At 41.1% G+C, this 72,089-nt stretch overlaps 1 protein-coding gene across 1 annotated transcript; it reads right to left on the bottom strand.

Annotated features, from left to right (window-relative positions):
• Positions 1-4,092: 4,092 nt before the first annotated feature.
• On the bottom strand, positions 4,093-49,777 carry LOC137498491 (uncharacterized). The gene is made up of 8 exons (XM_068226055.1): positions 49,567-49,777; positions 36,586-36,752; positions 19,256-19,526; positions 19,082-19,146; positions 7,546-7,618; positions 6,430-6,540; positions 4,490-4,537; positions 4,093-4,412 (listed from the first exon to the last, which is right to left on the bottom strand). The coding sequence occupies exons 1-8, from the start codon at positions 49,775-49,777 to the stop codon at positions 4,114-4,116; spliced, it is 1,245 nt and encodes a 414-aa protein (XP_068082156.1). The 3' UTR covers positions 4,093-4,113.
• Positions 49,778-72,089: the final 22,312 nt, after the last annotated feature.

A 72,089-nucleotide genomic window follows, 5' to 3' on the forward strand; every position in this document is an offset into this window, starting at 1 on the left:
CTCAATACTGAATAAGGGTTTGGTCACTATTCGAGAAGATTGTATTACGGAAACGACATCTCATTTCACACTGTCTATGTAAACACGGCTGATAAGTAAACCTGTAAGGCGAGCTTGTATTTCCTCAACTGCTCGGAATTCGCATACAATCGTACTACTTGCTAGCATGCTATTATAATTCAACACACACATCAGATTCACTGGCCGGATATTAATTTCCTGTCAATTCTGATTCTCAATAATCTCTCAGAATACAATTGCAGGACTATTCTCACTGCACACAATTCTTATCACATCATCAGGCATGCAATCGGCCTGCACAATCAACTTCATAAATAAGCATGCATTAAATTCTCTTGAATTTCGTACAATCTCATCAGCCTTTCTCATAATAACTCCAGGTTCGATTCCCACTCAAATCATTGTACGAAACAGTTTCCAACCCACATTGGAAGAATCCTTTTCAAGTCAACGTTGCAATGCAACTCTACACGTGTCATAGCTCCTGAAATAACATGCGTCATGCAACCTATCTGTTACTGACCTATCTAAATGGAAAAATTGAATTTACTCTCAACGCAGCAAGTGTTTAACTCCGAAAGTGGATGATCTTGTCAATCTAATCCTCCTATCACTAACATGCAAGAATATCGGACTAATCCTAAGCTAATTAACATGCATAATGACACAAAAACAAGTAAATCCTAACATCTCCCTCAATATCCCATCTAACTAATCGTAAAGTAAAAGAAAAGTAGAGAAATCTTGCATTCCCCACCTATTCGTATTTACAGCATCACAAATGTAAAATAAACACATGACCGTCCGGCTAAAATTACATTAAAGGAAATCCCTACACTAATCTTCACTAATATGATTCATAATTCACATAACATGCCATTTAATTTAAAAAACGTGCGTCTTATCTTTGACAACTCCCTGGATAACGGCAGCGGCTCACATCCCCGCACCGGTATTATTCTACTCCATTTTCAGCACAGATTTAACACATGGAAACAATCTTCTCTCTTCTATGGGCGGTGCAATCTTCTTGATGAAAGTTCCTGTACACTGCAACACAGATACTTCAGGTAAATACCTCTTCACCGCTCGATGTGCACGTTCCAAATAAACCCTTATCAGCTATGAATTAGCCAACATAAATCTGACAGAACGAACACACGTAAAAATTCAGAATATAAATGTTTAGGGTTTAACACAGTTGGTAAGAGCGGCTCGCGGTTTGGTACGAAAGTCCTTCGCGATACGCGAACGACCCGAGAATACAATGCAGCTGAGCGTCTCTTCTTCACTCACCAGTCTTCGGCCGATATTACCGTCATTACTGTAGAGTAAAACTTTTCGACATAGTGCAATTGGCAATTTATCACTGCACCAGTTAATTTAGCAAACTTCACAACTAAATGCACTGTTTTTCAGTCGAAAAGACCATACACTGTTATATGTCTACCCACGTGGCAACATTCGCGCACTATAAGAGCAGTCTAGAACAACGTTCACTCCACGACGGCTCACTCAGGGCCAGTTGTACGAACAAGGAATAAAGCTGGGATAACTCTTATTCCGGCGTTAGCGCCAGAAACCAGTTGTACGACGACTGGATAAGTTGTATTCCGAGTATAACCTCGGAATACGTTATACGGGCGTGAGACGGAGGGATAGTGTGTTATTCCGAGAATAAACATGGCGGATATGGTAATAGAGTCTGATAGTGAAGATGAAATCCTTCGTGATTTATTTTTAAGAACAAGAAAGAAGCGGGATGTGAGACCTCGTCCAGATTTATTTAATAAATTTGACGATAATGAGTTTTTCATCAGATTTCGCTTGACGAAAGAGACTGTTTTGCGTCTTCTTGATATGATCAACGATCGCTTGGAGCATATGACTGACAGGTAGGTTAGCCTAATATTATTTTTAATTGATTTAAATTAATCTGCTGTGTCTAAATTGTAGTGTAGCAACGCTTATCATCAAATATAGAACTAGGTTTATTACCGTTGTTGGAAGTAGGCCTATTTTAAGTTTAATAAGTTACTTTGTGGAATTGTATGTCACTAGGAATTTGTTACACATGTGCACATATAGAAAACTAGTAGTGCTTCCCTACAGTAGTTCCACATGATTTCTTGATTTGTGAGCCTGTAATTGTTCTATAGTTTTTAATGTTGTATGGAACAGGAAAACATTTGTGAGGATTTAAGAGGTTTTCGTAATGTTTAGTAAACTGTTAAAATTCGCACCGTGTATTTGTGTGTTCTGCTATGTTTGAGTTTACTTATAGTTTTCCTATATTTTTATTACCGCATTTTGGAATGTACGGTAAAGCCTTAAATTCTACAGAAGTTTAACAAAAGCGGGGTTAAAATAGAATGCGGTTAGACCAGTTCTACGAAAATTTATGAACATTACAGAGTATAAAAAGTTGTTTCTAATTAATGTTCCAGAGTAGGCCTATCGCATTAGCATCTCTTGAAGAAAAACAAAATAACTGTAGCCTATATGAAATTGCTGGGATTTGAAAAATCAATTCTTAATATCACAGTACAAACAATGTAATACCGTACAATTACCCGTATATTGTTTAAAAAGGAATTTGCTTCCACATGATTACTTCATTCGAAAAATGTAATTATTAATCACTATAGGCCTATATGAAAGAAAGAGCACTGCAGATAGAAGGCATCAGACTATAGTTATTTCATTGTTCTACTATTGAAAATATTTCGAAAAAATGTCATGTCTATATGTTAGTACCTACTGTACATAATGGAACATCTAAATATTCTTCGTAACTCAGCTTAGAAAAGTGATCATTATGCTGGCGTGACCTAATGTTTAGTGTGAAGTATATCTGTGGGTATGGGCTAGATCAAATTTGTTACTATTATTGGCCTGCCTCGTCCTTAGATTTGACCATATTAAAGTGGCTGAGATATGAGCGATGCTAGTAATGCCATTCCTTGTGCAGCCAGTCCCTGTTATGAATGGTGGGAAAATGTCTCTCATAGGGTCGGTTGGTGCATGCATTTCAGTGGACTTGGCTATAACTGGTATGTAATATCAACTTCTGGCTCAGTTAGGTTAGAACAACAGTTGAATAGCTACACTAATAATGGACAAAGTGTCATAGTTTTAAAAGTAAAAAAAGAAGAATAAAGGAATAATAATAGCTTCTCCTTTTCAGGAATCATTCCATCTCCCCGATGAACCAGCTGCTGCTAACACTGAGATATTTTGCTTGCGGAGATTTTGTTATATGTGCAGCAGACTTCTGCAGCATTGACAAAGGAACTGCAAGCAGAATCATCCACAAAGTTGCAGAGTCAATTGCTCGTCAAGCTCAAAGATTCATCAAATTTCCAGACACACGGATGGAAATTGCTTGCGTACAACAGGACTTTTTTTAAATAGCTGCTTTTCCTCGAGTGACAGGAGCAATAGATTGCACACACATAAAAATCAGATCTCCAGGAGGAGAGAATGCAGAGGAATATAGGGGAAGGAAAGGTTTCTTTTCCTATAATGTGCAGACTGTGAGCAGTGCAGACTTAAAAATTATTGACATAGTTGTAAGGTGGCCAGGTGCTGTGCATGATCAAACAATTTTTAATAATTCTGCACTCAGAGCTCGATTTGAACGTGGTCTAATGGGGAATCGTGTCCTTCTAGGTGATTCAGGGTATGCCCCAACACCCTACCTTTTAACTCCCATTACTCATCCAAGGACACCTGCAGAAAATCTGTACAATGAGTCACAGATAAGAACAAGGAATGTAGTTGAGAGGACATATGGGGTGTGGAAGAGGCGTTTTCCAGTACTGGTAAATGGAATTAGATTGAAGACTGAAAGGGTGGAAGCAGTAATTGTGGCAAGTGCTGTGCTTCACAATTTAGCAGTCGAAATGAACGAGGACTTACCTGAAATTGACCCCCAGCTTCAGGAAGCTATCAATGCTGCAATTGAAGATGAGAGAGGAGCAGTGGCAAATGAGGATGTGGGATATGGTGCTGTTAGGGATAACTTTGGATCTAGGCTTTAGGTTTTCAATCAGAACTGTATGAAACAACTTTTCTTCATATTTAAATCTTTTATTTTGTCAGATTTTTAAGGGTCTCCTCCTTAATTTTTACATCTAGTTCTAAGCTCCTTTTCTTTATAAGAAAGAGAGCTGCTTCTCTTTCATCTCTTTTCTGCACTTCTCGCAATTGTTCCTCCAGCAGCCTCTTCTGCAGCTGAGCTACTTCAGTCCTCGCTGTGACCCATGGTTCAATTTTCTTCCCCGTTGCAGACAGTGGTAAGCTCTCCTTTCTAAATATTGGCTTACGCCGACTAAGTAGAGGACGTTCCACCTCCGCCTCTCTTGTGTTGGTACCCGAAGTACCTGCAACTATAAAAGCAATCTTATATTTTCATACTAATTGTTAGTATGGAAAAGGAATTTTTTTTGTTATAATAGGTACATACCATCATGATTTTCCATCTGCAACGGCAGAGTAGGACTACTTGATTGGTCTGTTGAATAAGAGAAATGAAGCCTATTATAATATTGTATCACTTCTTATTTTCACTTACATGCCAGCATAATGTAATCGCAGTGGGACACAAATTGACAAGATTATCTACACTTAATGATTTAATTTAATTAATATTTGTAGCTGGGCTGTTTGCATAATCTATCACTAAAAAAAGTATTTTTTTAAATGTAAGGTATAGTTTGTTTAGTGTGAGACAGTTCACTGAATGCACACCCGCTCAAAACATGAACAAGTGCGCGGTATTGAGCCTTGTGGTGATTTCTCTACCTGGCACAATAGCAAAGTCAACAGTAACGTAGAAGACAAAATACTGTGTAGTCGACATACTTTATCCTTGTGGCAGCCTCCGCATGGGGAAGTTGTAATAATAATAATAATAATAATAATAATAATAATAATAATAATAATAATAATAATAATAATAATAATAATAATAATAATAATAATAATAATAATAATAATAATAATAATGTTTGTTGTGGGTACTCACAAAGTTTGTACTTAAAGGGGAGAGAAATTTAATTTTGATCATAATTAAATTAAGAGTCCGCCTCTGTGGTGTAGTGGTTAGTGTGATTAGCTGCCATCTCCGGAAGCCCGGGTTCGATTCCTGGCTTTGCCATTATATTTGAAAACTGGTATGAGGATTCAGCCCCTGGAAGTCACCTAAGTAGAAGGTGGTTCGATTGCCTCCTCAGTCAACATCGAAGTGGTCTTCCGTGGTCTCCCCGCTTCTCTTTCAGGCTATTGCCGGGATGGTACCTAACTTACGGCCACTTCCTTTCCTCTTCCTTCCTTGTCTACCCCTTCCAATCTTTCCATTCTCCCACAAGGCCCCTGTTCAGCATCACGGGTTAGGTACAGGACCTCATCCTCAGTTGTAACCTCAACACAAAATCTCACGCTCCAGGACAGTGCCGCAGAGGTGGCATCCCTCACTGAGAGTCCGAGGGGGGAACCAACCCTGGAAGTTAAACGGATAATGATGAAATAATTAAATTAAAGCCCACTTTCATGAACAGTTGCCAAAAGAAGGCTAACTACCATGAGTTGTTTAACACAGTGTTAAGATTCTTGCGTTTCCTCAATCTTTCCCCGGAAAATGTCAGCTAGCATGATGTTAACTTTCGCGAGAGTTACAAACAATGCAAATCTTTAATACAGCTGTAGAACATGGTGCATGAAGTCAACATAAAGACGTTGACCAACGTTTGATTCACAGTCCCAAGCTAAGAACGAGAAATTGCCTCTTCCAGACCTTTATAATCCTCCTCACAGAGTTCTGTGTGTGTGTGTTATGTTGTTATTTATAAAGGTTTTGAGGTCTCATTTTAGGATGTAAGTAGCACAGAGTTAAACAATTTTTATTAAAGGGCATCCATGATCTCGTAACAAGACCACTTCATTAATTGTCCCCACTTCAAACCGTGCTCCGACATGGGAGTTAAATATTGTACGATCATGTTCAGAACCTGGCCATCTAGCAAATACATCCCTGATTTGAAGGTTAGGATCACTAATCACTTGAACATTAATAAAAAAGTATCCCTTCTGAATGCAGTATATTGCAGCTGTATTGTCTCCAAATGATTGGATTCTGATGTTTGTATGGTCTATTTTGAGTATGTCACAGTTTGTCTGTTAGTAGAATTTTTTGATTAATAGTTAAATGTCTGTATTGTTGGTAGTTTGAGAGAGAGAGAGAGAGAGAGAGAGAGTGTGTGTGTGTGTGTGTGTGTGTGTGTGTGTGTGTGTGTGTGTGTGTGTGTGTGTGTGTGTGTGTGTGTGTGTGTGTGTGTGTGTGTGTGTGTGTGTGTGTGTGTGTGTGTGTGTGTGTGTGTGTGTGTGTGTGTTAGTCACAATTTTCACCTTTGAGAACATCAGGGATTGGTACCGAGTCGATCGAGTAGCTGCCAGCATTTAAAGCAGGATGCTTTGGAGTCCTCAGCATTCCTGGTGAATATTTGTTCCAAGTGATTTCTGAAAATAAAAAATGTGTAAAAATGTGTAAGTTACTAAAATATTAATTATATACAATGTGATAATACATATTACACCCCTGCATTACATTTATTATTAGTATTATTACTATTATTATTATTATTATTAGATTTATTCAAAAAATAAATTATTCACATACGAAAGCTGGAAGGTCTCCATATCAGATGCTGTTTGCTAATATTGTATAGTCTAGAGTACTTTAGAAAATTAGAGCTTTTAACAGAAGGCAGAAAATCACGTGAAATTTGGTTGATACAATTCTTAAGATGACTCATTTGTAAGTGGAGGAGATCTGCCTCTCCAGACTGACAATACTCCCTCATACTATGTATGTCATGACAATTTGGAAAGAAAAGTTGGATGCCCATATAGGGGTGTGTTATACATAGTCTTTTCAATGTACAGCTTCATTTCTGAGACAATATGTGTTACACTTAGAAGTTTTTACAGCGTTCTTACATGGGTAGACAATGCGTTGCCTATGGACAGCATGTACTACTTTTTCAATGGAATGTGTGTTTGAAAATATAGGGCCTGCTGTATTTCTCAAGTACTCCTATTACAGATCCAGTTTTTGTTGTACTGTATATGTATATGGAAAATCCAATCTTTTGTCAGTATCATTTGTTACATGTGTCGATGAAATGTTCCTCCTCATATTATGTATATGTCAGAATATAGAAAATTTATTTTAAATTAACATGGAGAAGTTATTGCACAACCTAGATGCAGCTCCCACCCGTTTACTTGTTTTCAGAGGGTTAGGTAAGGCCTATAACAGATGTACCAGTACATAGAAGAAATTTACCATGCTCTATCTAAATTCGAGGTATCTATTTCGGTGAACTCTAGCACCCACATTACAGACATTACAAATTACCTAGCATTCTTTCTAAACAAATTTAATTCATTGTTAAATTCATATCTACGAGACTCCCTGCATTAACATTATTGCATCTTCTGCAAAGAGTGCATAATACATACCAGTACTACTACTTGGGAGGTCATCAAACGGCAGGGAGACACTACCATCTTCCTCAATTTGAATGTCTGTATCCTAAACATAAAAGAAAATGCTCATAATATCATATATGGAAACTGCAAAAGCCATTAAAAATAAAGGGTTAACCATAACAAACAGAAGAGAAAGTGTGATTACTTAGCTCTGTATGCTTGTATTAACAGTACAGTAATGATTGCTTCTCAATTCACTTTTATCTATGTTTATGATTCAACAGGTAATGCAATATTATGTTTTTCCACCACAATGGTGTTTATTATGGCAGTTCTCTGATAAATATTAATGTTCTTGGCAAGATATGTTGTCTAATTAAATGATTACCTAGAACAGATCATAAAATAAAAGTTCAACCTTCAAGTCAAGTGATGACACTTTCTTTCTCTTTGGTATGGTTCAACTGTAAACAGTATTGGCAAGAGTAACATAAATGGGTCAACACTTGACGTAATGCGTAACCTAATCCTAGCATTGTCTACAGAGGGATGTCTGTACCATTTCATGAGACCCATGTTAGGAATTACATTCATTTTTATATCTTGAACTGTGTAACTTTATTGGGTGTGAGGGTCCATAATACCAGTTGAGGTTAAGTCAGGGTGTGACTTTCATAAATAGGAAAAGTCCTCTCAGTTTTAATTACTGCGTTGATGGGGTGAAGGTTCCTTATGGGAATCATTGTATGTATAAGGAAAGATCTTCATTGGGGTAATCATATAAATGGGATTGTAAATAAAGGGTACAGATCTCTGAACATGGTTACGAGGGTATTTTGGGGTTGTAGTAAGGATGTAAAGGAGAGGGCATATGTCTCTGGTAAGACCCCAAGTAGAGTATGGTTTCTGTGTGTTACCGAGTTTTTGTGGTAGTTAAGCATGAAAGAAGGTGCTGGGTGGTGAATAGGTCTCAAGCTACTAAAGAGAAATTAAATTTTAAAATTTAACAAGGTTATATTTTCTTTTCAAAATTAGGTAACAACAAATAGAACAGGTACTTAGTAGCCGAAATACAACTTGAAATGTACAATTACAGGGATTAAAGAATTTGGGCTTCGAGCCCTGAAAACACAATTCTTGAGCAACTAGCTCAACTTTACGATATACCAATTTCAACAAAAGGGGCAGAAGACCCCACTCAAACCCTGGAGCCCTTGCTCCAAATTACACAGCAAAGCCTCCTCGAGGCATACAACTCTCAGTTTTAGAAAAGAGCCACTCGCTCTTAAAGTTAAGCCTCTCCCAGGCCACACCAAACTCAACTTTCAAGTTGTCCTCAAAGGACATATACACAGGGGTAAAATACCCAACCTACTGAGGTCTATTAGGTGAGAAACGATTAATACATGACCTCTAAAATACAACTTGAGAGGAGGCGAACTTGCACTCCTAATACACTTTGCATTTAAAACCTAATCTGGCTCTGGGCCACTAACGCAAGGGCTAATCCCATACTACAGAGGTGACTTAGAGAAGAACACTTTACATTACATAAACGAAGAAAAGTTTGAGAAAATAAGTTCACCTCAAAACAAATGTGAGTGGGAGCTCGAGAGGGTTAGCACTCTCTATCCCAATATGTAACTTTACAAGAAAAAGACGAAAAGAGTAATTACATTTTAGGAAAAGGTTACATGATGGAAATGCTTCGAACCCGCCGCGAGTGTTAAACTGCCGACCTAGCAAGAAAAGAAGTTATTAAAAGGCCATTACCTGGTGTTGAACGGCTGAAGAAGAAAGAGGCGCTTCCCGCCTCCTGCTATGTACTTAATACACTGAAAGATGGAACAGAAGTGGCCCGGAGACCCCAAAATCAGCAGTTTATATCCTCTCGCGGAAGATTCTAGGCGTTAGGGGAAATAAAACACCCTCCCTCAAAGTTTTTATTGGTTCGGGAAAAGAAACCCCTACATAGAGGAAGAAGAAACACATTATTGGTGGAAAATTAATTAAAGAAATTCGGGATTGGCTAGATCCAAAATAAGGGGAAAAAGAGGGGTATACAGCCAACTTAAACCATGACAGAAAGAAATTTAACAAAGAACAAACTCTTGAAATAAAAATTTCTCCAACAAAATAGTTCTTTAACTCCGCACTAGGTCGCACTATTGTTGATCTTCAGTAGTGTCCTCTAGAAGAGAAAGTTCACACTTCTTACTTCAAGCGAAACAAAAAACACATCAAAAGTGACACAGTTCAAAAACTCAAAATTTTCCACGTGGTGACATCTTCTGAGAAAGTAGAGAATTAATAGAATAGATAAAGTTCAACCTTCCTCCAGGAGAGGAGTTTCAACTGGCGCAACTTTTAAATAAACAGAGTAGAGGTGTACCGCCCGGTACAGACCTCCCCCCCCAAAAGTTCCTCCAAGGGGTAACACAGAAGAACATAAGCTTTGTTTCCAAAATAAGGTCCAAGTTTTGATGTTGATATTAAGATTAATTGCGGAAGCATTTATAAGATTTTAGTAATTTGGTTGGTTGCAATTTCAAAATTTTGTTGTTGCAGGTGCAGTAAAGTTTTTCTGTTGTAGTAGTTGAATTTCTGAAGATAAACCTTTAATGCTTAAAAGTGAAGAAAAGTTTTGCAATGTCCACCAAATATTGTTGTTAAATTCCCAAATGTAATTATTGCTTATGGTGACTGTCCATGTAGTTGATGTAGATTGAGTCGGATGGCCAGACCGGCCGTTGCAGCTTGCGTCCAACGGAGGCCGCTCGGACCCCTCAAGTACCCTGAGATACCGCTCGCCCGCACTATGAGGGGAGCAGAGGTGTTGAAGTACGCCGCGCCCGCGGTGAACAGATACAGGCTGCGGGCATGTAGCAGGTCGTGCGCCGCACATCAGCCTTGGCCGGGAGGAGAGTTCCGGCTCGCCGTGCACATGTCGTCCTCGCTGGAGAGGAGGGGGCCCATCCCCCTCCCCAGTCGCTGCACGGCGCTGCGCGGCTGCGGGGGCGCTGAAACATTAAAGCTAGGCGGCAGAATTGTGTTGGACAATCATTTCCTTTGAGGGTACAGGCTTGTGGAGAGGTTGAGGGGCCAGCGGCGTGTAGATATCCATGGCATTTACTATTATGAAGCCACAGTGTAAGGTGGAGCAGGAGACGGGAGCGTGGTAATGGCCGTGGCAAAGACAGGATGGCAGTTTAAGGGGTCGGGGCAGGTTTCACAAACATGCTTACATCTAAAACCAAAATGTTACAGAAGGGGCAGAATGCCTTAAAAGTGAAACTCAAAAAAAAGAAAAAATATAACCTTCATATCCTTTCAAAATAATATGAAGCAAGTTAACACAGAAATTACACCGGTTTCACCTGGGACAGGTGAACTCTAAATATCCTCTCGGTGGCTGGATTACTTAGCAATAAGGTAACCGGCGTAAGAAAATCGAGAATGATACAAGGCCCATGAAATCTGGGGGCAAGCTTGCCCGCGGGAACAAAATTTTTGACCATAACCTGGTCGCCTACCTTCAAAGGGGTGGGTCTCCGTCCACGATCATACCTTTCCCTAACCTTTTCATGAGACACTTTAAGATTGGCTTTAGCCTTCTTCCAAAGATCTTTAATGTTGTCCGGATCTATTGTCTCGGGCAGAATGTCATTCAGAGACCAGAGGTTAGAGAGCGGCGTGTTGGGAACAAACTTAAACATCAAAGAAGCTGGAGTAAATTTGTGAGATTCATGAACCGCCGAATTCAAAGCAAAAGCTAACCAATGCAGGGACGTGTCCCACCTAGAATGATCTTCATGATGATAGGCAATAAGTGCGGACCTGAGATTACGGTTAACCCGTTCAGCCAGAGATGGTTGAGGGTAATAAGCAGATGTAGTTACATGAGAGATGGACAAGTCAAAACAGAATTTACGAAACAGATTTGATGTAAAAGCTTTAGCATTATCAGATACAATGTATTGGCACGGACCAAAAGAAGCAAAAATGGAATTTAGGCAAGTAATTGTGGACTGAGCGGTAGCCAGCTTAGTCGGAAATAACCAGGAAAATCTTGTAAAACCATCTACACACACAAAGATGAACTTGTTGGCATTACCCTTTGACTGGGGGAAGGGTCCCACATAATCGATATACAGGCGTTCCATGGGGCGCGACGCTTGATGAGAAGACAAAAGGCCTACTTTAGTGGACATGGTGGGTTTACTGATCAAACAAGATTTACAAGCTTTTACAAGTTCCCGAATTTCACCGTCCATACCTTTCCATATGAACATTTCACGAATCTTTTCACGAGTTTTAAAGATTCCAAGATGCCCCCCCAATGGGGTCTCATGATAGTATTTGAAGATCATAGGTACAAGAACCGCTGGAACAACAACTTTCATCAACTTATCATGCCTCGAAGGGCAACATAGAACACCATTCCTCAGAACATAAGGGACAGCATGTTCCCCAGAAGAAAGGGTTTCCATTATCGGAGCCAGCGTCGGATCTTCACGTTGGTATTTCTCAATATCCCTAAAAAGCATGGGAGCATCTGTTAAGATGGCATTAACACCAGATAGTATGGACTCGGAAGGTGATGAACTGTCGACCGGTTCGTGGGTCTCTACGTCGTTATGAAACATACGGCTGAGTCCATCGGCAACAACATTTTCAGTACCTCTGATATGCCGTACATCGAATTGGAAGGCAGAAATACGGATGGCCCAACGGGCTATACGATCTGTACGACGCGGCCTACCTAAGACCCAGCTTAAGGCTTGATTATCTGTCTCCAGATCGAATTTGACGTGTTCCAGATAGAGACGGAACTTTTCTAAGGCGAATAAGACTGCCAAACCTTCAAGCTCATATATGGAGTACTTTGCTTCTTGAGCTGACAATGTCCTAGACGCATAGGCGATGGGTCGCCTCCCTAGTTCAGTCTCTTGAAGAAGAACTGCGGCTACTGCTGACGACGATGCGTCGGTTTGGACGATGAATTTCTTCGAGAAATCAGGCATAGCAAGTACAGGGGCATTACAGAGAGCTAATTTTAGATCTTCAAAAGCGGCTTGTTGAGAAGGTCCCCACTCGAATTTGATGCCTTTCCTACGAAGAATGTTTAAGGGCGCCGCTCTATTAGCAAAGTTAGGAATGAACTTCCTGAAGAAATTCACCATACCAATGAACCTGGCGATACCTTTGATGTCCTTGGGAGGTTTAAAATCACGGATGGCCTGTGTTCTAGAATGATCGACAGATACCCCATCGGGTGACACAATATGCCCTAGGAATGACATAGAGGGCTTAGCAAAGGCAACCTTGGACAACTTAACAGTTAACCCAGCCTTACGAAGGCGATCGAGAACTTCTCGCAGATGATCTAGATGTTCTTCAAAAGTCTCGGAAAATACGACGACATCATCCAAGTAGTGATATAAGTACTCAAATTTGATGTCGGAAAAGACCCTATCTAGTAGCCTAGTGAGCACAACTGCCCCCGTGGGGAGCCCGAAAGGCACGCGGTTGTATTCGTATAAGTTCCAGTCCGTGGCAAACGCTGTAAGATGTTTAGACTCTTCGGCAAGGGGAATTTGATTATAGGCCTGATTCAAGTCCAAGATGGTGAAGAACTTGGCCTTACGAAACCATGAAAAGCAAGAATGAAGGTCGGGAAGGGGCACAGATTGCAACACCACCTTCCGATTGAGAGCCCTGTAATCAATGACAGGCCTGAAGCCTCCTTGGGGTTTCGGGACTAGAAAAATAGGCGAAGAATACGCTGACTTAGAGGGCCTAATAATACCATCCTTCAACATCTGATCGATGATTTCTTTCAGAGCCTTCATTTTAGGTGGAGATAGCCTATACGGTGGAAAACGGACAGGAATTGAATCCGTGACCTCAATTTTGTATTCAATAAGGTCAGTAACACCAAGAGTATCCGAGAACACCTCGGGAAACGACTGACACAGTTTGCGAATACTATCAGCCTGCTCCTCAGGTAGATGTCTAAGGTCTAACAACATCTCATCCTGGGTAGGCGAAATAGATGAACATGATACAGAATTACACTTTAAGAGTGGGATTTTATAACTAGAAGCAAATTTGAATGTGCACGACCTACACTGGAGATCGAGCACAAGACCAGTGTGAGAAATGAAGTCCGCTCCCAATATGATGGGGCAAGACAAACGCTTGGCCACAAACAATTTAACTTTCCATGTAAACTTAAAAACACGAATTTTAACCAGTAAGGAACCTAGAATTTCTAATGGAGATGAATTAGCCGAAACGTATTGAACAGGAGAAGAGACATAGTCAGGGAGTTTACAAACAGATTTCAATTTAGAATACCAATCAGCCGAAATAATGGAACAAACACTGCCTGAATCTAAGAGAGCTGTTATAGGCTCGTTATTTAACTCAATCTTAAGAAAAGGAACAGGTGCGGGGGTATCCGCCGCAATCCTAAGACACTCTTTAGGGCATTCAAAAGATGAATTTGAAGGCTGGTCGTTCTCTGCATTTACAACCTGTTTACTAGGGGCTGAGTCTCGGGAATATGGATTAGTCGGCTCAGCCGACGCCACTAGTCACTTTTTATTATTGGAATAGCTGGAATTTGCACCAGAAGTTGAGCAGGAGGGGGTGCTATTTGAGTTTGGGCAATTCTTGGCGATATGTGAGAAGGCCCCACACTTAAAACAGCCTTGTGATGACCCTACTCCATTCCTTGTCCCACTTGACTTGATCAGAGGACACTTATTCCGCAGATGGTCAGGCGACCCACAAGCATAACATTTACGGGGATTGACTGGTCGGCGAGGTGGAGGCCGAGTGTTACTAAAGGAAGGCGGGGGTTCTTTCGCCACACGCAAGGAATCAGCATACCTAACTCCTTCCGCAGAGACGGCTAATGCTTCCAGTTCAGAGAAGGTTTGCGGGCACGCCGCGAAACACAAATATGACCTGTAGGGTGGTGAAATCCCTTCAACAATAGCTTGCACGATCTGATCCTCAGGGAAGTGGAGAGCAAACACCCTAGTATAAAACTTAATATCTTGGATGAAGTCTGCCAGGTTTTCATCCAAGCGCTGTACCCGATAATAGTATTTCTGAATAAGGGAGGACCTGGCCCTAGCCGGGATGAAGTTAGCTAGCAAATGGGCATGGAAATCCTCAATAGAAGATTGCTCGGCAATGGCTCTAACTATTTTGTCAGATAGAACACCAATAGCATAAGGATAGATAATTTGCAAAATTTGACATGGGGAAAGAGAAAACACAAGGTCATGATCCTGAAATTCCACTAGAAATCTTAAAAATGAAATTACGTCACTGGTGGTATTAACGGAAAACTTGGATATACCTCTGAGCAACATTGCCAATGGATGAGGCAAGCTACTGAACCCAGGTGACATAGTCGTTAAAGGTTTCAAGGGCAAGGAAGTTAATTCAGAGCGGATGTTACTCAATGACGCACGGCGTTCAGATTCGTTGTTCGATGGGGCAGAGATAGTTTGAGCAGCAACGGTTATCCTATTGACTTCTCCCTGAGGAGGCTCTTCCTCGTTACCTACATTCACCGTGGCGGGTTGATCAGTTTTGGGAGGAGCTTCGCCGGTTAGCAATTGAGTGACCTTATTAGACAATTCAGAAATAGTTTCAAGGAGCGTATTAGCGTCCTTCCTCTGAACGTCATTCACCTTTAGAGACAACAGATCATTAACTCTATTTGCAAAGTGATACAGCCTGCCTTGCACACGCTTAATTTGATTAGGAGACGGATCGTTTTCATCAAAAAAACTGACTACAGATGCTAGCCCAGTAATATTCTCGACAATCGTGGAAAGAGAGTCGTCAATTTCTTTCTCTCCCAAATTGGGGATGGAAATGGGCAAATCAAGGGACTCTCTAAGCTTGTTAGTGTCTATTGCAACCGTGCCTCCAGATTGAACGTTTCTGATAGTTAACTCGTATATCAACTCCTCTTTGCGCAAGTAGTTAAGGAGGAGAACATCGCGAGGGCCGGGCATGATGACAGAACAATTTTGAAAAACTCAAAAAATTCCAGCAACTGAGAAAATTGTTAGAGTTCGAATTAAAGCAATGTTTAGCCGTCAAAAGGGGCTAAATTGAGACCCATTCAACCACGCTCTGCTACCACTTGTTACCGAGTTTTTGTGGTAGTTAAGCATGAAAGAAGGTGCTGGGTGGTGAATAGGTCTCAAGCTACTAAAGAGAAATTAAATTTTAAAATTTAACAAGGTTATATTTTCTTTTCAAAATTAGGTAACAACAAATAGAACAGGTACTTAGTAGCCGAAATACAACTTGAAATGTACAATTACAGGGATTAAAGAATTTGGGCTTCGAGCCCTGAAAACACAATTCTTGAGCAACTAGCTCAACTTTACGATATACCAATTTCAACAAAAGGGGCAGAAGACCCCACTCAAACCCTGGAGCCCTTGCTCCAAATTACACAGCAAAGCCTCCTCGAGGCATACAACTCTCAGTTTTAGAAAAGAGCCACTCGCTCTTAAAGTTAAGCCTCTCCCAGGCCACACCAAACTCAACTTTCAAGTTGTCCTCAAAGGACATATACACAGGGGTAAAATACCCAACCTACTGAGGTCTATTAGGTGAGAAACGATTAATACATGACCTCTAAAATACAACTTGAGAGGAGGCGAACTTGCACTCCTAATACACTTTGCATTTAAAACCTAATCTGGCTCTGGGCCACTAACGCAAGGGCTAATCCCATACTACAGAGGTGACTTAGAGAAGAACACTTTACATTACATAAACGAAGAAAAGTTTGAGAAAATAAGTTCACCTCAAAACAAATGTGAGTGGGAGCTCGAGAGGGTTAGCACTCTCTATCCCAATATGTAACTTTACAAGAAAAAGACGAAAAGAGTAATTACATTTTAGGAAAAGGTTACATGATGGAAATGCTTCGAACCCGCCGCGAGTGTTAAACTGCCGACCTAGCAAGAAAAGAAGTTATTAAAAGGCCATTACCTGGTGTTGAACGGCTGAAGAAGAAAGAGGCGCTTCCCGCCTCCTGCTATGTACTTAATACACTGAAAGATGGAACAGAAGTGGCCCGGAGACCCCAAAATCAGCAGTTTATATCCTCTCGCGGAAGATTCTAGGCGTTAGGGGAAATAAAACACCCTCCCTCAAAGTTTTTATTGGTTCGGGAAAAGAAACCCCTACATAGAGGAAGAAGAAACACATTATTGGTGGAAAATTAATTAAAGAAATTCGGGATTGGCTAGATCCAAAATAAGGGGAAAAAGAGGGGTATACAGCCAACTTAAACCATGACAGAAAGAAATTTAACAAAGAACAAACTCTTGAAATAAAAATTTCTCCAACAAAATAGTTCTTTAACTCCGCACTAGGTCGCACTATTGTTGATCTTCAGTAGTGTCCTCTAGAAGAGAAAGTTCACACTTCTTACTTCAAGCGAAACAAAAAACACATCAAAAGTGACACAGTTCAAAAACTCAAAATTTTCCACGTGGTGACATCTTCTGAGAAAGTAGAGAATTAATAGAATAGATAAAGTTCAACCTTCCTCCAGGAGAGGAGTTTCAACTGGCGCAACTTTTAAATAAACAGAGTAGAGGTGTACCGCCCGGTACACTGTGTATAGGACCCTCACCAGGATTACTTGATTCGAGAACTGGAAAAATCCGAAGAAAAACACCTCGATTTGTTCTGGTCGATTTCCGACAAAAGAATAACGTTACAAAAATGTTGCAAAGCTTAGGCTGGGAACACTTGGGAGAAAGGAGACGAGGTGCTCGACTAACAGTGGTATGAAATACCAATATAAATGGGACATTATAAATTTTCCAGCTAACTCATTCCTGGTTGCCAGCGTTTCGCCCCTGTGTGCTAAGTTGGGCTCACCAGTTGGTACTTAGCACACCCACCAAGATGCAGTCTCTCATACTGCATTGGCACTGCCAGTAGCTCCAAGTGGCCTCCACGGTATACACTAGCCATGCGTGTTATAAATTTACTCATTCGGGACAAATATTTTAGGTTCACTATGGAAATCAACATGTATAGCATAAGCGGTATGCAGCGAGCTGTCAGTGGAGAGATTAGTAGATGAATATGTTTGAGTGGTGTCTTTAAAGGTAGGAAAAATCACAATATGAAGATAAACTTGGAATTCAAGAGGACAGATTGGGGCAAATATTTGTTTATAGGAAGGAGATTAAGGAATTGGTATAACTTACCAAGGGAGATGTTCAATAAATTTCCATTTCCTTCAAAATCACTTAAGAAAAGGCTAGGAAAACAACATATCTACCACCTGGGCGACTGCCCAAAATGCAGATCAGTAGTGATTAATTGATTGGCACTGAGATAATTTCAGCTTGACAACACCTGCATGTAATCCTCAAAGAATAGGCTAAACCTTTTCACCCCAGAAATAGCAAATCCTAACTGCAAAGGAACACTTCAACATACCAGCAAATCATTATTGTGTACCACTTACTCTGTATAAAACAAAACAAAAATACAAACTGCTGATGGTTAATGGTTCTATATAGGACACATGACATAATGGACATAACAACTATTTAAAGTTCAGTAAAATCTCCTCTCTTTATTTTTGCAGACTGATTCCCAGGAGAAGTTGTCATGAATTTAGGAACCAAGGATTGAACACTAACAAAATAGTATTTAAAATCACCTTTGGACACATGTTCCATTGTCATCCCAGGTATAGTAGCACAGGAACAAAATTTACCTATTCAAATTTATACTGTTCACAAGATAGAATCTATGCAGGAATTATCCTTCTGATATTTAGGTACAGCTATTATTCAATCTACACCACTCCCTTCCTTTCTTGTTTAAATTCATGCTGATTACATATTTAATTATACTGCAACCCCCTTTCCTTGGTTAGGTTAGGTTACAAGTGGGAGGTTACTACATAATCTTGCACTGCAACCAATTATAGCTACTGTGCTCCCCCGCCACTGCCCATACGGAGAATGTGAAACCCAGTGTTGGCAGATAGCTTATCCCTGTCGAATAGCACGAAGGGTCCTGCTCAAAGCGCAACGTCTGATGGACGAATCATTACCAACAGCATCACATGCCCTTATTCTATACGAGCACTGAAGAGAAGTTTGCTACTGAAAGTGAGCTTTTGGCATGACCAGCATTCAGATGGTGAAATTTTCCCACCAACTGAACTCGAACAAACTAACCGCAGCATGACACCATAAAGACTTGACAAGTTAACAATCATGGTCACCATGCAGGCTAGTTTCCAAAGTAAATCCTTACAGTAAAAGTAGGTGACGTGTTGTTTTATTAGGCAGAAACAAGAAGGCAGTTGTCACCAAACCACCAGAGTTTCTGTGTGAACCCACACAGTTCATGTATGGGTTAAAAAATATACAGTATATATAAAACTGAGTAGGCTACGTAGATTAACTGCTACCCACGCACTAAAACAAAGCATGTTATCCATGGTAAGTTATCCCTATACAAATCTTGCTTGTTAAAGACTTACCTTATCTAATTCAACATTAGGCAACTGTAACTGCAACGAATCACCACTTGCAGATTCTACTGGCACTGAAAATACAGAATTGTAGATCAACTTACATTACTCTGAAAATTCATATTTATGTTAGTTTTCATAATACGAATACCATTTTTGATCAATTACATAATGAAAACCAACCTTCACACAGAAATGTTGCATCTGAATCAAATACACTTTGATTACCCTCAGCAGATAGTTTGATGAGTCCCTGAACTCTATCATACAGAGGGTTGGCCTTAATTTCTGTGTGTGGCCCACCACCAGTTTGCAGTCTCTGCTGCCTCAGCTTTGCACAGTACTGCCTCGTTTCCTTTTTAAGGGAGTCAAATTTTTGGCGTAGCTGCTCACCCGTTCTTCCTGTTGTGGTCTGGGCATTGAAATCTGCAGCAATTTTCTCCCAAGCCTTTGTCTATAAAAATGAGCGCCGAGAGGAACGACAATGCTGCCAACTGTTGCATTTTAGAACCTCTGAATTACATTTTTTTCTTGCCGTGCGGACAGTATGCGCCGCGGCCATAGTTAAGAGCCTCTCGAAGGGAGTGTGGCTCCCGAAGGGAGCCACTGTTCTCATGACAGAGATTGGCCTCGAGGTGCAAAAATACCTTAAAATAATGATCTTTTCGAGGTGAAAAAATACCTTAAAGTTAATGCAGTGGTTGGTAACAAATTCTCGGCCTCATCCTAGGTGTCAGTGACGTCATCCTCTTACTTACGTGAACCAATCACCGTTATAAGCAATGGAGTATGGCGTCTGAAACAGTATTTCTTATTATAAAAGTAAATATACATCTAGGGGCGGGCGGGTTGGTCTCTGGCAAGCGTATTGAACACATCTCTCTTCCTCGATCATTATAAGGTAAAATTGGAATCATTTCAAGTAACATTGTATGTAATAATCGTTGAGTGCCCCTCTCTGTATTTTTACCTTAACTTAGAATCCAGATGTATACCTATAATATATTTACTTTACTTGCATTTGATAATACAGGCTCTTACTACAGGGCAAAAAATAACTTACTGGGAGACTAGAACCAATGCTACAATGAACAAATCTGAATTAAATTGTTAATGGTCAGCAGTCTATCATAATACTAAAATATATTACAATTTGACTGCACAATGAAATAATACTAAACGAACACTAACCTTTTCGTTAGACGTCACTGCATCCGTCCTCTTATTTTCCACGACGTCCTTATAACACTCTACAGTGCGTATTAGCTGTAAAGCTTTTCATAGGTGTAATTTTGAGCCCTTTTCTTCTGCTGCCGCGACATGATGTTCAATAACTACTTCAAACACAAGCAAAAAAATGAATCACAATTACTAATGCACACGTGGTGTTGTTGTTGTTGTCGAAAAGTAACAGTAGAAGATCGCAGTGCGGGTCGATTTTATGACGCAAGCATTGCCAACCTTCTTCGTCACTGGCGTTATACCCGGTATAGCTAACCACGGAATAATGTGGAATGGTACAACAGACTCTCGAGGATATACCAGGAATTGCCTATACCGGGAATAGCTATACGGAGATTTATTCCTTGTTCGTACAACTGGCCCTCAATCAGACTGATGCTCCCAATGATTGGGACACTTATGAGGCTTAGCTAACGCCGTTGTCGCTAGGGGATTCCCGTATATTCAAAGAATCAACCAATCAGCGTGCTTGTTATTCACAATGACTTTTATATTAATTAAAATTAACATAAAACACACTCCTGATGACTTAATAATGACTCAGATTATTCCTATAGCGTATTCCTTATTATTTTTCACTTTCCCACCTGTGGAAATCCATCAACTAACAGAAGTGATTCCTCTATAGCGATGTCTTCTTCACGCAGATATCCATGTGGGTCAACCTGGGATTTTAATTCTACGCGGTCCAGAATTTATATTGGCCACACCCTTGTTTCCTAATTGGCTGAATGCTCCTCTTAGCCAACGTCTTCTACACGTGCCGAGATGTGCAACCTTCTGGTAACGCTGAACCTTTCCCACGGTCACAGGGAAGCATCGCGCAATATTCAGCGACTTTATGTCTCCATGGACTTTCGGTCTCAACTATACTGCAATCTACTTCTTTTCCAATGCCTGACTGAAATTTATCTCAATATAATTTTTTAATATGGCGAGTAAATATCTGATTGTCTCTTATGGGCCGTCAGGGTACGGCTCGATACAATAGGCCTGACACCTAGCACCAGAACCCCTACAGTCACAGGCTTGTGATGGATTTTCTCTTGCGACAATTACCGACGTATTGATCTTTGTTTCTTCCTTCCCTCCATTAATTGCGGGCAGGAGTCAGTTAGGCTTAGATCAGATTTACGACTTTATGGTCTCAAGGCTCTTTATATATCAATCACTATTCCCTCATACCACTGTCAAGAGTCACCTAACCACAAGCAAAAACAAGAATATATCTGAGTGAAAATCAATAAACTACATTATTTAGAAATTATCAGCAAAATTATCCGCACTGCCGTTTATATCCTCCAAGACACTAACTTCACGGATATCTGCTGATAATAATCCGCGGATATCCGCATCCGTGCAGGGCTCTACATATAGTAAGCCTCCATACCGAAGAGATGTTGAATACAAAACAGAAATGTCAATTGGGCACCGGTGGGAATCGAAACCCTATCAACATAACAGGAAAGATATACGCCACCAAAACTGAATGGTAGAGCATCGGAGGCGAAGTTCTAAGGTTGTCAGCAAAGTCCTGAGATAGCCATTAATCCAGGACCTTCGAAAATAAACTGGAAATGTGATGGGAAACTTTTGTCATTGCTAAGTAGTTTCCTCAGCTTTGCAAGCAAAACAAAAGCAGCTATACATGTCTCAGCTCAAACTGACGCAGAGTATGATGATGTTATTGTTTCTACGTCCCACTAACTAATTTTGACGGTTTTCGGATACGCCGATATGCCGGAAATTTGTCTCGCAGGAGTTCTTTTACGCACTAGTAAATCTACCAACACGAGGTTGATGTATTTGAGCACCTTCAAATACCACCGGATTGAGCCAGGATTGAACCTGCAGAGTATTAGTAAAATACATTGGAATTCCGAAGTTCAGAAGTTGGAACAGGCCACGGTCGCTTCCTTCCCGCTCCTAGCCCTTGTCGTCCGACGTACAAAAAAACAAATTATAAACACGTTATAGTTAATACATCCCTCCACATAGGATCGGCGTCAGGAACGGCAGTTGGCCGTAAAACTGGGTCAAATCCAAATCCAGCTATGTACCAACTTCAATAAATTTGGTCAAAAGACCAAGAATAAGAAAATATTATTTATTTATTTATTTATTTATTTATTTATTTATTTATTTATTTATTTATTTATTTATTTATTTATTTATTTATTTATTTATTTATTTAGTTAGTTAGTTAGTTAGTTAGTTAGTTAGTTAGTTAGCATATACTATATTGTATGCACTCGACACGGTCTAATTTAAATGTATATTTCAAGAAGTGGAAACTGCCAACTGAGGCAGTAAATGTGGAGCGTATGCAAATTCCTGCACGATCAGGTTATGAACCAGCTTGGGTGTGTAAATTGTGACACACGTGAGAGTTCCTTTTTTTTTTTAAATGACGTGTAAGTTCCTATAAGCCAGAGTAAAGTAGAACCATCACCGTCCACACACTTTTAACTTTCTGAAATTTCTGATGTCAGTACAGACAGACAGACAGACAGACAGACAGACAGACAGACAGACAGACAGACAGACAGACAGACAGGTATACAAGGTTCGTGGTGCCCGGTTAAGAATTCAGCCCAGAAAAGACGAAGAAATTCTTGTAGGCCGACATCCAAAAAAAATTCATCAAACATGCTCAGAAAACAGAATGAACCCATTTCATACGTCAGGGCTGATTCGTATGAAATAGGAATTCTTTGATGAAAAGAAGTGAAATGGCGTATGGCTTTTATTTAGTGCTGGGAGTGCCCAAGGACAAGTTTGGCTCGCCAGATGCAGGTCTTTTGAGTTGACGCCCGTAGGCAACGCGCGCGTCGTGGTGATGATGATGAAATGATGATGAAGACACATACACCCAGCCCCATCGCCAGCGAAATTAACCAATTATGGTTAAAATTCCCGACCCTGCCGGGAATCGGACCCGGGACCCCTGTGGCCAAAGACCAGCACGCTAACCATGTAGCCATGGAGCCGGACAATTCCTTGATAAATAGTAGACAACGCTTCAATTGACGAAACGCAAGTGCATGAAGTTTTCTCTTAAATAATTAACAACGAATTATATTGCTAGCACCCCTCATCTGCGTAAAGTGAAAGGGAAAATTTTGTCTGCCGTGTTAGTTTATCGTGACTGAATTTGTACATCACCTTTTAGGGGTAGTCCTAAATGATGGTTTACACCGTGAAAGTGTAGGAACACCGGTAAAGGTGCACTTGGTTTATTCTGAAGGAAGTTGGCTTGATCTCCCGTCAGAAATTCGAGGATTTCAGAAATGAGGCTTCCATTTCCCGAGAGGATTAACCCCGAGGACTTCTCAGCCAGCAACATAAATAAAAATAATTATCAGGTTAATCGCTGGGGCAAAGGAGTACAGAGCTAATCAACCTTCTACAGTACTAACAGCAGTCCTCACCTTCTATTCCACCGTGGGTTTCCATGACCTGTAATGAAAAGGACTCTCCTTAGAAGGTAACAGGATGTTCGATCGCAGGCGTTCTCCACCTTGTGCTCGCTAGAACGAACGCCCAAAAGGTGTCGTCGCGATTGCGAACAGTCTTGATTGCGGACAGTCGCGATTACGGACACATATTTGGGAGATAAGCTTTCGTGAAATAAAGTATCTACGTATATTGTACTTTTATTACTTTTTCTTTGCTATTTTGCTTTACGTCGCACCGACACAGATAGGTCTTATGGCGACGATGGGACAGGAAAGACCTAGGAATGGGAAGGAAGCGGCCGTGGCCTAAATTAAGGTACAGCCCTAGCATTTGCCTGGTGTGAAAATGTGAATCCACGGAAAACCATTTTCAGGCCTGCCGACAGTGGGATCCGAACCCACTATCTCCCGGATGCGAGCTCACAGCTGCGCGGCCCTAACCGCATGGCCAACTCACCCGGTGCTTTTATTACTTGTGCAAGTGCGTAAAGGTTCATAGTTAGCGCTACCCGGGACTGCGTGCCCTTTTTTTTTTTTTTTTTTTTTTTTGAGCACCTCGCTTATTTTCGAGGTAGGCCTGCCGTGTAGCTCTCCGCACATGAAGTAAACAGCAGGGGTTCGGAAGACCCACGGACACCATGAACCCGCACGGTTAACCGTACTCGGTCTTAAAAATAATTAAGACCTAGTCCCTTAATTAGCTGCTATTTTTTGCTTTGTCAGAATAACTGTTTGCACTTTTTAAGAAGTTTGTCGTTTTTACTATTAATTATTTACATATTAATTTAGGCATATAATTATTTCTCATGTATAAGATCGTCATAATTTTACATACATCCTGTTAATAATACACTCTTATTTACAACATACGTTTTTTTGAACGAACGTCACTTACGCTTACTCCATTCTGAGGACAAATGACATTACGTCCAAAAACCTTTCCAAGTTGCCATCCTCATTGTACTTCCTCGTGCTTCGAGCAATTCTTTCGTCCAGTTTACAGTACTTTCTTTTCCTTTTAGTTCCTTCCAAATTTAAATCCATCCGCATAATTGAATGATCTGAATTCTCTGCTTCCAGCTTTAGGCAGGTGATGAGATCTCTTATTCTTGGGTGAGGCCTTCCAATTTTACTATTGATTTTGTAATTCCACCCTTCAATGGTATTGTTTGTTCTGTTTCTAACGTTAAAACAGTTCCACATCTCCAGCGGGATAGACTCATTCAGCAATCATTGCTCAACAAAATAGTCGAAGAATTCTGTTAATTTCACATCCGGCGGAGCTTGACTGTGAATTAGAATCCATCCACTCTCTACATCTTCAGGCTTAAGGAAAGCAAGTGCAGCACATTTCCTTACATTTCGTCTGATTTCTTCGTTTTCCTTGTAAAGAGTCGTCATTCCTATTTCCTGAACCTTCCTCCACAGACACTGCGTGAAATGGAAATAACATCCGTGAATCTCAGATTGAGGAAATGTTTCTCTTAGAGCAAGAATAGCACCAGTCTCAAAGTCTACTGTGAATTTCTCTGGTTTCCATTCTGGGACAATTTGCACAATGTTTTCGAGCATCCGAATATAAGTTCCCTTTTTCTTGTCAGGAAGAAGTGCAAATACAATAGGAGTGAGGTTAGTTTCATTTTCGCTACTTCCCAGGTCCACGTGTATCGTGTATAGTTGGGCGAACTGGCTGCTTACACTCTTAAATGTACCGTCAACGAAAAACAACGTTTTTTCTCGCAACATTTCCTTAGCTAAAGAACTGGCGAAAATTATCATTCTGCCATCTGCGCAGTCATCTGAAAGGAGAAAGCTCTTTCCGTCAAACATTTTCAACAATTCTTCCCTGAGGATGATTTCTGACGCTAACTTCGGTTCTTTCTGGACTCCGTGATACTTATTCCTTCCATAGTACATTGAATGTTTAATATTGGCAAACTGAGGAATGTGTGTAACAAGTTCATATCCTTTATTATGCAAATTTTGAAATTCTTCAGAATAAATCTGAGGTATAGAAGAACTAGGCTCTTCTCTAGCCCGTTTCTTTGCACGAACTATTGCTTGTTTTACATCCAGTTGAGCGTCATCAGGTATGCAGTCATGATTTACAATTCTCACGACTTCATTACCTAAAATAAGTAAGCAAACAAATAATAATTAGTAATTAAGTATTAATAACAATAAGAATAAAAATATTTAATAATGAAAACAATTACTTTGGTTGCTAATAAATACAACCAAATTAAGTTAAAAACTTTTCTACACGCTTCATGACTCGAGCAGAGACTTCAAGTCTGTCAATCTGGAAAAAAATATTTTCTTTTTTTGCATGTTGCTTTACGTCGCACCGACACAGACAGGTCTTAAGGCGACGATGAGACAGGAAAGGGCTAGGAGTGGGAAGGAAGAGGCCGTGGTCTTCATTAAGGTACAGCCCCCCATTTTCACACGAGGTAAATGCTGGGTCTGTACTTTAATGAAGGCCACGGCCGCTTTCTTCCCACTCCTAGCCCTTTCCTGTCTCATCGTCGCCTTACGACCTGTCTGTGTCGGTGCGACGTAAATCAACTTGCAAAAAAATGGGAAACTACAGAAAACTATCTTCAGAGCTGCCGACAGTGGAGTTCGAACCCACTATCTCCCGGATGCAAGGTCACAGCTGCGCGCCCCTAACCGCACGGCCAACTCGCCCGGTAAAAATTACATTGGATCACAAATAGTAAATATAATGTATTTTAATATAATTTAATACAAATAAAGTTTAAATGAATCTGAGTTGAAACTTAATCGAGAGGTATATATATTAAAATTATTAAAATCTGTTAAGAGTAAGTTCTGTTACATACCTTTAGTAAATAATTTTCCTTTGCACTTCTTCGTTTTCTCCTTCGAAAAAATCCATGTGGTAACACTATTTTTACTAATTCTCAACTGTCTGCAACTATAACCATGCAATAGGGCACATGGCTTACGTTTCTCCGTCTCAATGAATTCCATATTAGCACAACGATTAATGTGCAGAAACAAGCAAACGAACTAAAAACTCAACACAGTGGTAGAGCTAACGTTCTGTATGACATCTAGAGCAGAACTGGATTGGTATTTTGTGTCCGCAATTGCGACTGATAATGAGGTGTCCGCAATCGACACTGTCCGCAATCAACACAGCTCCGCTCAACAGGCCCTTTCTTCAAATCAAGCGTTTTTGTACCAAACAGTTTAATAGTGTTGATAACCGTCGCTTACAATATTTTAGCATGTAGATAATTTTAAGTTATTAAACTCGTTATGCCACCAATAGCTTTAATATTGAAATATAAGGCTTTCCTGCAAAACTTGAACTGATAGTTCTCCAGTCCGCTGAAATTATTGTCTGGAAAGTAGAAATACATAACATTTTGGGGAGCAGATGATACCAAGTGGTTCCAAATATTTCGGAGTGTTTCTCCCAAATGTTTGGCTATGTTGGGAACGAGCTGCCTGTGTGAGGAATCTTTTACATGAAATACCACAAGAACAAAGCACGATCTCACTGTTGGCTTTACGGCCCACTGACAAGGACAGGACTTATGGCGGTGATGAGGTAGGGAAAGGCTAGAAGTGGGATGGAAGCGACCGTGACCTTAATTAAGGTAGAGTATTTGCCTGGTGTGAAAATGGGAAACCACGGATAACCATCTTCAGGGCTGCCGACAGTGCTGTTCGAACCCACTATCTCCCAAATGCAAGCTGACGGCTATGTGACCCAAGCTGGCTGACCAACTCGTCCGATACGATCACGATTAATTGATTCATTTTTATAGGAATTTTTATAGGAATTTTCATGTATTGCTACAAGCGACTTCTTCCTGGACATAGTCTAACTTAAATGTTGAGCAAAATTCAAATTCAATTCAGATTTTTTAAAATTATTTGTTTATTTATTAAAATATTCAAGTTCGTGGTATTCGCATTCCTAGTATTACACGTTGGTGGTGCTCACAGTCTTAAAACATTTTGGAGAACCGCTGTTCTGTCGTAACGTTCCCTCGTCCCCTACCTGTTTAAGCCTAGGTTTTATATCATTCTGTGCTTATTGTCCGGGATGAAGTTCGATAGATATCCATTGACAGGTCTCCCCTCAAGGGCGACCACGTTATCATATTAGCGATTCGTATGTAAGTACTAAGACGTTTACTTGTCCCATCTGCCATTTTATTTTTTCCCGACTTAAAATGCTTCCCTGGGCACCTATAAGTGGCGACCCTGTTTCCATGCCTAAATATTGAAAGATCACGTAAAAAAGAAGGAATTGATGCTTGAAAGGACCATTGGGATAGTGTTTGATGTGTTCGAAATAGCCTGCACTGGTCTGTGAGCTGCGTTCCAGATCGAGCCAAGTGCTGTAATATGTATGAGGTGCCGGGGGAGTCAGGGAAAACTGAAGGCTTCTGTCGGAATGACAGACGGTGGATAGCGAAATTGCTTTGAATAATTCGCGAAGTGAAAGAGCACCATGATTCGCCCTGGGAGTTGGATCATTCATGAGCTGAGGGAAGTCAGGTTGCAGGGGTGGTTCCCCTCTTCTCCTGGCTCCAATTTCTATATCGTGAATGAAGGGTTTCAAATCGGACACCAGTATCCCCCTCCTGGAACGAAGCAGTGATATTAATTAAAATTACTATAGGATCTCTGGTGATAAATAACTCAGCGAGCTCAGCCAGGGCGGTAAAAGCCCGTTTGGTTCACAAGGACGTATGTGGGTTCAGTTCCCGGTCATGAAGTCGAAAAATTTAGAAACCATATTTCCGATTCTGGAAAGGCACATGGCCCTGAGGTTCACCCAGTCTACACAAAACAACTGGTTAAAACTGGATGGAGAGGGGGCATCCGGACATAAGAGTTAACCACTTTATCCCATTCGGTGCCGTGGTCAATAATAGTGGAAGCCTTTACCTTCCATAGCTCAGGCGGTAGAACGCTGGCCTTCTGAGCTCAAGTGGGTGGGTTCGACCTCGGAATAATGCGAAGGTGCTCAAATACACCTGCCTCGTATGAGCGGATTTACTGGCATGTAAAAATTACAAGGCAATATTTTGGCACCTCGGCACCTCCGAAAGCCGTTCATGTACTTAGTGGGACGTAAAACTAAGAATATTCTTATCACCGGCCTTTCGAAGCCTGTAGGGAGATGCCTTTTATTAGCTCAGTGCACGATGTTTTCTGATATGGGCTTAAGTGGTGCTTTTCAAACTTTTCCTTCCATGTACCCTCATATATGACCTATTTTCAGTATATGCCTCCTCATTCACTGACATAATTATTCTGACTTGTATGTCTACGTCTAAAAAAAATATTTACTGAGAAACTAGCAGCGATGTGAAAAGTACAAAATATAATTAATTGGGTTCAATTACAGTTACCTGAGAAAGCATTTAACTCCAATTACAAATTGCTTTTTTTTTAAAGAAGTGAAAATGAAAATTCGCAGCCTTTTTCCAGTCATTCGACCGGGTCAGAAATGGAATGAATGAAGCCCTATTCCAGCGGCGAGGATAGCAATTGTGCCGGCTGCCGAAGCCTGTCGCACTCTTCTGGGGCAATGATTAATGAATGATAGATGAAATGAAATGATATTGGAGAGTTTTGCTAGAATAAATTATGGCAGGGAAAACCGGAGTACCCGGAGAAAAACCTGTCCCGCCTCTGCTTTGTCCAGCACAAATCTCACATGGAGTGACCGGGATCTGAACCACGGAACCAGCGGTGAGAGGCCGGCGCACTGCCGCCAGAGCCACGGAGAAGTAATCAGTGAAATTACGATTACTTCACAAAACGTGAGTCTTTAGGGAATCACTGAATTTTTTCACGTGAGGATAGAATTATACCAAAGTTTCAAGGAAAAATACATAACGCCATTTTGTGTTTTTAGCGAAAAGACAATAATAATAATAATAATAATAATAATAATAATAATAATAATAATAATAATAATAATAATAATAATAATAATATGAGCTTTACATCCCACTAACTACTTTTACGGTTTTCGGAGACATCGAGGTGCCGGAATTTAGTCCCGCATGTGTTCTTTTGTGTACCAGTAAATCTATCGACACGAGGCTGACGTATTTGAGCACCTTCAAATACCACCAAATTGAGCCAGGATCGAACCTGCCAAGTTGGGGTCAGAAGGCCTACCTCTACCATCTGAGCCACTCATTCCGGCAACACGAAGACATTTAGCGGCTATCATCAGTAAGTGAGACTAAACAAACTTTCAAGATGACTGTTCCCCAGCAAAGTTTGCATGTCACATTCCTGTTTTCATTATTTTCAGGATAACCAACTCAAAATATGTATTCAAATAGGGGAATGGAAATTACTTACCCCTTCCGGGCCACATGTTTATTTCGACTCTATCCCCGGTCACGTAACCGCTATGGGTTGGGGGAGTGGATAGAATAATATGTACGGCATCCCCTGTCTGTCGTAAGAGGCGACTAAAAGAGGCGCATGACTCTCCAGTTGGAGACGTGGGTTGGCGACCACGGCTCGGCCAGGTGAGTCTGGCTGGCATTCTCTCTACTTATTTGTGTCAGGCTATATAGTCGGTCTCATCATTCCTATCCAGCCTCCCTTGGTCAACTCTTATTCCTTTCGTACCCCGCTGGTAGTAGGCCTAGGGCGTCCCTCATTTTCACGCCCCTCGTGGACCTTCCCTTTCATTTGCCGACACCTTCATAATTCGAAGTGTCGTGCCCCTTCCACTTTCCTTCTGGTTAGTGTTAACAAAGGATGTTTTCCCAGTTGTACCACCACCACCACCATCTCGACCATGTAGTACACGATTATCTAAATCTCTTCCTGACTCGTTGGCTGAATGGTCAGCATACTGACCTTCGGTTCAGAGGGTCCCGGGTTCAATTCCCGACCGGATCGGGGATTTTAACCTGCATTGGTTAATTCCAATGGCTCCGGGGCTGGGTGTTTGTGCTGTCCTCAACATCCCTGCAACTCACACACCACACATAACACTATCCTCCACCACAATAACACGCAGTTACCTACACATGGCAGATGCCGCCAACCCTCATCGGAGGGTCTGCCTTACAAGGGCTTCACTAGGCTAGACATAGCCACACGAAATAATAATAATAATAATATTATTATTATTATTATTATTATTATTATTATTATTATTATTATTATTATTATTATTATTTAAATCTCAACCATTAACCACGATAACCTGCAAGTAAGTACACTTGGTGCGACGCCTTGCGAGTGCTAGGGCTCCTAAGATGTCAAGCTATCGATGCGATATACAGTATATCGATTACTAGAATGTAACAATTTCTAGAATGTAACGATTACAATTTAACTTTTAGAAGTAAATTATGAGTAAAAATTACATTTTGAGAAACTCTGGAAACTACTTTTCTTCAGTTTGTTTTTCGTTGCACTGACACAGATATGTCTTATGGTAACGCTGGGGCAAGAAGGGGCTAGGAGTGGGAAGGAAGTGGCCATAGCCTTAATTAAGATACAGCCCCAGCATTTGCCTGGTGTGAAAATGGGAAACCACGGAAAACCATCTTGAGGGCTGCCGACGGGGGGATCCGAACCCACTATCTCCAGAATACAAACTCACAGCTGCGCGACCCTAACCGCATGGCCAAATCGCTCAGTGGAAACTACCAATATAAATTATATGTCTATTAATACTATACCACGGTAAAAATTATACCACGAAAAACATTGCCTAACACTGCCAATAATAATAATAATAATAATAATAATAATAATAATAATAATAATATAAAATGTAAAATGTAACTGTTGGTTGCATTCAGACTCTCTGAAATGTGGGAATTACATCTTGAAAGTTCAACGTGCTAGTAAATCTCCTTACAAAGAGAGTGTCTCCCGTCTACGCTCACTTAAATGCCGATTGACTGTACTTGAACGTAAGAGACTGGAACATATAGAACAGCACTACACAGCCGGACGCTGGAGATATTAAGTATGATTCCGAACCCTCGGGGAATACTTAACCAATTTTTTTTGTGGTCGTTGGGGCTGGGGTGGTTGGGAGGTAATAACCATATTTTCCCTCTGCGGATTAGTGGTAGGCGTCGGATTTCGGATCCCAACACCACGGGTTCACACCTGAGAGAAGTGGTCAGAATTATTAAGGGTGGAAGTAGCCCATTTAATATCATGCCGTGCGATGTCGGCGGGTCAAAAATCGTTGGCATGATATTCTTTCTCCCATTCACCCGGTTCATAAAACTTGCATGTCGCATTCTGACTGCTACGTGTCCCTTGGCAGAAATAAACTGATCGTCCATAAAGGCCAAAATGGGCTAAATTAATATGAAGCTCATAAACGGGCAGGATAAATATGTACAACTGATGGTTTTTGTAAATACACGGAAACTTAATCAGATATAGCCTTTAATGACCGATAATAACGTCCGCCTACCTAGCACAAAAGGACATTTGACACGTCAATTTTTAATATAGGATGAGCAGGTAAATGTCCAAACAAACGATCACTTAGTGTGCATCAATGATGGTATTATAGCACGCAGCCTTAGGCCTCCAAATATCGCACTGCCAAGATTACATCTGCATATCCAATGTACATGGTGGTCCTAAAATTGCCCCTGGCTATTCAAAATTTGTGAATTACAATCATTAAACTAAAGCGTAAAATACTATTTGAAACTAATGGCTCGGCAGTCGTGGTGTTCCGGTTCGGAAGGTTGCTTCCATACGCAGTTACCGTAGGTTCTGTTACCGCCTCTGCCATGGCTGGGTCTGGCAGAGCTCACCTAATATATTTTGCGTGAAAGAATGGGTTGTAACTCCATTTTCATCTATCCTAGACGTGATTTGTCAGGTTTTCCTATGTAAACTCTTCACGAATACCGAAATAGTCACGTATAAAGAAACCATGCCTTTGCTGGCGAGATGTAGTGTTTACAGTGCACTATGTCTCCTGGTATGGGCTATATCAAATTTGTTACTTTCATTGACCTGTCTCAGTCTCATCCTTGGCTTTGACCATTGCTTATGCAGCCAGTCCCTGTTATGAATGGTATGAAGATATCGCTCATAGGGTCGGTTGGTGCATGCATTTCAGTGGGCTTGGCAGACTGATATTGTAATAGCAGCGGCTGGCTCGGTGAGGAAAGCAACGGGAAACTACCTCACTCCTCACTTCCCTAGTACGCCTCTTCAGTGACGCCTAAGCTATTTATGACAGCTGTTGGCGGAGGTGCAGAGGATCAAACCTGCCTTCGGGCTGAATACCCAACATACATACATACATACATACACACACACATACATACATACATACATACATACATACATACATACATACATACATACATACATATATAAAGAAACCACTGATTCCTTCCCAGTCCTAGCACCAGTTAATGACAAATGCCGGGCTGAGTGGCTCAGACGCTAGAAGCGCTGGCATTCTGAGGCCAAGTAAACGGTTTCGATTCCAGATCAGTTTGGTGATATTTGAAGGAGCTCGTCACCCTCTTGTCGTAGGTTCTAGGTGTGGCAGAGGATTCACTTAGCTAATATAGTTGCATGAAAGAATGGGTTGTAACTCCATTTCCATCGATCCTAGACGTGATTTGTTAAATTTTCCTGTATAAACACTTCACGAATACCGAAAGAGTTACGTATAAAGATGCGATAACAGAACCTACGGCAAATGTCGGCAGCCCTGAAGATGGTTACCTGCACGTAAAAGAACTCGTGCAGGACGAAATTCCGGCACATCGGCGTGTCTATTTACCGATACAACTGTAAAAGTAGCTAGTAGGGCTTACAACCAAGAACATTACTTACTAAACCTTCATGTACTTTTTCTGCTGTTCAGGTTTCACTTAAAACTGGAGATCCTGCGTCTGTGATTACGATATCAACACCGGTCAAGTGGCCGGGCCGCTTGGGTCACGTAGCTATAAGCTTGTATTCGGGAAATAGTGGGTTCGAGCCCCACTGTCAGCAGCCCTGAAGATGGTTTTCCGTGGTTTCCCATTTTCACGCCAGGAAAATGCTAGGGTTGTACCTTAATTAAGGCCACGGCCGCTTCCTTCCAACTCCTAGGCCCTTCCTATCCCATCGTCGCCATGAGACCTATCTGTGTCGGTGCGACATAAAGCCACTAGCAAAAAAAAAAACTTGTGTTAAGACGATCACAAATACCCAGCCCCGGAGCTAGAGGAATTAACTAAACGAAGTTGAAATACCAACTCTGTCGGGAATCGAAACTTGAACTGAACTGCAGGAGCCGGATAGTCATTTAATTAGTTGTGACTCCCTTAATGACGTGTACTCGACCATGTTCATCGGAGACGCAGAGGCACGTGAATGATGCACAGAAATCGAAGCAGTATTCGTTCCATTCCTGGTCCGGTCGAATGATTGAAAACAGGCTGCGGATTTTTCAACATAGAACTGATTAGAGTAGATGTAACAATGCAGTAGTTACGTAGAAATGAAGACGTTGGCACAGGGTAGGGTGGCATGGAGTGCTGCATCGAACTATTCTATGGTCTGATGATCACAACAACATGGAACTAAAGCATACATTAATCAAAATACAAGCCGATAGGAACGTCGGGCCTAACGCCGCACTTTGACTAAACGCTTGTTATATTTTACGATTAGGTAACCTGCATTTTTTAAAATAATGATCTCAATCGGAAGCAACAGAATAAAGCTTCCTTATCGGAATTTAATTTTTGAACAAAGGGAGAAAATACACTCATGTGCGCCTAGTTAATTGGCTGAGACGGTAAGCGCTGGGCTTCTGGGCTTAATTTAACGGTTTCCATTCCGCTTTCCTCCGGTGGTATTTGAAAGTGGTCAAATGCCTGAACCTCTCTTGATAGTTTACCAACTCCCAAAATAACTCCCTTGGGACAATATTCCGTAACCTCAGCACATCAAAAGTCCGACTCGTTGGCTGAATGGTCAGCGTACTGGCCTTCGGTTCAGAGGGTCCCGGGTTCGATTCCCGGCCGTGTCGGGGATTTTAACCTTCATTGGTTGGTTAATTCCAATGGCCCGGGGGCTGGGTGTTTGCGCTGTCCCCAACATCCCTGCAACTCACACACCACACATAACACTATCCTCCACCACAATAACACGCAGTTACCTACACATGGCAGATGCCGCCCACCCTCATCGGAGGGTCTGCCTTACAAGGGCTGCATTCGAATTTATTATTAGCACATCAAAAAAATGTAAGAGTTGTTAGTGGGATATTTTTTTTTTTTTTTTTTTTTTTTTTTTGCTATTTGCTTTACGTCGCACCGACACAGATATGTCTTATGGCGACGATGGAATAGGAAAGGCCTAGGAAGTGGAAGGAAGCGGCCGTGACCTTAATTAAGGTACAGCCCCGGCATTTGGCTGGTGTGAAAATGGGAAACCACGGAAAACCATCTTCAGGGCTGCCGACAGTGGGGCTCGAACCCACTATCTCCCGATTACTGGATACTGGCCGCACTTAGTGGGAATTAAAACCATTCGTAGGTGGTGCCATTTATTTAATGGTTATTCCGGTGTGGACAGCGTTAATTTGTTTACACTCTCAGACTTCACACCCTTGCTAAGATGTGCCATTTTCAGTGAAAATGATTGCTTAAACTTAGGATTACTTGCTTATTTTACTGAAGTCTTGATTCAGTCTCAAGCAACATAGTTGATTAGAGAAGTGAGTAATCATTACAAATATTTTAGTTTTTTAGATCCCACTAAATAATTTTACGGTATTCAGAGACGCCGACATGCCGGAATTTAGTCCCGCAGCATTTCTATCACGTGAGGATAAATCTACCCACACGAGGCTGACGTATTTAGGCACCTTGAAATACCACCGGACTGAGCCAAGAACGAACCAGCCAAGTTGGGGTCAGAAGGCCAGAGCCTCAACCGTCTGAGCCACTCAGCCCGCCAGAAGCGAGTAAAATTCCCACTCTAGGGTACTCTAGAAATTGTTTCCCGTAATTTTCCACGTCAACTCATGTTAATGCTGGGAAATTACTTAACTTACAGGGCGTTTGAGGAAAAAATAGCTGCAAATAATACGGAAACTTGTAATAGAGAAATAGATATACTAGATCGCACAAATATATTGCCGGCAAAAAGGTATTGAATGGTATACATTTTTGAAATGCGAGGATATTCGTAAACTGTGGTTAGCCGGTGGCGAAGAGATGATACCTGCAATCCTAAGGACCTGCTCCATTACAGTATGTTCATCCTATTTCTAACAAGAGGATTTTGAAGGAAAGTCATCTTCTGGGCGTCCAATTTTTGTTCGGTCGAGTACACATGTTCCAGTCCATACATCCTCCAGCTGGCTTCTCACACCCTCAATTCCCTATTTCAAAAAATTCAATACAGCATTTTATGTTTAATTTCTTCAGGATTTTACTGAAGCGCACTGAACAGGCCACGACCGCCTCTTTTCCAGTTAATTTGAAATAAACACAACACATTGGCGCAAGTTATTAGAACTCGAAGGTGTTGAACGTGGTGTCCCAAGCTCCTTACATGGAGGATTCTTCAGGTAGGTGCCCAATACAGAGCGGTGGCATCGTCTAGTCATCTCTCACGTACAGTAGTTTTGCGATACAGACACACGTGTTTTTCTTGTACCTGGGAGATCACAGTAAAATATAGCCGCAACTTGGGCGAGAATAACCATGGCCCGCCAATTATTTTTAGGTTTTCAAAGCGGGGCCCCCGCGGTCTGGCGTTTCTTGCACGCCCCTGGTCCAAAAATACCTGCGAAACTGAAGTGTTGACACTGCGGTGAGGAGGGTAGAAGTGGATGTGTCTTGAAGGATCCAGGTGTGCGCCATGCCATGGCGATGCGCTCGCTGCCTGGGTCTCTCCTAGAGACACCGATGTATCTGCCGGGCTGAAGCTGAACTGCAATGTTTGCGATGCCACTATTGGAGAATATTCAGGGTGAAAACATGGTTTATAATTAAGAAAGAGGGCATATTTTTACTTCCAGTTATACGAAAGACCAGTAGGAACTTGCCAGGATATGACATAGCCCAAATTTGGCATAAAAGTACATAAAGGTTTACACGACATAAAATACAAAAATTACAAAATTCTCACACCTATTTGTTGATGAATATTTCTTATAACATGGACATAAACGAAACTTCATTTTATGCTATTAGCCTGTGTGGTGTACTTACTTACATGTGTTCGGAAAATAATAATAATAATAATAATAATAATAATAATATTCTTTTACTACTTGCTTTACGTCGCACCGACACAGATAGGTCTTATGGCGACGATGGGACAGGAAAGGCCTAGGAGTGGGAAGAAAGCGGCCGTGGCCTGAATTAAGGTACAGCCCCTGCATTTGCCTGGTGTGAAAATGTGAAACCACGGAAAACCATTTTCAGAGCTGCCGACAGTGGGGTTCGAACCTACTATCTCCCGAATACTGGATACTGGCCGCACTTAAGCGACTGAAGCTATCGATCTTGGTAATAATAATAATAATAATAATAATAATAATAATAATAATATTTTAATTATAATAATGTTAATGTGACGTTAAAACCCTAGACAACACAACAACAACAAAAGTGATCTGTAGGTGTGTTTGACATATGACTAAACGTGAAAAAATGTTATTGTATTACATTAAGGAACTAGAGGAAAATGTGGTCATTAGTTCCATGTTGATCACTGTTAAATATGATTTGCTTGACGCAATTATAACTTTGAAGTATGAATATTGGGAGTGATTTCAGTTAATTTAGTGGAAAAGAACATCACTGTCATCAACGCAGTGTACTTACTCCATAATTTGATTTGGGACAGATACAGAGTCAGTGGATGGAGCAGTAACTAGCGTATACCAGGCAGAGCGGCTCGTACAGTAATGCGCTGGTTTTCCGAGTCCAGATTGCCGGATCCGTTCCCGGCTCAGTCAAGTGGTATTTGAAGTTGCTCAAGTACGCCAGCCTTGCGTATAGATTTACCAGCACAAAATATGATTCCTGCGGGTAAAGATTCCTGTAACGCGCCATCTCTGAACACTGTAAAAGTAGTGGGACGAAAATTATTATTATTATTATTATTATTATAATTCCAGAACTACTAGTCCTCATTACACATTAATTAGACAGGATGAAAAGTTGTGTATTTAATAAAGTTGTGTTTCACAATACAACAAACACTCTAGCTAAACGAACGTAATGCGTAATTTTTTTGCGTTGAATGACCTTTAGTATTTATGTAACCTATATTTTATTCTTTGTTATTAACAAGCTTCATACGAGAAGCGAGAACCCGTGTCGTACTGTTGTTAAAGAACCACTTTTAAAGATATTATTTATTCGAGACATCGAGTACCATCTGAAATCGTGCCACATTCCACAATTTGACAATAACTGTCGTAGTACTTTCATTATACCCAGTGGTTACACAGTTTTAACTTCTGCGTAAGTCAACGTCGCATCCACAAACGAAATAGACGCTTAATAGAGGAAGTGTAATAATATTATCATGGGTCGATGCTCTATTGCGACGTTGACTGTGACGACTCTCAGCATCATTTATGCAGACTCTTTCCGGATTAAACTAGTATTTTATGGCCCTTCTCCACTCTGACCAGGAAGGCCCTTTGAGGAGTAGAAGATAAAGATTTACACAATTCGCAACCTCCAAACTAAAAGGAATGACTCTATGCTACAGCCCTCCCCCCCCCCCCCCCGCTCCCAAACCCCATCCCAGCACGAACTAATTTGGTATTCATTTCCGATGTAGCTGAGTGAACCCCAAGCCCGTGTGCCTTTCCAGAAGTGAAAGGCTTGTTTATAATTAACTGAATCCACGTCTCTTTAGCTAGGAGAATCGAGCATAAATTTACACCTCGGCTAGGCAGTCCGTGAAGATAGCATGGTGCATCATTTTATGCCAGCGATATTTTCCGGATCAGCCCTCCGCTGAGGGCTAGGGGTACTATTAGTAGCTTCCCGTCCCGTTGGTAGGCTCCGTTCTGAATTTAACACTGGTTTCAGAAACAGGAACGCGGTACACTCAAAACAGTCCCCTTCTTTTTCTACCATTTTCCCCACGTCTTGGTGGGGTCGTAGGTGAGAACTGTATCGCATAAGTGGACTTTACTCTGTTTTACGACCGGATGTACTTCCTGACCGCAACCGTATTTGGAGGGATATATTCACTATTACGTATTTCTATGATGGTTGGTAGTGTGGCTTCTTGTATGTATTTGAAGAGGAGTGTATTACTGTATTAGGACAAACACAAACGACCAGTCCCCGAGTCAGAGGAATTAATCAGATGCGATTAAAAACGTCGACCCGGCCGAGAATCAAACGCGGGAACCTCTGAACCGAAGGTATCGACGCTGACCATTCAGCCAAGGAGCCAGACACACTCATGATGATGATGATGATGATGATGTTAGTGGTCTGTCCCCCTAACTGCTTTCACAGTTTTAGGAGACGTCATGGAGCTAGAATTTTGTCTCACAGGAGTTCTTATACCTGCCAGAAAGTCTACCGACACGATACTGGTGTATTTGAACACCTTCAGAGACCGTCGGTCTGAGCCTAGATCGAACCTGCCATCCCGAGTTTAGAGGACCAACAATCCACCGCCTTTGCTACTCAGCCCAACTAGGGTACTCTCAGTTTCGGGCAACGGAATCGAGAAGAGCTTTCAGAGGTTACCCAGTTCTACTCCAGGCGACTAACTATAGACCCCTGTCGCATAGCATAGGAGTGGAGCGTCTAGCCAACTATGCTGTCCAGCTGGTCGATTTCCCACACAGCGAAATCTTCCAACATCGGAAATCCGTTAATAATAATAATAATAATAATAATAATAATAATAATAATAATAATAATAATAATAATAATAATAATAATGTCCTAACGTCCCACTAACTACTTTTACACTTTTCTGAGACGCAGAGGTTCCGGAATGTTGTCCCGCAGGAGTTCTTTTACGTGTCGGTAAAATCTAATAAGTTCATATCACAAGAATTCGAAGCAGGCTACTCGTTGATAGGACAAATAGTGAAGCAAAAAGTGAAGTACTTTGGTCATATTATGAGAAGACAATATGATTCACTGGAAAAGACCTTAATGGTGGAGAAGACTGATGGTAAAAGGAGAAGAGGGCGATAACGGATGAGATGAATTGAAAGCATCAAGGAAGTCATGAATCTCGGTTAGAGTGCGTTTTCCAAGGTGCGACTGTAGCCGCCACGGCGGCCAGAGCCGCAACGACCGGGGTCGCCATATATTACGTGCGACCACGGTGATATCGTGCCACATGCGACCAATCTGTCAATCAGGCAGTCAGTCACCGCGCATCTCAATTTAGGGTATCGCCGAAGTGACAGATTGCTTATCAGTTGTTTGCCTAGTCTGTTCTTGGATTATTTCAGAGAATTTGGTAATTAATTAATTAATTGGTAAACTATTCCAATCCCTTACTGTTTCTTGTATATGTATGTTGGGTATTCAGCCCGAAGGCTGGTTTGATCCTACACAGCTCCGCCAACATCCGTCATAGATATCCTACGCATCATTGCAGAGGCATACTAGGAAATGAGGAGTGAGGTCATTTCCCGTTGCTTTCCTCACCGAGCCAGAAGTTGCTATTACATAGCAGTCTGCCAAGCCCACTGAAATGCATGCACCAACCGACCCTACGGGCGAAATTTTCACATCATTCATAACAGGTACTGGCTGCATAAGGAATGGCATTACTACCATCGCTCATACCTCGGTCATTTTCATATTGTCAAAGCCAAGAATGAGACTGAGACAGATCAATGAAAGTAACAAATTTATTCTAGCCCGTACCAGAAGATGTAGTGCTATGTAAACACTACATCTCGCCAGCAAATGCATACTCAATTTATTACAGACGAATATTTGCCTCAATTTGTCCTCTTGAATTCCAATTTCATCCTCATATTGTGATCTTTCCTACTTTTAAAAGCACCACTCAAACGTATTCGTCAACCAGTGTCATTCCACGCCATCGCTCAACTGACAGCTCGGACCATACCGTTTATTCGAGCAGCTCGTCTCCTTTCTCCCAAGTCTTAGCGTAACAGTGCACACATGAGACCTGAAGATTACGCTATTGTTATCCCCACTTCATGATATACTGTGTTAATTTGGTGCATCAGTTACCTCCATGCTGTATATACTGAAATGTAGTTTGATTTTGTAATATGAAGTATCTGAATAAATGCTACCACTTTTTATGATTACCTTGAACTTTTCCAAATTTTATTTTATTTTAGCGTAAGACTTAGTGCCGGGAGGTCCGATGACATGTTTGGCTCGCCAGATCTGTAGCTCCTTTTCCCGGTACACCCCATGGGAGTGAGCTACATGTACTACTGTGTGAGGGTGATGTCTGTGGGTGTAATTGTACGGGCTAGGAATGGGAAGGAAGTGGTCGTAGCCAAGCGAAACGTACCATCCCGGCGTTTGGCTGGAAATGAAAATTTTCGAGGATGGCCGAAGGGGGATTCGAAGTCTCTCGAAATATCCGTAACAGGCAGTGCCGTAACGCACTGAGATAACTTGTTTGGTAACTTCTCCCAGACATGGAAACGCATCTCTACTGTATATATGTGCATGTTGTAGGATAAAACATAAACGCATCACCATATTTCGTGTTGTTAAAAACTACCAGTTTCTCACAGTGAATTTTTCAAAAGCAACGTAGGAAGGTGCTGCTCTGTCATTTCTGTTTCTCGAAAATCCAGGGACTGAACTTCATGATCCCCAAGAACTGTGTTTATAGATAAGGTAACTGTAAAACAAATATAATTACCAGTCTGCGTGGCTCAGGCGGTTGAAGCGCTGGCTCAGTCCGGTGGTATTTGAAGGTGCTAATATACGTCAGCCTCGTGTCGGTACATTTACTGGCAAGTAAAATAACTCGTCCGGGCCTAAATTCCAGCATCTCGGCGTCTCCGAAAACCGTAAAATGAGTTAGTGGGACGTAAATACAATTATTATTATTATTATTATTATTATTATTATTATTATTATTATTATTATTATTATTATTATTATTATTATTATTACTTACAAACGTAATCTTCGTTAAAATATAACTGAATTTGTGTCATTGCAGTATTCAGAATAGAATTACCTGATTGTACATTTCCCATCTATGTTTTCTCTTGGGGAGGAGTATCTGTATTAATGACATTACAAACTATTCATTACAGTAATTTAGTTTTCAACGACGAGTTCTTGAGTTTGTTTTAGATATTATCTTTGTGTGTGATAAAATGTATGCATGTTTTATTTGAACTTTCGTCACAGAAATGTAATTATTTATTATTGTGTATAAACCTTTCACGCAGTCGTTGGGATTGTTCTCCGTAAAGATTTATATCGGCTGTATTTACCGACCACTCCGTTTCCATGGCTAAATGATTAGCGTGCTGGCCTTTAGTCACAGGGATTCGATTCCCGGCAGGTTCGGGTATGTTAACCATCATTGGTTAATTCCGCTGGCACAGGGGCTGGGATTATGTGTCGCCTCCATCATGCTATCCTCATCACGACGCACAGGTCACCTACAGGAGTTAAATCGAAAGACATGCATCTGGCGAGGCGAACATGCCCTCGGACACTCCCGGCACTAAAAGTCATACGCCATTTCTTTTCTTTTTTTTTTTTTTTACCGACGACTAATTCAGTGTACATAATTAAATGTTGTGCACGGTTTGCGGTTATAGTAGTTCGGTATTTGAGCAGAACAAAGAAAAATGTAATTCTCAACCTGGGAGGCAGTGCTATAAATGTTTGGCCTAATTTGTAACCTTTTCTTGTTCTGACTTAGCTTACCTTATCTTGGATGATGACATCGGTTGTTACATTAAAACTAGGTTGTCAACGTCGTTCGCTAGTGGCACAGGTTGCATGCGGCACGGTCGCATCTGGCACGACTCCTGAATCTCATACTGGAAATGTTTGGGAAATAGTACAGGACTGAAAGAAATCGCGAACCTTCGTCAACGGCTCTCGGAGATTTGGAATCGGCTAAAGAAGAAAATCTACCAACACCAGGTTGGCATATTTGAGCACCTTCAAATACCACCGGTCTCAGCCGCGATCGAACCCGCCATCTTAAGCTCGGGAGGCCAGCGCTCTGTCGCCTGAGCTACTCAGTCCAGTAAAATTATTTCTTTATAACCAATGATGAACTGGAAGCGAGTCAGCTGAGATACCAGTGCAATTCTCTCTCCGGTATGAGAACTTCCTTGTAGATGAAAAGGATTGTTAGCAGCCTACATAGAGGGTAAGTTGGTGACTAGCTGAGGTGGTAAAAGCCTGCCAGGATTAACCGGATGGACGTGGGTTCCATTCCCCATCAAGAGGCCAAAACATTTCGAAACAAGGCATCCTCCCAGGGAAGTCACTTGCCCTGGTGTTCACTCAGACTACACAAAGAATAGAGCTACCAACTTTATCGCACTTCATGCCAAGGTTACGATAGTGGAAGCCCTTACCTTCCAGTGACCTTATTGGTATGTACGGAGATAAGCTTTGAACACCAATATTAGTTGAAAGCGATGACAATGCTTAAACCACAGCAAGGCAAGTCATCAGATGAAAAAAAAGAAGACTACTGTAAAGTACAATTTCAATACAAAGAGTCGATCTGTGAAGTATGAGCTAGAAACTGTATCAAAAGCAGTTCTGTCAGGTTGCTTCTAAAACCTTCCTAGGTATTTTTCACTACTTTGAAGTGAACTGTTGTCAATGGGAATCAATGAATATATTATTTCTTTCAGTCCTGTAACCTTTATAACAAACCATGTATTTCGCAGACAATAAACAACGTAGTATATTTAGCGTCATTTGACAATTTTTGGATGAAGTCGCAAATATAACAATACGTAGGGCCCTAATCTTCAATAATCATTAGAAGACTGGAGTATAGAAATCATGTGATTTTTACGTAGATTTTATATTTATTGTTATGCCTCTAGGAGTCCTAGATAAGACAGTATTCACCAATTCCCCAAGAAGGTGGGGTTGATTATATCAATGTCCCTAGGGTATATTTATAGCTACTTGGACCCTCAAAGACTTACCATTAGTTATTGAGAGTGTTGTTATAAAAATGTGAAATGTCGTATGGCTTTTAATGCCGGGATATCCCAGGACGGGTTCGGCTCGCCAGGTTCAGATCTTTTTATTTGACTCCCGTAGGCGACCTGCGCGTCATGATGAGGATGAAATGATGACGAAGACTACACATACACCCAGCCCCCGTGCCAGGGAAATTAACCAATGGTGGTTAAAATTCCCGATCCTGCCGGGAATCGAACCCGGGACCCCTGTGACCAAAGGCCCGCACGCTAAGCATTTAGCCATGGAGCCAGACAGTGTTGGTATAATTGATAGGGATATAAGGAGGTAGTTTCACGTTGCCTTCCTCGCTGTGTGAGAAGGTGGTATTTACATATCAGTCAGCCAATTACAAGGGTATGAAACAGGACAAAACACAAGCAAGCTTGTAGTTATGTGAGACTGTTGGCATCGTGATCATTGCCGCCACGGAACCTCCATTTTATCGTAGGTTCCGAACCATAACAACATGACTTTTCATTTTTTTTTTATCCCACATAGATTGACCGTGATTCAAACCACGGTCGCTTTGTTGAAAGTGGTGGTGGTGATGATTATTGTTTTAAGAGGAATAGAACAGGGCAACCATCCTCTATTACCACTAATCAGAGGGGAAAGATGGAAATGATTCGACACTTCAAAAAATGAAGTTATCGGCCAAAGAAAGATAAGGATCGCGAAGGGCGTGAAAATGAGAGACTCTCTAGGCTTCTAATGCTCTAGTACCGTATGTGTCGGAAAAGAACTAGAGTTGACTATTGGAGGTTGGATAGGATAGGCGAAAGTGAGAAATCTGGTGCAAGTAAGTAGGAAGCAATGCCAGAACTCGGTTAAGGACCCCATGAACGCCAACCCACGCTCGAAAGTTAAGAGCCCGCGGCGCCCTTGGTGAGAATCCAGCGACGATGCCACTCGGTCCACGCCACTTGATAACAACAACAAGAACTCTAACATTTCTACGATCACTGGCTTCTGAATGTAGGCCTGCACTCAACCCCACAAACATTGGCCGTCGCACAAGATGACCTTGTTTCAAAATCCTCTCGTCTGAGCATACTAGTGCAGGTGGTAGTATTTTAAGTATCACCTCTTCGGGCACGGCCTCTCCACAGTTTACGAATATTCTCCCGATTCGAGAACGTATAAGATTAAATTTTTCTTTGTCAACCAATTTTTGTGCTGTTGAGGCGCTGGCCCTGTGACCCCAATATGGGAGGTTCGATCCTGGCTAAGTCCGGTGGTATTTGAAGGTGCTCAGATACGTTACCCTCGTGTCGGTAGATTTACTGGCACGTAAATTAACTCCTGTGGGACTAAGTACCGGCAACTCGGCGTCTCCGAAAACCGTTAAAGTTGTTAGTGGGACGTAAAGCCAATAACATTATTATTATTATTATTAATATTTCTTTGTATTACTTAAGGTTAAATACATTTTTTATTTTTATTTAGGGAATATTACTCCTCTTTAATTTGGGGGAAATAAAATAATTGAGGCACCCAGGATCAAAACTCAAAAGTCAAGGTTTTTGATAAACCCAGTTAAATGCATTATGTGTGTCCTGAAGTCCCGTACAGTTATGGTGCTAAGTTGCAAACGGATCAGAAAATTTTAATCTGATGAGATGATGAACCTGTCATACTGAATGGAGTGCAGTTTACATAACATAAATATCTATCCACATATAAGTTCACAATTTGTTAAGTTGTTAAGTCAAGTGCTTGCACATTGGCTGCATCTTGCTAAGGTGCGTCATAAAATATGCATCTGTAATTCCCACTGTCAGTGCATTCTTTCATGCCTATTGATATATTTTATTGGAAGAACTGAGGAGGAGGAGAAACCAAAAGATACAGTCCTACTTCCTCCACATGGGTAACTCTGAATAGAGGAACTCTACAGAGGAATCTCATCAATATTGTTTGTCAAACGACCACTCAGTGATAATGAAAAAAAATAATGTCACTCCAGTTATTGACATATGACTTCAAAGCTGCCTGTGATCAAATCCTGTTGAGCATTCCCGAATTCCTTGTAATCCAACGTGTATGATTTTCACCAGGATGTGTAGGATCTATCTGAAGTTCGTCATCCTATGTCACTCACACTTCATCGCCTCCAATTATTCTTCAAGTAGACGAATGAGCTTCGAAGCCTTACAGAATGGATAACAAAGATGCACAACAGGCATCGGAGAGGTAAAGTTTGATGATGATGTTCGTTTTGTGATGGAATATATTTCCCTACCAGAGGTAACCATGTTTTTACGACACAATGTTGCTTGGAAGACGATTTGGTACAGTTGGAATAAACTTCGGAAGAATTCACATTTTATGACACGAAGTCGCAATGATGCCGATTATGATGATGACGAGCTGGAATTAGGTCAGATACAAATAAAGGTAAGTGAAGGCGTGAATGGAAACGTTCTACTATCGTATAGTTTAATTACACACTTTAAGGATCAGAGGCTATTAATTAAGGAGACTAAACGACTCTTTCAGTTGTTTTATGTAATAAGTTGTTAGGTCGCAATTTTAAAAGTTTATTAGCCTACCACATGTGTTTGCATGACTCAGACGCAAACAATAAATTAATCTCCGCATTTTTTTAAAAGTTTGTTGGCCTACCACATGTGTTTGCATGACTCAGACGCAAACAATAAATTAATCTCCTCACCACACACCTCTTTGATTTATGGTGACGTCTTGGTATTGATCTTTAACTAGCTCTCACGTACAATTTATGCCTTTGCTGGCAGGACCTAGTGTTTACAGTGCACTATGTCTTCTGGTATAGGCTACAGCAATTTTGTTACTTTCATTGATCTGTCTCTGTCTTATCCTTGGCTTTGACAATATGAAAGTGACTGAGGTATGAGCGATGCTAGTAATGCCATTCCTTGCGCAGCCAGTCCCTGCTATGAATGGCGTGAAAGCGTTGCTAATAGGGTCGGTTGGTGCATGCATTTCAGTGGGCTTGGCAGACTGATATGTAATAGCAACATCTGGCTCGGTGAGGAAATCAACGGGAAACTACCACACTCCTCATTTCCCTAGCACGCCTCTTCAGTGATGCCTAGGTCATCTATGACAGCTGATGGCAGAGCTTTTGAGGATCCAACCAGCCTTAGGGCTGAAGACTGAAGATACAACGTGTACAATTTAGAATAAGTGAGATGGCAACTTCTGATTCTGGGTGGCTTAATTTCCTGCACTACTAAAACATATATGTTTATAATGATCAAGTATATTTTTACTCCTTCACCGCCCTATTTTTATTGTTCTTTTTTCCTAAATTTCATGTTAACGCGTGGTTTTTATCATCATTAAAAAACTATTCAACATAATTGTATGAAATTTTGCATGTTAGTATAGTTTGTTTGTATAAAGAACGCGCTCTAGGCTCTTTTCTTTGACACAAGTAATTGAACTTTTAAAATAATTAATTGCGCAATAAGTAAAAAAATGGTATGAAAAGGTACGATAAAGGAAAGAAATATTTTCTGAAGGAATAGTTTAGAATTCTAGAGAGTGTTGTTGATATGTCTTTAAATAGTTTCACCAAAATAATGATGTACATATTTAGTGAATTGTATCATTTATAGTGCAAAACCCATTCAGCCGCAAAAGACAGTATGAAAATGTTTTTAAATCGCAAGTAATTTCTAGGATTCTTAAAAATATGAACATTAATTCTTGAATGGTGAAGAATTATAGGCCCGCATATACTGGTTTAGTCTCGGTTCGACTTTGACCGGTCAGCGAATATTATGCGACGGCTGAACTCGTCCAAGCATTTCAAAGCGGATTTGTCTTGCCCTGAGTATACCATCGCTTAACAAACAGCACCGCGTAGCTAACTGGATATAGCCAAATGCAGCGGTTCAGTGTCACGTAAGTAACATGAACAAATACGTACATAAACGTGTTTTCTCTTACTTATAAATTAGTTGAGCTATTTTATTATAATAGACGAATTCCTAAGACGTCTGGACAATTCTTACACCTTCATATGTTTCTTTCCTTCTGGTGTAAAATACAGTAGAATGGTATCGTAACGTGGTAGTGGTTCTTAAGCGACGATATAGATTGTCCATAGGAATTTGCCATTCCCAACTCGTTACCCCAAGATTAATGCTATAACTTGGGAATCCATATTTTTCTGAATTGTTTAAATAATGCCCTTCTTGTACTCTTACCGTGTTAACAATGACTGGTGTGTAGAAAAATTAAATTAGTTTCTTACGAATAATAAAATGAAAATATAAAATACCCATACCGTAGAAATACAGAGGCGGTGGTACGATTTACGGTGAACAAAGAAATTACCTGAAGGGACAGATTTGATCCAGACAGAAAGGATAGAAAATTAACAGACTCGGCCGGATTCTTCATATTCTGTTGCTGTATATAATACTGCTTCGCAGAAACGTTGGGTGGTTTGCCTATGTAGCCGAGTGTCAGACTCTTTAATTTAAACTGTGATCTTAATACTAGGTCATGCATTTTCAGCTACCTCTGTGGCCTTGTTCAGTTCCAAAATCTCTACCTTTAATAGTTATAAACCAAGTCTAGTTGTCGTCGTTTTGGTCTCCCTCCGAATTTCATCGTGTCCGAGTTTATTATTCTTCTATAAACCTACTCTATTCCATTCCCCTCACATGACTCCACCCCGGAAGCCTGTTTATACGCACAGCTTCAGCCATCCATCTCATTGCTAACTACAATAAGTCATTATTTCCTCATTTCGCGTACATTTCAATCCACCTGCTTGTACCAGCAACCATTCACGCTATTTGAGTATCTATTACTTCCAACATAAGAACAAGATATCCCGAGTCCACCAAACTTTCACTGCCGTACAGTCAAATAACTCCGGGGTTCGCTCGCACTACAATAAAAGTAATACCTTATTCCTTTCCTTTTTGTGGTTGTATTTCTGCCGCACCGACTCAAAGAAGTCTCATGGTGACGGTGGGATAGGACTGAGAAGGAAATGACCGTACCCTCAAAGATACAGCCTCAGGATTTCCGTGGTGTGAAAATGGGAATCAACGGAAAACCATCTTGAGGTCTTCTTAACAGTAGTATTGGAGTCCACCGTTTTCCTAATGCAAGCAACAACTACACGACCCGAACCGCAGCCAATTCACTCGGTCCCTGGGGTAAAATCAGCTTTCACAGTATGCTGTCCTATTCCTATCCTGCATTTATCAAATGTGTTAAGTACATATCACAAAATAATGAGAGGTTTTTTCCTACGCACTCTCAGTAGTTTGAAGAATGGGGGAAGGGGGCTCGTTTACCAATACATTCTTTTAACTCGCTGTCAGTTTAAGTAACTTTTAGCGAATTTCAGATTTTTGCGCTTTACGGTAGTTTGAACTCTTACTCATTGGAACAAAAAATAGATGATTAAAGACATATAGAAATGTTTAAAACGACAAGTAAAATGTCCCTCAACACTCGGTATTCCACTCTTATTTCTTCCTTGGAACTTTTCTCCATGTAGCATCTTGCCTATAATACATTAATTGGCAAGAAAAGTGCACACCATGAAGAAGCCATCGCAGGGACACACACAAACACGATGCTGGACCACCCATAGCACGGAGATAGACGTCTACACGGTTGAGCATGGAGGCATGCAGTTGTCGGATGATCTCTTGAGGAAGATTCTGCAACAGATGGCGCAACTGAACCTCCAAATCTACCGAAATTGCCGCCCAATCTGGTCCCAAACTTTCTCTATGGGCGAGAAGTCTGCTGTATTGCCGGTCGAGGTAGCTTGTTGACATCCCGAAGGCAGACCAGTGATGCAAGTGCTGTATGAGTCCGGGAATTATAAGCTGGAAAATGGGGTTGTCGAGCTGCATCGGGAAAGGAGGCGCACACGGACGCAAAATACCCTGGATGTATCAATGCGGCCTAAGTGTTCCTTCAGTCACCACCAGTGGGGACCGGGAATCGTAGGAAACGGCACCCCAGACCATGACACCTTTTGTTGGGGCTACGGCCCGCTCTACAAAGAAGAGTGGATCACTGCGCTGGCCATGACGTCTCCAGATTGGATTTCGGTGGTCATCTTTATCGATACAGAATCGTAATTCGTCGCTGAACACCACTCGTCGCCTATCCACAAGCTGTCATGTTGTGCGCGTTGCTAGCAGAAGTTCAAACGTGTTCAGAGATGCTCAAGTCGTAACGGTAGACGTCGTAAGGGACACCGCAACGACATATCGTACTCTGCTAGCCACCTGGATATTGTGCTGATGAGCATAGGCGTATCCCCAGCTGCCGTGACATATCTCTGAATAGTGCACAACGATGACCCAGAAATGCTTACAGCCAATCGAGCTTCTGCTGGTGTTTCAACGGAGCCCATCCAATTGAAAATCAGCTGTCCAGAAGAAAACTTTCTCTACTATACCTGTGATGAAATTACAAGACTTCAAAGTACGTTATATCGATATTTCTCAAACTTCTTACATGTTAAAATTTGCAGAAACAGCAGTGTAATGGAAATTCTTCTAACAGTAATATTCTCAGAAGTGTAACTAATTCGTAATAAAAGAAGGTCGCGTGTAGTTTCAGTAAAAGAAACATTTGTAATTCTTAATATTCTTCAAATAACAGTTTTAGCATATGTTGCTACTTTCTGTGTAAATGACTAGAGCCAGCGCCGACTAACTGAAAGATTCCCTCCAAACCGAATTGAGTTGTGTATGTTTAGGCCTACGAAACTTAGGCGTGGACGTCTCCAGAATTCCTTGGAGAGGTTTGCAGTTCCGGGCTGTTCGGGAGTGGTGGTGTGTGTGTGTGTGTGTGTGTGGGTGTGTGTGTGTGTGTGTGTGTGAAAACGGGTATCTGGGAATTTAAAAAACTGAAGTTAGAATTACGTGTTTTATGGCATTTTATCACTTAAAATATGACCGTTTTACTTTAATTGATCACAAGTAATTCCTGCAATTTTTATTTATTTATTTACTTTTTTGTTAATCTGTAGCCTCCGTGGCTCCGGCAGCGGCGCGTCGGCCTCTCATCGCTGGGTTCCGTGGTTCAAATCGCGGTCACTACATGTGAGATTTGTGCTGGACAAAGCGGAGGCGGGACAGATTTTTCTCCAGGTACTCCGGTTTTCCCTGTCATCTTTCATTCCAGCAACACTCTCCACTATCATTTCATTTAATCTGTCAGTCATTAATTATTGCCCCAGAGGAGTGCGACAGGCTTCGGCAGCCGGCACAATTCCTCTACTCGCCGCAAGATGGGGGATTCATTCATTCCACCCCTGACCCGGTCAATGACTGGAAAACTGGTTGCAGTTTTCCGATTTCGTTTTCTGTCAATCTGAAGTAAAACGGCCCTGTAGAACTGTTTTACGAAGTAACAAGGACTAATTTTCTTGGGATATGGTTAAAGATGGCTTTAATGTTAATGGTGGATAGTAAAGAAGAATTTGAATAAACGCACCGTTGCGTTCAGTGGTTCGTATTTTATTTGGTGTACTGTGTTTACGGACATGTATATGTCACTACTTGGAAATCAATAACAAAGGCTACTCGCCCATTGTAGTCCGACGCTTACTCGTTACGTCAAATTCATTTTTTTTTAAATGAACTGGATTGTCCAAAGTTTTATCACATGTTGATTAAATTTTCTGCATAGAGTTTATGTTCTATTGAATAAAAATGGACACAGTTAAATAATAATAATAATAATAATAATAATAATAATAATAATAATAATAATAATAATAATAATAATAATTACGTGTGGCTATTGCTACCCATTTACAGCCGTTGTAAGGAAGACCCTCCGATGAGGGTGAATAGCGTCTGCCGTGTATTGGAAACTACGTGTTCTTGTGGTAGATGATAGTGTCGTGTGTAGTGCATGAGTCGCAGGAATGTTGGAAACAGCACAAACACCCGGTTTTCGAGCCAAGGAAATTAAACATTTTAAGATTAAAATCCCTCGACCCCGCTGGGAATCGAACCCGATGCTGATCTCTTAGCCATGGAGCCGGGCAGTGTTGTACTGTATTCATTAATATTACATTTATGCAATGCATCTTTGTACTATTGAACAAATTACGTCGTGTTCCCACTTCACCGTTCCTTTCTCATGAGGCAGTGGGTGCAAGGGCATGAATGTACGTGAGATTTCGAGGCTAATGAGACCAATTTACCTTCACCGCCGTTTCTCTTAACAAATCTACGGTGGAAATATATCATTTAGCTCTAGTTTTAATCTGTTATGGAGATCATATTTTGACCTTTAAAATGTTTTGAACATACGAACTGAAGATACATTTGTAACCACTTCGCTCTTTTCTTATGCTCAGTACCCACAGTTTTATCACCATCTTTCAAAGACAGACATCTTAATAAAGCGTAAGGAGAACCCAATAGTGGGAAATGAAAACCATCCAGCTTTAGTCAAAAGGTACGTTGTTCAACTTCCCATGCGACTGCAGCGCCAGTGTTAGCTCGAGTATGTACTTGCAGTAACACTAATAGGGCTAAGTGGCTCAGGCGGACCAGCATAGGTTTTCTGAACCCAAGTAGGTGTATTCATTGAGCCCGCTGGTAATTGAAGGTGCTCAAATACGCTACAATTCCTATGGGACAAAATTTCCAGCACTTTATCGTCTCCGTAAAGCATAGAATTACTTAATGGGACCAGTAAGTTAATGGAACATAGATATTGACACATAGACAGCATAAATAGTCACATCAAAACGCTTGCCCACGATACCTGGTATTTATTTATTTATTTATTTATTTATGTATTTATTTATTTATTTATTTATTTATTTATTTATTTATTTATTTATTTAGTAACACTACAGATTTAATAGGGAAGAATGTGAGTGTGTTCATGACCTTCCAGGAAAGCACCCTCCCCTTCTGTTGCCATCTTTCTCCCATCTCCGTCGATGATGATCACAGAACCATTTTAAGAGAATCAAGTCCTCATAAAAGAAAAATAAACCTTACGTGGAATGAATGAGCTCTTTGACTTCCTCGGATCTTCTTTTTCCTGTTTCATTTTAACTGGGTATTTAGTAAATGCATAGAGGCTTGCAGACTGAACACTGAAAGGCATAACAGTCTATAATGATAATGTATGTATGTATGTACAGTATGTATGTATGTATGTATGTATGTATGTATGTATGTATGTATGTATGTATGTATGTATGTATGTATGTATGTATGTATGTATGTATGTATGTATGTATGTATGTATGTAATATTATTAGCACAGTGTATCAGCTATGTTTCCGACTAAATAACAGAGGTTCGCATTCCAGGAAACACAATATCGATTTTTCACCTGAAGAATTACGTGGTGTCCGAAAGGTATTCCACAGTAGTGTAGCCGTAGTCGGCCAGGGGGGGGGGGGTTATAGTTAAATAAATATGATAGAACACAATGAAGGTGTATATATATATATATATATATATATATATATATATATATATATATATATATATATATATATATATGTGTGTGTGTGTGTGTGTGTGTGTGTGTGTGTGTGCAAGACTTGTAATTATAAGCACACTTATGCAAGTGAATTATGTTCATATTCAGACTGCAGTACACTGCAAAATCTTACATTAGAACAATATGAGGAACTGTAAAAGTTGCGCCGAGTAAAATTTGCGCCGAGTAAAAGTTGCGCCGTTGAGATTCCCCGCCGGGAGTAGAAGTGGTTTGACAGCTGTCTTAAGCAACTGCTTCCTGCGCTGCATCCCAGGGGCTTATTTCCAGGTTCAACGAATGGTGTGAATATCTGTACAACTGAGATTTTGAAATCTATAAATATAAAAAAACATGTCCTGACTGACTGACTGATTCATTATCGCCGAGCCAAAACTTCTGGACATAAAGAAATGAAATTTTCGGGATACATTTATATTAGGGTGTAGGTGCTCACTAAAGGAGGATTTTCGGATATTCCGTCGCTGAGGGGGCGAAAAGGGGGTGAATTTTTAAAATTAGGATATCTATATCTCAAAAACTAGAAAGTTTACAGAAGTAAAAATTAATATTTGGAATCTCCTTTAAAAATAAAGAAACACGTATTTTTTTCCAGAAAATCCCATTAAGGGGGGTGAAGAAAGAGGGAAAAAGAGGTTGATGTTACAGTCGTGATAATTGGCATTTGAAAGCTCCTTTAAAAATAAAGAAACGGGTATTTTTGGTTTTCGGAAAAGTGACTTAAGGGGGAGAGGGTGAAAGGAAGTGAAAAAATTTAATTCTTTCTATGGAGAAACTTCTATCTCAAAAACTTGAGGTTACACACGTGAATATTTGTATTTTGAATCTCCTTTAAAAATAAAGAAACACGCATTTTTGGAGGGGTGGGGGAATGAACCTAACGGGCTGGGGTGAAAAAAGAGTTGAATTCTTTTTATGAGGATAATTATAGGCTACCTGAAAAACTGAAGATGTTAGAGGCATGTACATTTTTACTGTATTTGGAATCTTCTTTCACAATAAGGAAACACGTCTTCGGAAAATCCACTTAAGGGGGGTGAATGAATTAAAAAATCAGTTGAATTATTTGTATGAGGATACTAATATCTCATAAACTAAAGATACTAAATACGTGAAAATTGGTATTTGGAATATCCTTTAAAAATAAACACGCACTTTTTGGGAGGGGGAATCAATTTAACGGGTAGCAAGGGAGGGGGCGGGGTAAAAAAGGAGTTGAATTACTTTTATGAGTATTCTTATATCTTAAAACTGAAGATGTCAGAGACATGAAAATTAAAATTTGGAATCTCCTTTTAAAAAAAGAAACACGCTTGTGTTTTTTCGGAAAATCGACGTAAGGGGTGTGGATTTGAAAATAATTAAATAAGGAGTTGAAATATATTTATGAGGATGCTTTACCTTAAAAACTGAAGCTGTTACAGACGTGGAAGTTGGTATTTTCAATTTCCTTTCAAAATAAGCACGATTTTTTTTGTTTTCGGGAAGTCCACTTAAGGCGGAGAGGGGTGGAAAGAAGTGAAAAAGAAGAAGTTGAATTATATTTATGAGTATACATTTATCTCAAAAACTGAAGGTTTTACAGACGTACAGACATGAAATTGGAATCTCCTTAAAAATAATGAAACACGTACTTTTTTGTTTTAGGAAAATCCAGTTAAGGGGCTGAAAAGAATTGGAAAAGCGGGTAAATTTTTAAAATGAGTACCGGTATATTTACATTATATGTCAAAAAATTAACATGTTAGAGACAAGAAACTTGGTATTTTGAGAGTCCTTTAAAAATACAGGAACATGTACATTTTTGTTTTCGGAGAAGCCACTTAAGGGGGGTGAAAAGAAGTGAAAAATAGTTGAATTATTTTTTATGAGGATACTTATATCTTAAAAACTGAAGATGTTACAGACGTGAAAATTGGTATTTGGAACCTCCTTTAAAAGTAAAGAAACACGAATTTAATTTTCGGAAAATACAGTTAGATGAGGGTGGGAGTGGGGTATGGACTGATCGAGGGGTTGAATTATTTCTATGGGGATACTTTTGTATATCTCAAAAACTGAAGATGTTACAGATGTGGGAATAGGTATTTGGAATTTCCTTCAACATAAAGAAACATGTATTTATTTTTTCGACTTAAGAGAAGACTGTTGCTCGCATGTGCAGTTCTATGTCGCACGGTCGTCTTAGCCCCAAAAGGTAATACCACAAACATGGTTTTACAAAGAATTTCTGGGGTAAATGAAACTCAATTTTTGGGTGAGATTTTATACTTTATGAATTTTCAGATACCGGTAATGTCTTAGCACAATGCCGAGGAACGATTACTTTGTTCAAATTACAAAATCCAAGCGAGCGAAGCCGCGGGTAATTGCTAGTTAATATATATAAAATGTTATTCACTCGATCAGTGTTGGTTTCTTGTACATTTAAAGGACCTGCATCGTATTTATATCAGTGGGTGAAATGTGTAAAACTGCGTAGTTTGACTTTATTTACAAACCAAGTGTGCAAACATGGAATCAGCTTTTCAGTCTTGTGAAGAATAACCACAGCCTGTTTGTAGCTAACTGACAGGGTCAGGAATAGAATGAATGAAGAATGAAATACCACTAAAGGAAGAAAATGCTGCCGAATTCGAGGTCTGGCGTGCTTTTCCGGACAAAGATAAATGGATGGCAAATCCAATGATAGCGAATTTGTTGAATAAAGGATGATCAGTGAAAACAAAAAAACTGTCTCACCCTACGTTTCCCCTGACGTGACCCCTTATGAAGTGATAGGGGTCAAGAATGAACCATAGCTACTGCCAAGGAAAGGAAATTGTGTGTCCTGGCGAGGCCTGTTGCATTCCCCTGAGCATAAAAGATTAATAAATGACAAATTAAATTGTTTCAAACAGTGATGCTGATATAAAGATGAAGAAATCAGAAATAATATTTTGAAAACCCTGATAAGGGGTAAGTAGGCAGTGGACATCCTGAAACACGAAACTTCCCTGTGGAATTCTCAGACAAACAAGACCTCTCGCTAATGAGATCCCAGAATGATTAATGACCACGGCGCAAGTTTTACTGATTTTAACACGGCGCAGGTTTTACGACACCCAATATGATCAGGGTCAACAGTTTTACTGCGAATGGCATGCTCAGTTTACAATCTAAAATCCAACTTTCGAAGCTTCTTAGAAAATATATTCAACAGATCTGTTGGTTCTACAATTATGTCTCTGAAAGTTTATTTAGCTTATTGTTTATTGTCAGTTCCTGTTCATCATCATTTTTTGTAAAATTTCCATGGGTGCGGGGGTTTCTAACCCCCAGTAACCCCTCCTTGGCTAAGCCCCTGGTATTCCACCTCAAACCCTTAGCCAAATCCGCATCTCTGAAAACCGTTCAAGCAGTTAATGGGACGTAAAATTATTATTATTATTATTATTATTATTATTATTATTATTATTATTATTATTATTATTATTATTATTATTATTATTATTATTATTATTATTATTATTATTATTATTACAAAGGCAACCTTTTAGATTTACCTCACAGTTGATATGGCGATCCAGACATCCAGATTTATATAGAATACCAACCGCTGGGACTTGATTTTACGTTTCCAAAATTCCTCGTGCATTGAACGGTCTGAACGGCTCCCGTCTTGGTGAGTAGCCAGTGACGTTGACATGTTTATAGACTTCCTTTATAATGACCTAGGCCTAATGCCGATTTTGAGACAAATTGTACTCATCCTCAGTATCAGCATAAGTGAACTAAACATTCCGAGACTAATGAATATTTCGTCGATGCGGGAGTAATACCCTATATCTGGCAATGCGCTCTCTATCCATTATTTCCCTTAAGACTGGTCACGCCTCCCAGTACGCGGTTGTGCTCCCACAGCGACTATTTATTACTTGGTAGTTCGATTCACCCTCCTCCCTTCACCTTCGCCATGTACTATCAAGAGGACCTGGAAGTAAAAGGAGAGCAGTTCGATATCAGCACACGAAGAATTTCATTGACTGCTCTAGAAGTTCTTGTACTTCCACCGTCAGTACTAGACAAGGCCAGTATACTACATTATTTCTAATGTCGAAGTAAATCTAATATTCCATTTTCAAAGACAAGTATATCAAACCGACACAGCCGGGCTGAGTAGCTCGGACGGTGGAGCGCTGACCTTCTGACCCCAACTAGGCACGTTCCATCTTGGTTCAGTCCCGTGGTATATGAAGGTGCTCAAATACGTCAGCCCCGTTTCGGTGGATTGACTGGCACGTAAAAGAATTCCTGCGGGACTAAATTACGGCACCTCGGCGTCTCCGAAAACCGTAAAAGTAGTAGTGGGGCGTAAAAACTAATAACGTATTATTCAAACCGACACAGCTTTCATTTCCTGGTCTTTACCCAATCGTCTGGAGTCGGCACTCATGTAGATTATGCCCAGTTTTATGGCTTGATGTCCTTCCTGTGTGTGAAGGGATGTATTCACAATTACGTGTTTCTCTGGTAGTTGGTAGTGTGATGTGTTGCATCTAGATGAAGATTATATATTACGACGATCACAGACACCCAGCTACGAGCAAGGGTAATTAACTATAGACGGTTAAAATCCTCGACCCAGACGGGAATCAAACCCAGGGCCCTTTGAACCAAAGACTAGTATCCAGGCAAGCAAGGAGCCGGGCATCAAACCGACTCTACAAACAAATACATTGTTTTAGAATAATAGCTTACCATAAAGAGATCGATTGCGAGCTTGCATTCGCGAGATGGTGGGTTCGAATCCTACCGTCGGTAACCCTGAAGATGGTTTTCCGTGGTTTACTTTTTTCACATCAGGCAAATGCTGGGGCTGTACCTTAATTTTCATTTTTAAAGTTTTGATGAAAAAATGAAATGGCGTGTGGCTTTTAATGCCGGGAGTGTCCGAGGACAAGTTCGGCCCGCCAGATGCAGGTCTTTTGATTTGACGTCCGTAGGCGACCTGCGCGTCGTGATGAGGGTGGAATGATGATGAAGAAGACACATACACCCAGCCCCCGCGCCAGCAAAATTAACTAATTAAGGTTAAAATTCCCGACCCTGCCGCGAATCGAACCCGGGACCCCTGTGACCAAAGACCAGCATGCTAACCATTTAGCCATGGAGCAGGGCACAGTTTTTACTTACGATACAGACAGGTCTTACTGAGACGATGGAAGCGACCGTAGCCTTAATTAAGGTGTAAAAATGGGGAACCATGGAAAGCCATCTTCAGGGCTGCCGACAGTGGGGTTCCAGCTCACTATCTTCCGAATGCAAGCTGATAGCTACGTGACCCAAACCGAGCGGCAATTTGCTCGGTTGTGTTCATTAATTATTGATTCGGCCACTACCTTCCCAGTTTTAGCCCTTTCCCATCTTCGCGTAACCGAAAACTTTCGATGTGATAGTGCGACGTTAAATCACCTAGCAAAATTAAGAGATCGATATCTACTGTAAGGTAAACGTAAATTCGTGTAATTAGGTGGTGCAGCTCTTTTCAGGCACACCCCCACGAGCTACAGGTATATTTTAACCATATATCAGCTCTCCTGCAAATCTTACATTTTGGTAGTACCGGAAATTCAAGCTGGGCCATTGCAGACCGCAGCTAATAGTCCTAACCTTTTAACTACGGAGGTGGACTGTAGTGAAGTGAATATCTAGGAATATCAAAACAATACAGCTAATATAAAAACCTTTTTAGGATGGCCTCGCTTAAAGCGATCGGTATCTACTGAAAGGTAAGAGAGAGAAAATTTCAACGTCCTTGCGACCCAAACTACTGTTAAATTCCCCTGCTATCTGGACAAGTGTGTTAGCAGTTTCCGCTAGGAAAGTTGACACACCAACAAATTACATCGAGTTTGTTTACATCGAATACATTTTTATCATCACCATCATCATCTGTTTACCCTCCAGGTTCGGCTTTTCCCTCGGACTCAGCGCGGGATCCCACCTCTACCGCCGCAAGGGCAGTGTCCTGGAGCTTCAGACTCTTGGTCGGGGGATACAACTGGGGAGAATGACCAGTACCTCGCCCAGGCGGCCTCACCTGCTATGCTGAACAGGGGCCTTGTGGAGGGATGGGAAGATTGGAAGGGATAGACAAGGAAGAGGGAAGGAAGCGGCCGTGGCCTTAAGTTAGGTACCATCCCGGCATTCGCCTGGAGGAGAAGTGGGAAACCACGGAAAACCACTTCGAGGATGGCTGAGGTGGGAATCGAACCCACCTCTACTCAGTTGACCTCCCGAGGCTGAGTGGACCCCGTTCCAGCCCTCGTACCACTTTTCAAATTTTCGTGGCAGAGCCGGGAATCGAACCCGGACCTCCGGGGGTGGCAGCTAATCACGCTAACCACTACACCACAGAGGCGGACGAATACATTTTTATACAGTAGAAATATCTCTGCAAGACAACTTTTTATTTCTTATACCTTAAAAATGTGATAACATTCACATAAAATTAAGCACACGTGGTTCGATGTTCACAGCTGGCAAAATACAACAAGCAACAAACCTTCCTCATCAATAAACGTTTACCTTCCTCATCAATAAGCGTCACTGTGTTTACTTTTCCAAGGCTGTTGGAGACGAAGAAAACCAACATCGCACGTGTTAAGAGAGTTGGTAAATTTCGTGAAAGATGAATTTGGACGAGCGATATCGGTGGCGGGGAGCTCAATGTGTGCCCACCTTATCGCTCGGCTCTTTCAAGCTGCTGTTGTGTCAGTTGGGAGTCCCAGGTGCATGCAAGCTCCCCTTCTTACTTGCTTCCTTAGTCCCTTTCCTTTGAAAAGACAAGTCACCAGACGTTGTGTTCCCACAAGACGGGCCATCTGGTCGCATGCTTGGCGCAGCGACTGTGGGAACTGCGAAGAAAGGGCACACGTGCAGCCGGCCAGTCCGGGGATCGCTCCCAGAAATAGCCCAAATTGTCTGCTTACATTTTCAGAGTCTTCTGTGGCCTCCTGGTCTAATTTAGTTCTTATTTAACCCATTTATTCCCCGTGCTGAGTTTTCTGTAACATTGTGACCGATGTAGTTTCACAATAGTTCTATCACTTGCGTGTACAAGTAACTTGTGGAATGGAAGCAGAGACAACTATTCATAATTTTCTCTTTTACATGTTATACTATTAAATGAGCCTGAGCTATCTGAATAAGTAATGTTCAAAGTAGTTTAGTGTTTATGAATTGTCTAATTCCCATACTTTTATATATGTCTGATAAAACGCTGTACATACTGTTTGCAGTACCACTTCCGTGTTTCCCTGCGGATGACTGAGTAGCTCAAATGGTAGAGCACTGGTTTTCTGAATCTAATATCCCAGACCAGTCTAATGTTTTACGATTTGCTTTACGTCGCACCGACAGAGACAAGTCTTTTTGCGACGATGTGATAGGAAAGGGCTAGGAGTGGGAAGGAAGTGGCAGTGGCTTTAATTAAGGTACAGCCCCAGCATTTGCCTGACATGAACATGGTAAACCACGGAAAACCATCTTCAGAGCTACCGACAGTAGGGGTGGGCAGGTAGGGGGGGTTCGAACCCACTATCTCTCGAATGCAAGATCACAACACAGACCAGTCCGTTTGTATTTAAAAATTAAGTAGCCTACACCAGCCTCGTGCTGGTGAAAGAACTCCTGGGTAATAACATTTCCAGCACCTCGGCTTCTACAAAAACCGTAAACGTAGTTAGTGGGTCGTAAAGCAAATGGCATTAGGAACTCCACCGGTAACACTTTTACCTATTACTTTGCAACAACGCCATTGTCCTTTCTATAATATTACGACCTTATTTATTAGAATTTTCAAAATTACAGCAGACTATTTATATTCATGTACATGTTTCTATTTGTTTGAGTATTTATAGCTTTAAACTAAGAATAACTTACTTAAAATTACTATCTATATCTAAAGATTTTTCCACCATAACATTCCTAATTTTTAATTATTCTAGTTTAGTATTCCTTTCTAGAAAAACAAAGCAAAGTCATCTGCGTACAAGCCTTTAGAAGGATTTCTACTATTCATAATCTCGGGGCTGAGTGGGATAAAGTGTTAGCTCTATGCCCAGCCGCCTTTGCTCCCAGGAGTTACCCTGGTACTCATTTCTTGGTATAGGCTGATTGAATCTAAGCTTCATGTGCTTCTCTAGAAGTGGAAATATCATTTCTTAAATGTTTCGGTTTCGAAACGGGGAGTCGAATCCATGTCTTTCCGGGTGAACCGAGTACACATTGGCTCGGTAGCCCTTATTATTACTTTCTATTGTCTAAAATTTCACTTGTTATGAATTTTTCACTGAGGATTGTTCGTTTAAAACGTTGGAGAACGTCGTCATCGTATAGTAATAATAATAATAATAATAATAATAATAATAATAATAATAATAATAATAATAATAATAATTTTACCAGGGGTACACCTTCCCCGGCTAGTTAACCTGCGTGTCTTCTCTAAGACCAGCTATGTAAACAAACTTGAACTCGTATTCAACTGTTAGATGTCTCTACCATCGGTGTATTTGCTCCCTCTAGCGGGCTAAACTCTATTTCATAAAGGAATGTTTATTTTTGCGGTTGGCAAACGTTTGGTTCTGAGGATTATTTTGTTTATGTACTGATGTTGTCAACACTTCAGCTGGCTCCCCTCCGATCGTAATCTACGGTACCTATCAACAACTTGTTAATATTTTCTCTAGTCAATTGAAGTTGGGGGTGTGTACAGGAATCCAGCCTACCAGTAAAGAGTTCTGGGAGCTTCCCCTTAAAGTAATATAAAAGCAGGGCGCTTTAGGGCCGTATGGTCTGGATAGCTCCAGTGATTGCGAGTGCGGCGTGTCCGACGTGAGGCAGGGGCGCGGCTTGCGTTAGGACTCAAGCTAATGGCAGAATTTTCTAGACATGTGAGAGCTCCCGCAGATTGTTTGAGGGGAAGGTTTCAACATCTTTATTTAATGTAAATTTCTAAATCTGGTTGTTTAAATGTAGAATTTCGGCAAAGCTGAGGACTCTGTTCTATTCCCTACTGGGAAATAGGTAATGTAAGGGATCAAAGAGCATGGGGTGACTAACGCTTACAAAACCCCTAAATTTCTTAAATCTTGTTTGGCATGATGTTTCTCATTTAGTCACCGCTGGTGTAGTATAGAATTAGCCTCTGTATCATTGGGCCGTAAGTCCACTTAGAGTTTTAACTATTTCTATAACGGGGGCAGGTGTTCCGCCTCCCTGCCTTTTGTTTGTGGCCGGTCTTGTGCAACCTTTTCGTTTTACACTAAGGTCACTTAGTATTGGCAATTGCGCCCCAGTACATTTATTTCTGTGTGTAAAGTTTTTCTGGTGTTAGTTCACTTGGGGAACAGTGAACCCTATAACTGTTGAGCAATAGATAAGCCCTCATCGGGGCAACAGTGTGTAAATACTTTAATTGAGGACAGCCGATAGGTTGTCAGGTGGAACGTAAGTGTTCCGTAAGAAATTGATGCCTCTGCGAGGCTGGACTATGGTACTTTTGTAGCTCAGACTCCCATGTAGTATAAATGATCGGAGCAAATAGTGCTCTTGTAAATTCAGTACCTGGCAAGAGCAATAATTCTCTTTGCCATGTAAACCAACCAAACTGTTAATTATCGAAAGTTTTGTACCTGATTTTTGGACCTCCAAGTCCCTGTTATTGCTAGAACTGACGAGCTCATTAATATTGTTGTTATTCATTCAGTTTTTTTTATTTCTCACGTTTTAAGCTAGAAAAACAAAAGGGAAAGAAACAAGTTTAAAATTTTGTTGTGTTAAGTTCTGCTCTCGTTAATTCCTTGTCCAGCCATTCAACCCACACGTTTCTTATCTCTCTGTAAACCACGGTATCTCAGGAATGATAATAATAATAATAATAATAATAATAATAATAATAATAATAATAATAATAATAATAATAATAATAAATAATACAAACTTTTAAAATGGAATGCCGCAGTTATGAATGAATCTCCCCGTGTGGGTGATTATTAAATATCATACGTGATATGTTATTTGTGTCTCATCAAAACGTAGAGAAATATCTTTATAATGTTAATTTTTCAATGAGGAAAGCGTGTGGGTTGGAAAGAGTGAATTGGTGTGTTAGTTTTGTTTTCAATATCACTTTCCCATCGATCAATGAAGTGACTTTGGACTTACAAATCGGCGAGATTATTATTATTATTATTATTATTATTATTATTATTATTATTATTATTATTATTATTATTATTATTATTATTATTATTGAACAGTGGAGACCATGAAAGTGTGCCTTTCATTTAATTTTCCTGTTTGGGCCCCCAGAGCGTGTTGATTTTTCCCTGAGTAAGACTTTTCTCTACTGTCTGAACGTAATATAAATCTGGCCATAAGAGAGCCCATAGCGAACTGCTAAAGCATTCCCACGTTATCGCCTCTCATAGTCATCACTTCACTTTAAATAATTGCCATCCTTCTCAAGTAACAGTAGAAGAGCTCTGGGAAAATACCTTTTAAACAAATTAAGATGGGTTTCGTGAACTCCCTCTGAAATGGGTGGTGAAATCATGAAAGGTTTACCAGCTGAAGGCGATTCGAATTTCTTAAGTCCCTCTGTAAATCTGATTATGTAACACACTGGGAAAATATATATCTATATTACAATTAACTTTACGTCGCACGCGCACAGACAGGTCTTATGGCGATGATGGGAGAGAAAAGGCCTAGGAGTGCGAAGAAAATGGTCCCGGCCTTAATTAAGGTACAGCCCCAGCATGTGCCTGGTGTGAAAATGGGAAACCACGGAAAACCATCTTAAGGTTTGCCGGCTGTGAGGTTCCAACCCACTATCTTCCGGATGCAAGGGAAAATATTAGCAAGAGTTCTAAATGCTACAGTTTGATGGACGTTTACCAAGAACAGAATGTTGTTTTATACGGAGGGGGGAAGCCCCTAACTCTTTATACACTCCCGTTGTTTCCTTTATGTAGATCTATTTGATATTATTTGTGATTCCTTGGGTTAGCATTGCAAGTTACAGCTTCTATTGAATAAAATCGTCTCTCTGGCTTAGTATATTGGAAGCTGTTTAGACAAGGTGGTGTTGATCTGGTTTTCCCGGAAGTATGTGGGTTCGGTTTCCATTGGAAAGTCGAGCAATTTAGAAACGAGATTACGGTCTGTAGAAAGCCAAATTGCCCTGGAATTCATTCGGCCTATAACAGATAATAGTTCCAGATTAACTCCTGGGAGCAATAACATCGGACACTATACCATTTCGCCTAGAGACTGTGGATTATAGAAACGTTTAACATCCCCTCCTCCAGGGACCATCATGGACAGTATGGCTTTGCTCTCTTACTCATTATTTATTTATTGTTTTTTCTGTAGAATATTTCAAAATATATAGCGATAAATGCATTAGTTTAAACATTTCCATTTAGGACTTAAAAAGGAATTTTCACTGCCAGTAATTAAAAGGGTGAAGGACTTGGTCGATACTAGCCTTGATACTTTCGTAGTCTTGGAATCCAGGCGAAAGCTAGGATGATGGATGACTTGTAGTTCACAGCTGTTTTGTTCTCAGTTCCAGACCATATTACAAATACTCACACAGCCGGGCTGAGTGGCTCAGACGGTTAAGGCGCTGGTCTTCTGACCTCAACTTGGCAGGTTCGATCCTGGCTCAATCCGGTGGTATTTGAAGGTGCTCAAATACGTCAGCCTCGTGTCGGTAGATTTACTGGCACGTAAAAGAACTCCTGCGGGACTAAATTCCGGCACCTCGGCGTCTCCGAAAACCGTAAAAGAGTAGTTAGTGGGACGTAAAACAAATAACATTATTATTAATACTCACACAAGTACGGACACCACTAATACACAGGCTATCGGACAGATTTTACTCAGCCAACCTCACTGGTACAGCCGGTTAGCTATTGCCCTTCTGTCCTTTGCCACATACAAAGGCATAAAATAAATAAAAAATAAATAAAGGTGGTGATGATGATGATGACGATGATAACCCCAGGCACGTGCAGCCCATTGAAATCTTGACTTGCCGAGATTACATGTCCAGCCAAATGACTTGCAGGTATTAGATTACCACTTGGTCAGATTGACGGCATCCTCAGCTGTATTGTTTGACTTTTGTGACCGGGACCTTGTCCCTCGTATCAACAGTTCCTGAAAACTGCGGGATCGAATCCCAACACAGTCGGTTGATGACAGTACCTTCACCGACACTTCAAAGAAAGTTTTCGGGGCGAAATTTCGTCAATTTGGCGTATCTTAAGAGCAATAGTAGCTGAAAAGACAATGATGATTGTAGATTTAAGGGAACAAATATCAGCCCCAATCGCATATTACTATTTAGGCCTCTTATTAATCTCTTGATCGAACAAAGTAAGAAATAATGATCTTTTGAAGGCCTAATGACCAAGATGTAACTAGCCACTGAAGAGGACAGGGACGTAAAGCAAATAACATTAAAATTATTAAGCGAGGGACAAATAGAATTCTGCAGGTTTGAACCGTTCAGTTTTCGCCCAGAAAGTGTTTCCTAGTAGGCTACATCAGTTAAAACGTATGGCCTTACAGTTCGCTGTTTGTTGTTGTAAATATAATATCATCAGCAATATGAACATCCGTTAGAAGCAAGAATATTCAGTTCATTTACAATTCATGGAGAAGTGCAAGCATTTCAGTTGAAATAGTGATACTTTGCCAGCCTACCGGCTGGTACCCAGCTGTCGCACTGTGTTTCATCATCGAGCAGGTTTATTACAAATTTTACAGCCTTTTGAACAGAATGCTAATGATTGCAGCAGACGTTGCAAGAGTGGTCTCAACAATAGCAGGGATTTGCCCAGCGGTTTGCCTACATCGGGGTGCACTTCTTTATCCGTCAGCTGCAAGGACAATGTAAGTTGCAGGCACCTGGATTTCCTTCTCCTTTGAGACACTCCTTGAATCGGCGTAGATGTCGGTGGAGACTTCTCGAATAGATTCAAAAGCGGCCAAGCAGTACTTCAATTCAATACGTCATACGTTTCATTAGCTCTGGCTTTGGTTCATTGCAAGAACACTTACAGTAAAGCAGACTCGAACCCAGAATGTTTACTTCGAGAGAGGAAAACTATTTTAGGTGAAATTCAAATTTCAACTTCGTGGTATTCTAGTACGCAATTCTCATTCACAAAACGATTCTGCAATCTTTAACTTATTTATGAAGTCTGCTGTCATGCCAAACCATCTTATACGTGCTACAATGTACATTGTCTTCAGGTTCCTAATTAGGCCGGGTGCGACAAGGGAGGCCGCCTAGTCAACACGTTGGTGACCTGCATTGTTCACTCCGCCGAAGTACGTGCGTTCGATTCCACATCACGAAGTCGAGAAATTTAAAACGAACATGCAGAGAAGGTTGTAGTTTTATGTGGCTGTTGACATCGTGAACATGGCCACGGAATCTCCGGTTTTACGTCGAATGCGAATCACAAGGGCATGGCGATTCCTTTAAAAAATCTCGCATCCATTGGCCAGGATTCGAACCATGGCCCCCTTAGTGGTCAGCCAGTGACAATCCCATTCGGCTGTCACTCTCCATCCCCGACCCACACATCCAAAAAGGAGACTTCCACTAGGTACAGCAGAGGTTCATAGCCCTGTAATTTACTCAGCTTTCAACAAAATGAGTGCTAAGTTAATTCCTGGAAAGCTGACCGCTAATACCGCGGCTACAGACAGTGGAAGCCCGTCCATACTTTATATACTGTACTCCTCCGCGGGCCTATTCTTCTTCTTCTACCGCTTTTTCCACATGTGTGGGATCGCGGGTGCGAAATGTGACCTGTGTCGCACATATGGATTTGGCTCTGTTTTACGGCCGTATGCCCTTCCTGACGCAAATCATGTGTGGAGGGATGTAATGACTATTGCGTGTTTCTGTGGTGAGTGGTAGTATTGTGTGTAGTCTAAATATGAAGATGAGAGTGTTGGGACAAACACCCAGTCCCCGAGCCAGAAGAATCAATCAGAAATGATTAAAATCCCCGACTCGGCCGGGAATCGATGTATCTTGAACGAAGAACTCATTTTACCATCAATTCTCACTGCAGCCCAATTGTTAACATAGATGCCTTTGATTGATTTTAATACATTACCCTTAATCGCATCCCTATGCATTATTAATTTACAGATTTAATTTCTATTTCAATGTTGTAAATGTAAAATAAATGTTGCGTATAACTTATTTGAACCTATGCAGTTTCCATATTTTAACAGTCGGTGCGTCATTTCTGTAGGGTATTCTTAAGGTAGGCCTATTAACCGAAACTACAGCAACTATAAGTTAACTTAAGCTTGTTAAATATTGTGGATATTAGTAAGGGATTCACTCCATTCAGATCTTTGTGAAAAGGATTTGTTAGTGATTTTTTGAACCACTGTTCTATAGCTTAGCTGCAGATGGTGCAAGTTAGAAATCAGCTGTGATAAATGTTTTCCCTCGGACTCAGCGAGGGATCACACCTCTACCTCCTCAAGGACAGTGTCCTGGAACATGAGACTTTGGGTCGGGTGGTACAACTGGATTGGAGGACCAGTACCTCGCAGAGGCGGCCTCACCTGCTATGCCTGGGCTAGAACTGGGAAGGAAGCGTCCGTTGCCTTAATTAAGGTACGGTCTCAGTATTTGCCTAGTGTGAAAATGGAAAACCACGGAAAACCATATTCAGGGCTGCCGACAGTGGGGTTCGAACCCACTATTTCCTGAATGCAAGCTGATAACTACGCGACCCTAACCGCGTAGCCACTTGCTCGGTGTGTTCATAGTTTACATGGATCACTGGGGATACAAAGCTGGGGGATGGGAAGATTGGAGGAGACAGAGAAGGAAGAGTGAATGAAGTGGCTGTGGCCTTAAGTTACGTACCATTCTGGCATTTGCCTGGAGAAGAAGTGCGAAACCACGGAAAACCACTTCGAGGATGACTAAGGAGGTAATCGAAGCCCCCTCTACTCAGCTGACCTCCCGAGGCTGAGTGGACTCTGTTCCAGCCCTCGTACGACTTTTCAAATTTCGTGGCAGAGCCGGAAATCGAACCCGGGCCTCCTGGGGGGCAGCTAAGTACACTAACCACTACACCACAGAGGCGGACATTTAATATTTTATCAGACATAAGTTTAATTATTATCAAAATATAATTAACTTTCCGTTTAGATATAAACACTGTGGAAACCCGCAACAAACATTATATTTATAGGTTACATTATTTCTGGAAACCTCCATGGCTCAGACGGCAGCGCGTCGGCCTCTCACCGCTGGATACCGTGGTTCAAATCCCGGTGACTCCATGTGAGATTTGTGCTGGACAAAGCGGAGGTGGGACAGGTTTTTCTCCGGGTACTCCGGTTTTCCCTGTCATCTTTCATTCCAGCAACACGCTCCATTATCATTTCATGGCATTTATCATTCATTAACAAATCACCTTGGGAGTGGCGACCCCATTGTAATAACAGCCTATATATATGTTTCATTCATTACATCCCTGACCCGGTCAATGACTGGAAAACAGGTTGTAGGTTTTCATTTTCATTATTTCTGAGAAAATTGTGCCTGCGAGGAACTTTTTTTTTTTTTGCTAGTTGCTTTACGTCGCACCGACTCAGATAGGTCTTATGGCGACGATGGGACAGGAAATGGCTAGGAGCAGGAAGGAATCGGCCGTGGCCTTAATTAAGGTACAGCCCCAGCATTTGCCTGGTGTGAAAATGGGAAACCACGGAAAACCATCTTCAGGGCTGCCGATAGTGGGGTTCGAACCTACTATCTCCCGAATACTGGACACTGGCCGCAATTAAGCGACTGCAGCTATCGAGCTCGGTGCGAGGAACTTATACAATACCATGTGCTCATTCTTTTCTTGAGATACTGTACAACAACCTCTAAGATTTTCGGTCAGCCGAACACATGAATTCAAATTTATGAAATACTAGAGTCTGTTGGTTCATCAGGCCAGAGGTTGTTTGGATCCTCAAATAGCACCTTAAAAGTTATGTGGTAATATGGAAACCGCAAAATCTGATGGCAGTGGGAAAATGAGGCATAGTAGGCAAGATGAGGAGTAAGGTAGTTTGCTGTTGCTTTCCTCTCTGGGACAGAAAGTGCTATTGCAGCACGACTGACCCTGTGAGCAACACTTTTCATACAATTCAGACGCACTAATCGTTCTCCGAATATCGATACTCAGCGCCACCCATACGCCTGCAGCTTCCATACTATCACAGCTATGGATGAGACTAGGACTTCGGTGGAAGGTACATTTTGCTCTGGCCTGCGCCAGGGGAGAGATGCAAAAGTATTGCGTGAATTAAGGAATGGTAGTAGGCAGGAAATTCTAGTACATCCCTGAAAAATAATTATAGAATGATTCGTTATATAAGGATATCCTCAAATTCATTCAGATCACGTATTTGCATTGTTGTATATAAGATTGTTTACGTCCAATATATTTATCAGTTGAGTGATGATATAAGTGAAAAGTGTTTTGAATATTAAAATTCAGTGCAAGCTGAATGACGGTGAGGAGCGGACGTCCATTGGCCGAAATGCACTTAACTATTCCTTACACAGAGAATATAGGCTCTTAACTTATTAAATTATCTGATTTGATCTCCTTTACTGTGAGATATAAACTTTTAAAAATATTAATGTTATTTGCTTTACGTCCCACCAAATACTTTTACGGTTTTCAGAGACGCCGAGGTGCCAGAATTTAGTCCCGTAGGTGTTCTTTTACGTGCCAGTAAATCTACCGACAGGAGGCTGACGCATTTGAGCACCTTCAAACACACTCCGGACTGAGCCAGGATCGAATCTGCCAAGTTGGGGTCAGAAGGCCAGCGCCTAAACCGTCTGAGCCACTCACCCCGGCATTTAAACTGTTATCTTGTGTAGAAACATTTCTAATATAATTCCATAGCACAGGTTGAGCTTAACCTGTTTGCACAGTGACGGAGGAGATGGTTCGGACATTTAATATAGGGATACCGGAGGTTTTTCCTCCTCCGTCGGAAGTTTGTCAAGTGAATATAAGAATTAATTTCATGTTAATCCGCCTCTGTGGTTTAGTGGTTAGTGTGATTAGCTGCCACCCCCTGAGGCCCGGGTTTGATTCCTGGCTATGCCACGAAATTTGAAAAGCGGTACGAGGGCTGTAACCGAGTCCACTCAGCCTCGGGAAGTCAACTTAGTAGAGGTGGGATCGATTCCCACCTCAGCCATCCTGGAAGTGGTTTTCCGTGGTTTTTCACTTCTCCTCCGGGAAAATGCCGGGATGGTACCTAACGTAAGGCCACGGCCGCTTCCTTCCCTCTTCCTTGTCTATCCCTTCCAATCCTCCCATCCCCCTGCAAGGCCCCTGTTCAGCATAGCAGGTGAGGCCGCTTGAGCGAGGTACTGGTAATTCTTCCCAGTTGTATCCCCCGACCCAATGTCTCACGCTCCAGGTCACTTACCTTGAGACCGTAGAGGTGGGATCCCTCGCTGAGTCAGACGGAAAAACCAACCCTGGAGGGTAAACAGATGAAGAAAGAATTTTATGTCAGCGCTAGTTATGTATTTAAAATTGTTATTATTGCCTGTTCTGTTCGGCTCATTGGCTGAATGGTCTTCCGTTCAGAGGGCACCACATGTATAGGAATAAGAAGAAGAATTATAGGCTTGGACATTAATAAACAATTTGTCATCAGGCTGAGTGGCTCAGACGTTTGAGGCGTTGGCCTTCTGACCGCAACTTGGCAGGATCGATCCTGTCCTAGTCCGGTGGTATTTGAAGGTGCTCAAATACGTCAGTCTCGTGTCGGTAGATTTGCTGCCATGTATATGAACTCCTGTGGGACTAAATTATGGCACCTCGGCTTCTCAGAAATCCGTAAAAATAGTCAGCGGGACGTAAAACCAATAACAATAACATTATTATTAAACTTTTTTCACCGAGCTCGATAGCTGCAGTCGCTTAAGTGCGGCCAGTATCCAGTAGTCGGGAGATAGTATGTTCGAACCCCACTGTCGGCAGCCTTGAAGATGGTTTTCCGTGGTTTCCAATTTTCACACCAGGCAAATGCTGGGGCTGTACCTTAATTAAGGCCACGGCCGCTTCCTTCCAACTCCTAGGCCTTTCCTATTCCATCGTCACCATAAGACCTATCTGTGTCGGTGCGACGTAAAGCCCTTAGCAAAAAAAAAAAAAAAAAATTCATCGGGCGAGTTGACGGTACCGTTCTCACATAAGTCTGCGAGGCATTTTGTATTAGAATATTTCATAGGTAGGGACCCATTCTCATAGACGCGCAGGTCGCCTATACGGCGTCAACTCGAAACACCTGCACCAGGCCTCTCCGGAGGTCACATGCCATTATTATTATATACCTGATCCGAAGAGAATGCAGATCTCTCCTGCAATGCCATTAGGGTGAGGTGTCGATCTTCTCGGGGGGTGGTCTGGGTGGTGCGGCCAGACCCATCTCGTCGTGTTCTACGGCCTTCTGTGAACCACTCTCTAC

The sequence above is a fragment of the Anabrus simplex genome, chromosome 2 (assembly GCF_040414725.1).
Source record: "Anabrus simplex isolate iqAnaSimp1 chromosome 2, ASM4041472v1, whole genome shotgun sequence".
Classification (NCBI taxonomy): Eukaryota; Metazoa; Arthropoda; class Insecta; order Orthoptera; family Tettigoniidae; genus Anabrus; species Anabrus simplex.

Coding starts and splice junctions, on each gene's coding strand:
- LOC137498491 (XM_068226055.1), bottom strand. CDS start 49,777: ATGTCAACAAGCTACCTCGACCGGCAATACAGCAGACTTCTCGCCCAT. Junction 19,527..36,585: donor TCAACACTTCAGTTTCGCAG/GTATTTTTGGAC, acceptor TCATTTTTATAG/ACAAAGGCTTGGGAGAAAAT. Junction 19,147..19,255: donor TGCAACATTTCTGTGTGAAG/GTTGGTTTTCAT, acceptor CTGTATTTTCAG/TGCCAGTAGAATCTGCAAGT.